The sequence below is a fragment of the Bufo bufo genome, chromosome 1, assembly GCF_905171765.1.
Source record: "Bufo bufo chromosome 1, aBufBuf1.1, whole genome shotgun sequence".
In the NCBI taxonomy this organism is placed as follows: domain Eukaryota; kingdom Metazoa; phylum Chordata; class Amphibia; order Anura; family Bufonidae; genus Bufo; species Bufo bufo.
This window is the reverse complement of record NC_053389.1, coordinates 755,546,985-755,619,073: the sequence shown is the minus strand read 5'-3', so window position 1 is coordinate 755,619,073 and position 72,089 is coordinate 755,546,985. Positions and strand designations below refer to the sequence as shown.

The 72,089-nt window shown below is 44.5% G+C and overlaps 1 protein-coding gene across 6 annotated transcripts; it reads right to left on the bottom strand.

Moving 5' to 3' along the window:
- Positions 1-14,771: 14,771 nt before the first annotated feature.
- LOC120986150 (zinc metalloproteinase-disintegrin-like crotastatin) lies at positions 14,772-65,339 on the bottom strand. 6 transcript variants are annotated; one of them, XM_040414530.1, is made up of 26 exons: positions 65,126-65,339; positions 56,005-56,087; positions 47,928-48,007; positions 46,368-46,446; positions 45,807-45,883; positions 45,233-45,413; positions 44,681-44,743; positions 44,494-44,565; positions 43,973-44,142; positions 42,293-42,377; positions 36,853-36,977; positions 35,478-35,655; positions 34,160-34,249; positions 29,499-29,694; positions 28,829-28,889; positions 28,585-28,729; positions 26,270-26,356; positions 25,921-26,007; positions 23,977-24,057; positions 23,093-23,168; positions 22,460-22,568; positions 20,861-20,951; positions 20,160-20,219; positions 19,522-19,581; positions 16,138-16,200; positions 14,772-14,874 (listed from the first exon to the last, which is right to left on the bottom strand). In XM_040414530.1, the coding sequence occupies exons 1-26, from the start codon at positions 65,175-65,177 to the stop codon at positions 14,848-14,850; spliced, it is 2,478 nt and encodes an 825-aa protein (XP_040270464.1). In that variant the 5' UTR covers positions 65,178-65,339; the 3' UTR covers positions 14,772-14,847. The 6 variants fall into 6 exon arrangements, with proteins under 6 accessions (XP_040270464.1, XP_040270466.1, XP_040270465.1 ...); XM_040414532.1 differs by having other exon boundaries at positions 16,138-16,191; positions 65,126-65,337; XM_040414531.1 differs by having other exon boundaries at positions 47,928-48,004; positions 65,126-65,337.
- Between the last annotated feature and the right edge of the window lie 6,750 nt (positions 65,340-72,089).

Sequence of the window (72,089 nt, the reverse complement as noted above, 5' to 3'; positions counted from 1 at the left end):
CTCTTGTGCAGAGGGTAACTTCTTGAGAGGAACACAGTGGCACATTTTGGAAAACCGATCCACAATCATGAGAATGACCGTATGGCCTCGGGATGCAGGGAGGTCCACAATGAAATCCATCCCCAGGTGTGACCATGGGCGCTCCCCGGTGGCTATGGGTTGCAGAAGGCCCAACGGAAGGTGCCGAGGGGACTTACTCTGGGCACAAACGGAGCATGCCGCTACATATGCGGCGATGTCGGAACGTAGGGAAGGCCACCAGAACAGACGTGAAACAGCCCAGGACAGCTGATTCTTTCCAGGATGCCCCGCGGTCTTGGAGTTATGGTAGGTTCGCAACAACCGAGTGCGCAACTCCTCAGGCACAAAACATCTGCCGTTGGGTCTCCCAGAGGGAGCACCAGATTGAGCCGCCAAAATCTGCTCACCCAGGGGAGAGGTCAGGCTGGTGCGAATGGCGGCCAAGATCTGATTCGGAGGTATGACCGAAGTCGGAATCGACTCCTCCCTGGACAGCTCGGAGTACTGCCGTGATAAGGCATCCGCCCTGATGTTCTTGGAACCGGGTAGGTAGGAGACCACGTAATTAAAACGTGACAAGAACAGAGCCCATCTGGCCTGACGTGGTGTCAATCTCTTGGCCTCAGAAAGGTAGGTCAGATTCTTGTGGTCCGTCCGGATGAGGACCGGAACCACCGAACCCTCGAGCAAGTGCCTCCATTCTTTAAGGGCCTGCACGATGGCCAATAACTCCCTGTCACCAATCTGATAGTTGCACTCCGCGGAAGACAGTTTCCGGGAGTAAAACCCACAAGGAAGCAGAGGACCCTCTGGTGTTCTACGCTGAGACAGAAGGGCGCCTACTCCCGTCTCAGACGCGTCCACCTCGAGGACAAAGGGCAACCCAGGGTTGGGATGCGACAGAATCGGAGCCGACACAAAGGCGGACTTTAGAGCCTCAAAAGCTCGGATGGCCTCGAGCGGCCAGACCTGGGAATTACTGCCCTTCCTGGTCAGATCCGTGAGAGGCTTGGCTAGCATGGAAAAGTCCCTGATGAACTTCCGATAATAATTGGCGAAGCCCAAAAAGCGCTGCAGGGAACGAAGACCACTGGGCTGGGGCCACTGTAAGACAGCCGAAACCTTCTCAGGATCCATGGAGAACCCCTCAGCGGAAATGATGTAACCTAAGAAGGTTACCTGGGATCGGTGAAATTCGCATTTCTCAAGCTTACCGAACAACTTGTTCTCTCGTAACCGTTGCAACACTCGTCTGACATCCAGAATGTGGGCCTCCATGGATTCAGAATATACCAAGATGTCATCCAAATAGACCACCACACACTGCTGCAACAGGTCACGGAAAACATCGTTGATGAATTCCTGAAAGACTGCGGGCGCATTGCACAACCCAAAGGGCATAACCAAGGATTCATAATGACCGGTCCTGGTGTTAAACGCGGTCTTCCACTCATCGCCCGCCTTGATCCTTACCAGGTTATATGCCGCCCTCAGGTCGAGTTTGGTAAAGACCGTGGCCCCTTTAAGGCGATCGAACAGCTCGGAAATCAAGGGTATCGGGTAAGCGTTCTTGATCGTGATGCGATTGAGACCCCTGTAATCGATGCAAGGCCTCAACTCACCGCCCTTCTTTTTCACAAAGAAAAATCCAGCCCCTGCCGGGGACGAGGATTTGCGAATGTGTCCGCGTGAAAGCGCCTCCCTCACGTACTCCTCCATGGCCTCATTCTCCGCTACCGACAGTGGATAGACTTTGCCACGAGGAGGAACGGCACCAGATTGTAACTCTATGGCACAATCGTATGGGCGGTGCGGAGGTAGGGCAACCGCGTGCACCTTATCGAATACATCCCGGTACTCCTCGTATTCAGGAGGCAACAGTGAGTCCGAGGAAGTACACAGCAACTTGACAGACCCATGGATGCAACTAGCCCCACACTGCGGTGACCACGAGAGGATCTCGGCCGATCTCCAATCGAAAGTCGGATTATGCTTCCGGAGCCAGGGGTACCCCAAGACCACCGAGTAGTGTGGAGACGAAATAACCTGGAGGCAGACCGACTCTCTGTGAACGGCACCAATGGCTATCCCCACTGGAAGGGTCTCATGAGTCACGTGTGGCGGCAGAAGGGGTCTGCCGTCTATCGCCTCAAGAGCCAGTGGGGAACCTCGAGCCTGCAGAGGAATGGAATTGGCGGCAGCGAACACATTATCAATGAACAAACCACCAGCACCAGAGTCCACCAACGCCTGGGTCGTCACCGAGCCCCCGACCCAGGAGAGGACAACAGTGATCAGTGGTTTGTCAACACGGGAAACCGGGGACGAGGAGACTCCACCCAAGATCTGCCCCCGACAGGATCTCAGGTGCGAGCGTTTCCCGGACGGTTCGGACATGCCAACCGAAAATGCCCACCGAGACCACAGTACATGCATCGGCCCTCGCGTCTCCGGAGTACCCTCTCCCCCTCGGACAGGCGAGCAAACCCCAGCTGCATGGGTTCACCCCCAGACAAGTCATCCCCAGGAGGCGTGGGAGGAGAGGGAGGCACGGGTGGGACAGCAAACGTAGGCGCCAATCTGTTAGAAAACCTCCGCAGGCTCTCCTTAAAGGAAGGTCTCTCCCTGAGTCTGGTGTCAATCAAAATCAGGAAAGAAATAAGAGACTCGAGCTCCACTGGTAGGTCCTTAGCTGCAACCTCATCCTTCAAGGCATCCGAGAGACCATGAGAGAAAGCAGCGACCAGAGCCTCATTATTCCAGCCCACCTCTGCTGCCAGGGTACGAAACTCAATGGCGTATTCAGCTACGGATCGTGAACCCTGTCTGATGGACATAAGGAGCTTCGCAGCAGAGGCAGCACGAGCCGGCACATCGAATACCTTCCGAAGAGAAGCAACAAAACCGGAAAACTCGGCAACCACCGGATTGTTGTTCTCCCATAAAGGGCTGGCCCAGGCCAAAGCCTTGTCCGAGAGCAGCGAGATCAAGAAGCCCACCTTTGATCTCTCAGTGGGAAAGGCATGTGGCAGCAACTCGAAATAAATGCCCACCTGGTTAAGGAAACCTCGGCACTGAGTTGGCTCTCCCCCAAAGCGCTGTGGAAGAGGGGCAGAACCGGTCATACCCCGAAACACCGCAGGTGCAACAACAGGTGTCGGGGTAGACTCTGGCGCAACAACCGGAGCGGCAGTAGGAGCGGACCCAGGAGCGACAACCGACCCATCGGCAACGGAAGCGAAATGAGCCGTGCGTTCAAGCAGGGTTTGCAACGCCACAGCGAACCGACCCAACAGGTGATCCTGCTGATCAAGTCTGGCAACCAGCGTGGGTAGCGAGGATGGCCCTGTACCGTCAGAATTCATGGCTTGGTCCTAATGTCACGGAACCATGAACCAGACGTACAACAAGGGATAAGTGAAAATAAGAAGGCTTTATTGAAAATAAAGCTGTAAAGCAAAAGTCCAAACGGATGGCGAAACCGAAGCAGAGTCTTTGCGAAGCCAGAGGTCAGGAACCAGAAGGGTAGTCAGACGAAGCCAGGATCAGGAACCAGCAGGGTAGTCAGACGAAGCCAAGATCAGGAACCAGCAGGGTAGTCGGACGAAACCAGGATCAGGAACCAGCAGGGTAGTCAGACGAAGCCAGGATCAGGAACCAGCAGGGTAGTCAGACGAAACCAGGATCAGGAACCAGCAGGGTAGTCGGACGAAACCAGGATCAGGAACCAGAAGCAGCAGCAGTCTAGAAGCATGTGAACACAGGAGGACCAAGCAAGGAACTGAAGCCACAGACCTCCTATATATATGAGCTGGGCATCCAGCTCCTCCCAGTGGGAAGGAGGAGCCGCAGGGTGGGAGGCTACAAGAAACCCAGAAACCAAGATGGCCGCCAGCACATGTCAAACGAAGGAGAACAGCAAGAAGGTAAGACCATGACAGACTGTCAGACCTCTCCCTGCGCCGGCATCTTCACTGCGCCGATTACGGCGCAGGGTGCGGTCCGACAGTTACTGCGCCTGCACCGAATACAGAAGCACACGGCGCAGGCACGAGAATTCGGCCGAGATGGAGAGAAGTAGGCTGTCAATCTAGAGGAGAGGGGCGGGCTGGAGCGCGCTGGGCGGCAGAAATAGTGAGTAGACGGAGCCTCTAGTTGCTGAAAAGACGCCCCCATAGCACCTAGAGGCTCATTTGCATATCAATAAAAGTACGTTTTTAAGCTTAACCGCTCCAGACAAAGGTAATACATGAACATGGTTAGGTACAGCAGACACTAGCAGATCACTAGTGTCAGACAGCTAAATAGGTGAAAATCTGGTGGTAGAAACCCTTTAAAAAAGATTGATGAAGAGTCGCTGTCCCACGTGCCGTGTATTTCCATCTTGGTACGACCGGAGCGCTGACGTCATATCTTCTACATACTACAGGCGATCCTGGCTGGGGGGGTTGTGCTCCAGGTGTCTTGAGCTTTATCCTGGTGGCACACCCCCTGTGAAGTGAGTGCATCAGGGTGTCTCCCTGGCTTGATTTTAATTTAACACGTATTCAGTGTATATTTTAATTCAACACATTATTCAGTGTATATTTGACCTTCTTATGCAAAAATAGTACGCTAGTTTTATTGGTATTCACTTGGGTGTTAATTATTCACCCTGAGGCTTGTTCATGGGCCACTAATAGTACCTATTTTTGCTGAGAGTGGCGCTTTCATTTGTTGGTTTGTCCTTTGTTTGTTTTTTAGATGATAGCAGGGTCGTCTTGAGACGTCCTCATTGATGTTTCAGGCGTTCACGGCCCAGCTTTTATCTTATATCTTTCACCTGTTCATTACATGTGTAGCTCCGCTAACACTGGTTCCAGCTGCCTTCTCTATTATTTTCTATATAGTTATTATCATCTTTATTATCATCTTCTTTTTCTATCACTTCTGGCGCCTCTGGTTTATTCCTACCTTTTGTGTACCCTGTACCTAGGTAGTTTTTGGTAACCGCATCCTCCTTTTTTCTTTCCTTTATATACATATCCACTACCATCTAAATGCCTTCCCCTAGTTTATAAGCAGATGTTGACATCCTGCGACCTTCAAGAACCTAGTTATCTGAAAGATTGGGAACGAGAGTTAAACATTAAACTAGATGGACACAGTAGATCCTTCATTCTAACTCATTCTCACGGGTTCTCTAAGTGTTAAAATTCAAGAAAATTCCTATAAAACACTCTCTAGGTGGTATCGTACCCCTGAGTTCCTCCACCGAATAAATCTGTCGCCCTCAGATCAATGCTGGAGGTGTTCATCAGGTACTTGTAGCATCTCACATATTTGGTGGTCATGCCCCAAATTGAAAACGTTTTGGTCAGAGGTGGAATCCATGATTAATAAATTATGTCCCAATAAGTTAATTCTGTCTGCTCCATTGGTGTTACTTTGGTTGCCAGAAGCAGACTTTAGACCAGATAAGTCAAACCTGGCCACTCACATGATCATGGCGTCAAAACTTCTCATTCCGCTGAAGTGGAAAGATGTTGACCTCCCGACTATCTCAATGTGGTATGATAAGATGTCAAACTTGTGTCGTATGGAAGAACTAGCTGGTTGGGAAAACAAGACTAGAAAGGTTTTCCTGAACATCTGGCAGCCGTGGTTAACACATATTAGGGGAGAAAATGGAATTAGACACAACTAAATGAGCCCAGACAAAACCAGGTGATGTCAGATTATTGGCAGTCTCTATAATGATTTCATGTGATATTTATTATACTTGAGGTTCTTGGTCGACACCTCTCTCCCCCCTCGACTCCTTTCCCTTTCTCACCTTCCCTAAACCCCTTCCCCTATACCTCCCCTCTTTTGATGTTCTCTTGATTAACATGTGTACTTAATTTGACATGCTTCTGGATGTAACCAGTGTATCACTTATTATACGGCGCTACATGTTCCATGTTTCCTGTGTTGTCGGGCAGATAGGCCTCTGAAGATTTTCTACTATGTAAATGATTCTATGTGGAACTTGATTGTAATGGGCTTGTACATTGATTTGTGACTCACTGACACCTATAGCGACCTCTGCATAATGTATACTTACCTGTCATGTTTATAAACTCAATAAAATGAGAATTGATTAAAGAAAAAATATTGATTCAGTTCATCCACAGGAAATGGGGGGGGATGTCACAGCTAGCTGAGGTCCTGAGCCTGATAAAAGAACTGCTTCTACACCGCTTCTGAAGATTATAGGAGTATCCTGTGTGTCTGTTAGTGTGATTTCCCCCTACTTACAGTGCTGCCCATAATTATTCATACCCCTGGCAAATATTTACTTAAAGCTACTTTTATTCAACCAGCAAGTAATTTTTTGACCTTTGCAAAAGCTCATCTGGACAGAGAAGACAAAGAAGAAGACTTCTGGTCTTCTGTGTTATGGTCAGATGAAACAAAAATTTAATTGTTTGGTCACAATGATGTTTCCTTCATTTTGCGTAAAAAAGGAGAAGCCTTCAACCCAAAGAACACCATCCCCACTGTCAAACATGGTGGTGGGAACCTAATGCTTTGGGGGTGTTTTTCAGCCAATGGACCAGGGAACCTAATCACAGTAAACAGCACCATGAAAAAAGAGTAATACATGAGGATTCTCAACGACAACATCAGGCAGTCTGCAGAGAAACTTGGCCTTGGGCACCAGTGGACATTTCAGCATGACAATGACCCAAAACACACAGCAAAAGTGGTGAAGAAATGGTAAGCAGACAACAACATTAACGTTTTGGAGTGGCCCAGACAGAGTCCAGACTTGAATCCAATTGAGAATCTGTGGAGGGAGCTAAAGAGCAGGGTGATGGCAAGAAGACCCTCCAACCTGAAGGATTTGGAGCTTATTGCTAAAGATGAATGGGCAAAAATACCTGTGGAGGGGGGGCGGAGCTTGGCAGCAGAGCGAGACACACATGCCGCCGTGAGCTCTGCTCTGGGTCCTGTGAAAACGAGTTTCTATTGAGCGTTTACAAGCCAGAAAATGGGCAAGACACTGAGAGATAGGTCCAAAGACACTCTGGGACCGAACAAACCGGGTACCGGACACGGGGAAATGGACAAATTTGTCCGCAAACAAAGCGCGGCTGGAGGCAAGCAGGCTTCCAAGATGGCGCAGAGAGCGGAAACCCCAGCAGCATCAGAGGTTTCAGCAGACTCCGACAGAGAAAGCGACCATGAGCCGGAGCTGGAAGGAGAAAACCTGCCTATATCGAGGAGGTTTATGAAGGAACTCTTGGCAGACACTATTTCCCCCCTCCGAAAAGACCTGCAGAACTTCAAGCATGATCTCAGGCAAGTGAAAGAGAAAGTGGAAGGGGTGGAAAGTCAGCAAGAAGCTATTATATTGCATAGCGCGGCAATAGCTGGCAGCCTAGACAGAACACAGGCGCACATTAACCACCTGTATGAAATGGTGGAGGATCAGGACAATCGTGGTCGCCGCAATAATTTAAGGCTGAAGGGCCTGCCTGAAGAAATAGGGCCTAAGGCCTTGCGGGGTGCGGTGACTGAAATGTTCACAGCGCTGGTAGGCCCCGATTCTGTGGGAGATCTCACCATGGACAGAATACATAGGGCTTTTCGCCCCCCTCCGAAACATGGAGAACCTCCAAGGGATGTGATATGCCGGCTATCCAGCTTCTTAGCTAAAGACCAGATAATGAGGGCAGCCAGATCCAAGAAATCTATCCCTTTTGGAGATGCAGAGGTGCTGATCTTTCAGGACTTATCCACGATTACCCTCCAAAAAAGAAGGAAGTTGAAACCGCTCCTAGATGTTTTAAGAAGCAAGAACATTACTTACCGTTGGCTCCATCCCTTCGGATTATTGATAAATGCGCCAGGCCGAAAGTTAACTGTACGATCTCCGGCCGACATTCCATTGGTGTGCGATGTTTTAGAAATAGCCTCTTTGGACATCCCTATTTGGCATTCAGCGAAAGACCTGACAGATTTACCGGACTTACAAGGAGTAGATCCGTGGATCCCGGTGAGCCGTCCGAAAGATCGCCGCAGGGGAAGGAGATCGGGAGACCCCATGATGTCTACACCAGGAATGGATATAGAGTGACGAAACTCGCTGCATTCTTCACCAGATGTGGTACTTTCTTAAGGGCTTGACAGGGCCTTCACCTGTACCTGAGATTTCGTGAGTTGTCCGTCACTATGGACAGTTGGGAGTTAAGTTTTTTCCTTCACATTCTCCTTTGGTTGGTATATACATGTTCCTTGCACCACAATAGTAACAACACTGCCCCCTCAGGGTTTCTTTCAGCTTGCTGCGGGGTTAATTCACCAATGATTCCATTGACATGTTAATTTTCAGTTTTGTCTTTCCATTAACATTTACATACTCGTTCTTCATATTTAGGACCCGTTCTCTGGTCCTCTCTACCCCCTCTTGATGACCAAGGTTGCATTTCAGGTTATCAAATGCGCTGTTAAAATCAGGCAGCGGGTCATTGAAGCTTTATCTTTGATAAGCTTAATGAGGTCTATATGTTTTTTATGTTTTGTACCTTTTTCCCCCTTTCTCCTTTCCTTCCTTCCTACTCCTGATGCAATATCCAGACGTTATATTGGTAGAATGTATTATGGGCTGGTAGCGACCACTATATCTTCAGTATGGCTGAGTTAAAACTGTGTACTTATAATGTGAGAGGATTGAATGCACCACCCAAACGTACTCAAATTTGCCAGCTTCTTAATAGACAAAAAGTGAGTATCGCTCTCTTGCAGGAGACCCATTTCAAGAGAGAACATGTTCCACGTCTATCACACATGGTATACAACCAGTGGTTCCATAGTACCTCTTCTTCTGGGGCCTCGAAAGGGGTTTCTATAGCGATTCATAAAAATGTTCCGTTGGTGGTGCACTCAACCCTCCAGGATGAAGAAGGCCGTTATCTGTTTTTGAAGGGGACCTTGGGCAACCAGACAATTACAATAGGCAATTTGTATACTCCTAATGTGGCCCAGGCAGTGTGGATTGAAAGCACTTTGGCAAAGCTGCAGGATTTTGCTGAGGGTACCGTAGTAGTAGGGGGTGACATTAATGCAGCCTTGAATCCATATCTGGATACATCAACGGGCTCCTCGTCACTATCCCAGGTCACTATTAGGCGGATTAAGAAAAAACTAGCTGATCTAGGATTAGTGGATGTCTGGAGGGCTATGAATCCAACCTCGAAAGACTACACATACTATTCAGTAGCGCATGTTTCCTATCAGAGACTAGATTACCTATTTGTCCCCCCAAGGTCTCTGGGCGATTGCTCCCAAGCTTCGATAGGCAGTATTTTATTGTCAGATCATGCCCCTGTATACTTGACAATTAGGGTTAAATCTCTCCCCAGAACACAGTTTACTTGGAGATTAGATGAGACTTTGCTGAGCAAACATGAACATGTTCTAGATATACGTAAGCATATTGAGGAATACTTCAGTCTCAACGAGGTGGAGGATATGTCGCCGGGTCTGGTTTGGGAAGCTCACAAGGCGGTTGTGAGAGGGCATTTTATTGCGCTAAATTCACATATCAAAAAGAAAAGGGAAGCCTCTATTGTGTCATTGCAGGACCAGATTCAAAAATTGGAATTATTACACAAAAAACTGATTTCGCCAGAAGTGTTGGACAGATTAAATAGATTAAGGGCAGAGCTTAAGAACATACTGAATAACCGGGTGGCCAAACTTTATCTGTCGGCGCAATTTAAATACTACGCACATGGGGATAAGGCATCGAAGTTCATGATGTCCAGTCTGAAAAAGCGTAGACTCAAATCTTATATACATTCTATTCAGGATGCATCTGCTAGATCACTTATGTCCACAGACCTTATTGCAAAGCAATTTTGTACCTATTATAGCTCGCTATATAATCTTAGGGAGAGTGGTAGTACGGCAGAAAATGAAATAAGGTCAGGGGACATTAAAAAGTGGCTTTCAGCTTTGCGCCTCCCGGTTATTTCCCAGGATCAAGCTCAGTCCCTTGCTAAGCCTTTTTCGTTGCAAGAATTAAACAAGGCGTTAAGTACAGTCCCTAGGCATAAGTGGACCTGATGGATTAACCGCGGGACACTATACCACCTTTTCCTCAATACTGTTACCCAGAATGCTTAAAGTATATAATGAGGTATATAAGGGTAATCCGCTCCCGACACAAATGTTGTCTGCCCTAATTACTATCCTGCCGAAGGAGGGTAAAGATCCATCATCCTGTGCCAGCTACAGACCTATTTCGCTTTTGAATGCGGATCTGAAATTGTATACGAAAATGCTTGCTCTTAGGTTACAACCCTTTTTACCCAGGCTGATCAATAAGGAACAGGTGGGATTTGTGGCTGGCAGGGAGGGATGAATGAACACTACTAGGATAGTCAATATTATACATCATGCCAGGGAGAAATCCAACCCTCTGGTCCTCATAGGGACAGACGCAGAAAAAGCGTTTGATCGCATAGATTGGCTTTTTATGCGTCTGGCCTTGGCTAAGTTCGGGATTCTGCCCCAGTTCATTAGTGCTACAATGGCTATGTATACTTCCCCCACGGCCAGAGTAATGGTAAATGGCACTCTATCTCCCAGCTTTATTATTGGCAATGGTACAAGGCAGGGTTGCCCCCTGTCCCCCCTGCTCTTTATCCTTGTGGTAGAGTGCTTGTTTCAAGCGATACGTCAGGAGGATAAAGTCCAGGGCCTGAGGGTGGGAAACACCTATCACCAGTTGGCGGCCTTCGCCGATGATCTTTTGGCTATCATAACCAATCCAGCTGAGGCGTTTCCCGCTATACAGGACCTGTTCCAGAAGTTTGGTACCATGTCCAACTTCCTTATTAACCCCACGAAATCCCAAGCTCTAAATGTCACGGCCGGTAAGGACTTACAGTCGTCCTTAGAGACGCAATATAAATATGTCTGGACAACGCTTTCCATAAAATTTTTAGGGGTAAGCATAAACTCAGTCCCAAGTGATCTATTTTAAGGGAAAATTTCCATAACTTACCTAAGTCTATATCAGCCACTATTGACTCATGGAGCATCCCCTTCACTTCATGGTTTGGAAGACGTGCACTGATTAAGTCAGTATTAGTCCCTAAAATACTGTACTACATGTCGGTATTGCCTGTCCACCTGCCAAAATCCTTTTTTGCCCAACTGAGACAGTGTTTTTCTAGATTTCTCTGGAAAAAATCTAGACCCCGTATCCCACACTCAACAATGATACAGCCAAACAGGCTAGGGGGAATAGGTCTTCCTGATATGGCGGAGTATTACAGGGCTATTCAGGGGACAAGATGTCTGGAGTGGATTAGAAGTTCAGAGAACAGACTTGATATTCTGGCAGAAGCAGGTGATACTAGGCTCCCTCTGAGAGCTTTCCTTCTTTCGCCCCCTAGAGATATGCCTCAGCAGATCAGGCCACTTAGCATCATGACGAAAAATACATTAAAGCTATGGCATTCTGATCTATCTAAGGTGATGCTTTCAAGCCACGAAGTGTCGCCTGTGCTTCAGGTGAGGGATATTCTGTGGAGTTCTGGGGGAATCTTTGGCTCTACTTTGCCAGGAGGTATTAAAGAGATGTCCCTTCAGTTAGTTGACCTATTAGACCCTTCGGGACTTTTAGTAGACGGATGGGATACTCACCCTAAATTGCAAGCGTTATCCTTTATCCACAAGCTGTACATTAAGCAATATTTGGGGAAAAAGAAAATCTCTCCGTCAGCCTCTATGACACAGTTTGAAAAAATTATACTTTCCAAGGTGCCCCCTATGAAAAAAGCGGCACGGCTATACTCTGTGCTTGTTTCCCAGACCAGACCCGACTCATATAGCTTCGGCCATAGGTGGGAAAAGGATTTAGACGTCCAATTCTCAGAAAGGGAGGTCGCGCAAATCTGTTCTAACACACCCAAGGTATCCAGATGTGTAAAGTTGCAGGAAAACCTTTACAAGTTGATAACTAGGTGGTACTACACACCCCAAAAATTACGTCTCATTTACCCGGATTGTGATTCCAAGTGCTGGAGGTGTCTTAATGCAGAAGGTTCCCTGCTGCACATATGGTGGTCATGCCCTGCTATTTCTGAGTACTGGGATCAGGTTTGCTCAATAAGTTCACAGATCAGTAGTGTAAAGGTTATACCCTCAGCTAAAGGGTGCTTATTAGGCTTAATAGGAAAGATTAAAGGAAATAGACATATCTCCTCCTTATTAGGCCAACTCTTCGCGGCCAGTGGATTGCGAAGTGTGATGCACTGTATAGATTGGAGCAGATTGCAGGGTGGGAGTCCAAAAGAACACAGGTGTTCGAAGCCACGTGGTCCCCATGGAAAAAATACAGAGGTTTCTCCTCCTAAAGTAGACAGGGCTTTGAATCAGGAGATATAGGGATAGTAGGAAGTCCCCCCCCCCCCTCCTTATTTCCTTCCCTTCTTTTCCCTTCGTTCCCCCTTCCCCATTACTGTAGGTACTTGAATATGTTTGCATCTCAGACTGTATGATATGGTAATAAGTACCCTATTGTGGGGTATTTTTTGCTCATGACTCAGAATAAAGTATTTTCAAAACTAAAAAAAAAGAATACCTGTGGAGACATGCAAAAAGCTGGTCTGCAATTATAGGAAGTGTTTGATTGCTGTAATAGCCAATAAAGGCTTTTCTATTGATTATTGAGAAGGGTATGAATAATTTTGGACTGGACACTTTTTGCTCAAATGTAAATAAAAGCTGAGAAATGTTTTTTTTCCCACAATAATGCCTCTTGTACATCGTCTTATTATCTTTTGGGAGACACCTATGTCATTTCCCGTCAAAAAATTACTTGCTGGTTGAATAAAAGTAACTTTAAGTCAAAATTTGCCAGGGGTATGAATAATTATGGGCAGCACTCTACGTTTTCTGTGAGATCCAGAGATGAAAACAAACATAGTGGGAAGTAAGGGAAAGGATGTGACAGCAATGCAGTACTGACAGATTCCATAGAAGGGAGAGGCCCCCTGCTTCTGAGAGAAATGCATCTAGCTGTGCTGCTGAAACAGGGAATAATATGGCTGAGGAAGACATTAGGGAAGCCCAAAAAGACTTGTTCCATCACAGTTATGATTGTACAAAGAATTTGTAAACACTTTAAAATTGATGGCCTATCTTCTGGACACCCCACAGCCCTACCGATCAGCTGTTTCTTTGTAGCTCTGGTGTCTTAAGTAGGTGCCAGAACTAAGCAGTTCCACCCATTGTAAAGTGGACGAAACTGGTTAATGCAGCACAACTCCCACTGAAGTGAATTGAATCAGTGCTGCAGTAACCAGCTTGTCCACTACATAATGGACAGAGCTGTGTATTTATACTGCCTTCTTTCGGCACTAGAGCTACAAAGAAACAGCTGATCAGCTAATGCATGGTATGTCCGACCTCCGCCGTTCTGATACTGATGGCCTATCCTGAGTATTTTGTGTGTAGTACAGGTTTTGTGATGTCTGTAAATTCAACTGTCTGTAAATTCAACTGTTTAAAATTTTTTATTTGCATTATCCTCATTTTAATGAAATACAAAAATATTGTCCAATATTATTATGAAAAGTGCAGTCACCAAACACCATAATTACAATGAGGTCTCTCTAAAGGAGAAATCCTCAAACATTTAACAAACTTAGCAAACTAATAATAACTAGTGCTTTTACACAGCCCTCAACAGTTTCTGAAAAAAGGGCATGATGAGGGTGGCGTGGGCGCAGGGCCACTGGAACCGGCACATTTATCATCATATACATCATGACTGAAAATCTGGACCAGAGCATTTTTAGTTGAATTCTGCACCTCTATATAAATTAAATGCCTTCCCCTGACAGCACAAGACCAGTGTAGCACAGGCTAGTCTTAATAAATTAGGGCCTTATTTACTGCTGGAGAAGGCATCTAGGGGGTAATTTACTAATCTGACGTACACCTAAATTCGGCGTATTTCAGGCGCAGATGACGACGCAATGGTTAGTTGTGCCGATATCTGCAACTTTTCCTAGCTCGAGCTAGGTCTAAAATTGTGAGTATGGTGTGGGTGGGGAAGGGGACTGTTTTAGGCGTAGAAAATGTTCTAAATGTAAGACAGCTAGGAACCTGGCTTACATTTAGAGAGGCCTGCGCCTCTTCATAACTTCGGCGGATCTACCGACCGCTATGGGTCGGTCTTAATAAATGTGCCCCTTCATTTATGATGAGGAATGCAACTTTTCATAAATTAAGCGTATCCTCTGGTGGTTCAGGAGATATTGAGACCAGCATTGAATCTGCCGGTTTTGATAAATCTCCCCGCATGTGCTTTCAAGTAAAATCAGATGCACACAAAGTCACAGTTTGGGCCCATTCCATATACAGTATATATGGGCACCTTAGTGCAGATGGCAGTATTATGGGTCTGTGTGCCATAGAATGGTTATAGTCTCATCACACAATGAAACATTTTAGGTGCTATTTTGTACAAAGCTTACACTACACAACAAATTACAATATATACAGTATATCTATGATATTCCCATGTGTGGGTGCCATTACTCTCCACACCCACAGGTCCATACCAAGGAAATGAGCGGACAGCTACACTGAGGAATACTTGTATAGTGTGCAACATATTGTGGGAATATTAATATAATCCCAGAATACAAATAATAATAAATAAAATTGAGAACATAGAAGAAAATGTGTGCTTTTAACACTGCTTTCCAGTAGAGGGCACCGTAGAATATGAAAATGGTTCCCTCCAATACCAATGTCTTCCGGCTAGGGATGCCCATCTTATCTTCTGTAGTTGGGTTTAGCAGCCTGAAACAAGATAAAGTGTCATGTCATTGGATAAAACTGGATCTTGTCCAGAGGATAGAGCATCAATATGGGGAGCCTGGAAATCCCCTTTAACTCCTTCCTGACACAGAATTGTTTCTTTTTTGCATCATACGGGGTCTTGTTTTTTGCAGAACAATTTGTACTTTCTAGTAGCACCATTTAATATTGCAAACTATGTAGTAGGAAGCTGGAATAAAATTCTAAATTGGGTGGAACTAGAAAAAAAAACTGCAATTGTTTTATGGGTTTCGTTTTTATAGGATTACGGTAACTATATGGTAAAAATGACGTTACCTTTATTCTGCAGGTCAGCACATTTACATTGATACTAGAGTTTTATGTTTTAATATTCTGGAATATAAACTTTGGAAAATAAAAATGTATTTTTATCGCCATATTCTGACACCCATATCTTTTTTATATATTAGCTGTGTGATTGTTCACTTTTTGGGGAACAATCTTTAGTTTTTGTTGATAACCATTTGGGGGTATCTGTAAATATATAGATAATATAATCACTTTTTATTAAATTTTTGGGTGAGGTCAAGCAAACCAAAAAACATCCAATCAGCCATTTTGATTTATTCCATTACGACCATTGACTATTTGAGTTAAACGCTTTTATATTTTAATAGGTTGGGAATTTTTGGACACGACAATACCAATGTTGTTTATTTTAATTGTTTATGTATTTTTTTTGTAGAATGGGGAAAAAAGGGGGATTAAATGTAATTCTTTTTGTTTATTTTACTATATTTTAAACTTATTTTTACTTTATTTTTAACCCACCCTATGGGACTTGAACACACAATCATTAGATCAGGTGTCCCATCGAATGCAATGAATGGCTTACCACTTCAGTCTATGGGAAAATCACTGTGTTCCTATTAAGCCCTACCTGAACTTAACTATGGTAGGCTTCAGAAGGCCCCATGCTTCTAAAGTAACCAAATGGCTCCTGCAATCTTGTCGTGGGGGGTCGTTCGGTCACCAGGAGCAGCCTACTCTGAGTAAATGACCTCTCGGAAAATCAGATCAGAGTTGTCGCCGATCACTGACTCTGCCGTACCTGCTGTGTAAAACAGCTCCTGAGCGACATCTGACACACATGCACGGCAGATGTCAGGATGGGGGTTAACAACCATTATTATTTGTAGTAGTAGTAATAATGATAATCACATATCAATTATATTATATCTTTCAGGAAAGTGAGGTCTGTTGATAAGAAATCATACACTGTACCTGTGGTGGCATCGGGGGATACATTGGTCTAGAAGAAGGGGCAGCATCTGGCTTCTGAAATGACTAAAATTGAACAAAAACACAATAAAATTAGAGCAGGATAAGGCTGAGCACATGAAGCACCTGGTGGACACTGGTGTCCATGGATGCCACCCATAAGGTAGTATAATGAAGCAAGTGTGTGACTGGCCACCAAAAATATTATGCCTTTTAAAAAAATACTGGATCAACTTTTTGGAAAGATTTCATAATAAATCGTCCACCATTGATTACAGGGTAGCCATGCAAAAATCTCATGTCATAGTTGTCATGCCTAATAACATTGTAGATGGTAAATTCGGAACATTTAAGCCCTGCCCCTGGGAATGCCCCATGCTCACCCTGAGGTGGGGCTTACATAAGCCCCATCCATTTTTGGGCTGTGACAGCCCAAATTTGCTGGCGCTGTCTCTAAAATTTAGGGACGGTTCCTGCATTTCTGTAACCGTTGGCAACTATGTTCGTTGTCCTATTTGAGTGGCCCAGATATTCTGTTGGGAGTCTCAGAGCTTCAAGTTACGTCTCTGGTTGTACAAATGAAGACCTCAAGTCATTTACTTTTTCTGCTGTTTGACCTGCAGAAAACCCTCTTTAAAAAAAAATGCCTCCTACTATCAATTTGGAAATTACAAGAGGTTTCCATCAGTAGCTCAAAATGAGAGTAAACCACACAGAGTTTCTTTAATATCTACATTTTGCAGCATCTACTATGGATGCCAGTATCAGTCCTTACCAGTGGTTAGTGATGAGTAGGTTTCAGATATGAATCAACAAAATCTACAAAATACTGTCAGCTCCTGAGCGCACTATTTCCTGCCCTGTGCGTGTCTGTATATGTGGGAACTGCGGTTTCTGAGCCTGGGCGGAAGAGTGAGGGGGGTGCGCCACATTTCCATAATACACGCGCGTTCATCGATTGTAAAGCAGAAAGCTATCAGTATGTATAACAGATAGTAAGCCTTACTGGTAGAAATACATTTTCTGTAAGAAGTGCCTTACAACAGCCGCATTATTAGACAAGAGCAGCCAGATACAAAATGCCTCACAACGCCCCAGTATAAAAAGTGAATGCAGCGTCCGGATAAACAATGTCACATAAAATCCAGATAAAGCCTTGTACACTGTGAAGATAGTGATATACACAGTGTCCTTCCTGACACTATATCCGGTGCTGTCCCTCCCTGCACTATTCCCTGCAGTGTCCTACCTACACTATACCCAGTGCCGTCCCTCCCTGCACTATTCGTTGCAGTTTCCTACCTACACTATACCCAGTGCTGTCCCTTCCTGCACTATTCCTCCTTACACTATACCCAGTGCTGTCCCTTCCTGCACTATTCCTCCTTACAATATACCCAGTGCTGTCCCTTCCTGCACTATTCCTCCTTACACTATACCCAGTGCTGTCCCTTCCTGCACTATTCCCTGCAGTGTCCTACCTACAATATACTCAGTGCTGTCCCTCCCTGCACTATTCCTCCTTACACTATACCCAGTGCTGTCCCTTCCTGCACTATTCCTCCTTACAATATACCCAGTGCTGTCCCTTCCTGCACTATTCCTCCTTACACTATACCCAGTGCTGTCCCTTCCTGCACTATTCCTCCTTACACTATACCCAGTGCTGTCCCTTCCTGCACTATTCCTCCTTACAATATACTCAGTGCTGTCCCTCCCTGCACTATTCCCTGCAGTGTCCTACCAACAATATACTCAGTGCTGTCCCTCCCTGCACTATTCCTCCTTACACTATACCCAGTGCTGTCCCTCCCTGCACTATTCCCTGCACTATTCCTCCTTACACTATACCCAGTGCTGTCCCTCCCTGCACTATTCCTCCTTACAATATACTCAGTGCTGTCCCTCCCTGCACTATTCCCTGCAGTGTCCTACCTACAATATACCCAGTGCCGTCCCTCCCTGCACTATTCGTTGCAGTTTCCTACCTACACTATACCCAGTGCTGTCCCTTCCTGCACTATTCCCTGCAGTGCCTACCTACAATATACTCAGTGCTGTCCCTCCCTGCATTATTCCTCCTTACACTATACCCAGTGCTGTCCCTCCCTGCACTATTCCTCCTTACACTATACCCAGTGCTGTCCCTTCCTGCACTATTCCACCTTACAATATACTCAGTGCTGTCCCTCCCTGCACTATTCCCTGCAGTGTCCTACCTACAATATACCCAGTGCCGTCCCTCCCTGCACTATTCGTTGCAGTTTCCTACCTACACTATACCCAGTGCTGTCCCTTCCTGCACTATTCCCTGCAGTGTCCTACCTACAATATACTCAGTGCTGTCCCTCCCTGCATTATTCCTCCTTACACTATACCCAGTGCTGTCCCTCCCTGCACTATTCCTCCTTACACTATACCCAGTGCTGTCCCTTCCTGCACTATTCCTCCTTACAATATACCCAGTGCTGTCCCTCCCTGCACTATTCGTTGCAGAGTCCTACCTACAATATACTCAGTGCTGTCCCTCCCTGCAGTGTCCTTCCTGACACTATACCCAGTGCTGCCTCTCCCGACCCTGCATCCTGCAGTGTCCTTCCTTACAATATGTCCAGTGCTGCCTCTCCCGGCCCTGCATCCTGCAGTGTCCTTCCTTACAATATGTCCAGTGCTGCCTCTCCCGGCCCTGCATCCTGCAGTGTCCTTCCTTGAATCATCCTATCCAAATTTAACTGGATCATAATGGAAGACAACCTGAGAGATTGTCCTCTTCATCTATGGGAGATTATGGCAGTGGATTTTTCTAGTGGTTGAACTCTTACATTTGATAAATAGATCATTTTACAATAGACAGCATATAGTAATCCATATATCAGGCATGGCCAATCTGCAGCTGTTGTAAAACTACCATTCCCACCATGCCCTGCTGTAGGCTGATAGCTGTAGGCAGTCTGGGCATGTTGGGAGTTGTAGTTTTGCAACAGCTGGAGAGCCGCAGGTTGGCCATCCCTGCCATATATCATCACTGAAAGGCCTCATGCACACGACAGTTGTTTTTCTCGGCCTCCGTTCCTTTTTTTTTGAGGATAGGATGGAGACCCATTCATTTCAATGGGTCAGCCAAAAAATGCTGATAGTTCATCCGTTTGTGTTCCGCGTCCGTTGTCCATGTTTCCCTTCAGCAAAAAAAATAGTGCATGTCCTACTCTTTTCACATTTGCAATGACAAGGATAAGCATTTATTACAGGGGATCTGTGAAAAAAAACGGATCCTCCAAAAAAAAGGGATGCCGCATCCGTTTTTTTTTAGCGGACGCACAATTTGCAGACGCAAAAAACAACTGTCGTGTGCATGAGGCCAAAAAGTGAGAAGAGCAGCAATGATACCTGAGGCTTCTGGTACTGGGCTGGCGGCTGTGGAGGATACATAGGTCTTCCAGGGTATTGCTGCAAGTGTAAGAAATAGAAGTCATGTCACATTATATAAGAACTTGTAGAGAATCAGTCTAATGGAAAAGGACCAACCCTTGGAATACAGTGCAGGGGAAGCTGAGAGTGATCTAGGGCATTATAGCCCATGGCCTTATACTACTATAGACATAGTAGACTTGACCCAGGTGAATAACTTTTAGGCCCTGCACAGACTTAGTGGGCTTGGGCTGTTGGGTGGTGCTCAAGTCGTCATTTTTGCCTCTTGTAGAAAGGGTTGATTCATTGAAAAAGTACTACAAATATTTCACCAAATGTATGGTAATGAAAAACAAGACAAGGTGATCCAGTTGACCATCTTATGTCTGGATTCTGATGGGAATTTTGTTGCAGAGGAATCTTATTTTGGATGTTGGACACACCTGACCCATGTCTAGGAGATCCTGTTAACTTGCCTCATACAGCATCCAACATTCCTGATTGACCTTATTTGCCCTATCCTCAGTGCTGTCCCTTTCTGCACTTTACCCTGCAGTGTCCTTCCTACAATAGGCAGAATATGATAATCCATATCACCAGGAGAGCAGCAATGATACCTGAGGCTTCTGGTACTCTGCTGGTGGCTGTGGAGGATACATAGGTCTTCCAGGGTATTGCTGCAAGTGTAAGAAATAGAAGTCATGTCACATTATATAAGAACTTGTAGAGAATCAGTCTAATGGAAACCACCAAACTTTGGAATACAGTGCAGGGGAAGCTGAGAGTGATCTAGGACAGTGGTGGCGAACCTATGGCACGGGTGCCAGAGGCGGCACTCAGAGCCCTCTCTGTGAGCACTCGCACCCTGGAAAAAGTCTATGTTGTACCAATATACGTTAGAATTTTCCTGCCATTTATCAGCGCAGGGCGCGCTATGAACAGCACAGGCAGCGCACTGAATGTAGGCAGGTTATTATAGCTAAATGATAAAGTACATGGAAGATAGACTATACTGGTATTCAGGTTACATTGCCGTGTTGGCACTTGGTGATAAATAAGTGGGTTTTGGGTTGCAGTTTCAGCACTCGGTCTCTAAAAGGATCGCCATCACGGATCTAGGACATTATAGCCCAAGGTCCTATACTACTATAGACATGGTACACTTGGCCTAGGTCAATAAATTGTAGGTCCTGCACAGGGCCCCTGGGTGATGCTTGAATCATCATTTTTGCCTTTTATAGAAAGGGGTTGATTCATTGCAAAAGTACTACATATACGTCAATATATTCATTAGGCATAATCCAGTTGACCGTCTTACTTGTGGATTCTGATAGGAATTTGGTTGCTGAGGAATCTTATTTTGGATGTTGAAGGTAGGGTTGGTCACACCTGAGCCTTCTTCAGGAGATCTACAGAGATGAGAGAAGAATGAGTGGCGTCATATTCATATTATATTCAATCAGTACAAACACAGCACTTTCCAGATCAAGGTCCATGTTATGTTGATCTCCCCAATTTTCAATACTATGGATTCTCTGGGTACCACTGATCCCCTTCCATATAGAACCAATCTCTGACACTAGAAGATGCTTTTGCAAAATGGTCTTCAAAAGTAGTCACCGGGAAGAAGGTGGAATCTAGATCTTTCTATAACTACTCCCAATCAAGGGTCTAATGGCTGAGAGGACCCAGTAAGAAGTGGTGAGCGCCATAAGTATAAAGGAGCACCTTACCCTCAACAATTCAGGGGAGTGCTTAGTGGGTGCATCTTCTAGAGCAGGGGTGCACAACCTGTGGCCCATGATGCCATTCTGTGCGGCCCTCAATCATCAGGTCACACTGATGCTTGACTATAGGTACCTTTACACGAGGCGATTATCGCTACGATTGAGCGACGAACGAGTCATTTCGTGGTGTAGTGAATGTTTCAACAATGTCCCTTTAGATGCGCCAATTATCAATCACAAAATTTTAATTTCGATTGCATATTCTATCCTTTGTAAAGCAGAATGTTGTGTTTACACAAAGCAGAATTTGAGTGGCGTGCTTGAACACACCCACGGTATAATCGTGCATGCAGTGAGCGATTCCTGTTTACACGTATGAAATCGTTAAGGCCAACGATGATTTTTGTGCCCACACAAAACGATTGAACCAACAAGAAATCTACCGATTGTCGGTCGTCGCTCCATCGTTTATTGATTTTTCACTGCTCGATATTCGTGCAGTTTTGCTCGATTTAACAATAATTTACACGATAATCAGCTCGTGTAAAGGTATCTTAAGTCTTGCAGCTTCACACATGTGTTATTATATCAGAGAGGGGTGGCATGCAGAGCAGGAACAGGGTGCTGGTGGAATGGTGCACTATGTAGCCATTTATGGGATCCCCATAATGGAGGTCTCCTAAATCGTCTTCAATATAGTTTATGGTCGTAGTAAAATACTCGGCTGTTTCAGCAACTTACATAAACTACAGTGGAGAGAGACTGCATGCGTGGCCCTGGAAGTGGAACCTGCACCTATCAGACGTTTATGGCATGCACTTTTTATATGCCTTACATTTTTCAGATAGTAATATCCCTTCAATTTTTATTGTGGCCCTTGGGACTGGTGGGCCTCAACCAGAAAACTTTGGGCATCCCTGCTCTAGAGCAACCCTTGTAGAACTTGTATAGTCCTAATAACAGTAGACCTAGAAGCATTAGAGTCTACGAAACATAATATTGTATATGTTCTCAGTGTCCATTGATATGCCCAGGCAATGGTTTGAAAACTAGATGTATGTCAACTGCTATGTATGTTTATGACAAGCCTGTAATTGTCTGTCCCAGGATCCTTCACATTATCCTTGCTACATGCTCTTCTGACCCATATTCTCCAAATTTGTCCCTTCCACTCCCATGACTGGTCATACCTCTTCTTCTTCTTCATCTGACACGTCTTGTAGAACCAAAGACCCACCATAACCAATATAAGGATCACAATAGGAATGAGGACTGCAAGCACAATGGTGCTGGAGCTTCCTATTCAGAAACAGAACAGAGTTAAAGAAAATGTAAAGTATAGGAACATCTTTTTGCCCAGTAAAGATTGGCCCACTGCTACCTTAAAAAGGTCATTCACCCTTGGGGACCTTTTCTGCAGACCACCCAGCATGGTTGGAACTGTGGAGAGTCCCCGCTTACTTGATCCCCGCTGCTGTGTTTAAGCTCCATGGTTCTCCCCCTTGGGAGCAGCAAGTCTCAGGTTTCTCCTCGTCAGCATAAGATTTGACAGGAGTCTCGTGGCCACTGCAGCCAATGACTAGCCACAGGGGTGACGTCTCCCATGCGACAGGTCACTGCTGCGGCCAGTCATTGGCTACAGCAGCCACATGACCCACGTCAATTTGGATGTTGTCGCGGGAAGACATAAGAGCTGGAACACAGCAGCAGGGATCATGTAAGTATGATTCCCACCACGGGTCTGGCCACCCTGGGTAGTCCGCAGAAAAGGTCCCCAGGTGTGAACAACCCCTTTAGATTGCATGTAAGGTGTTTACACTTACTACTGTTAGGTCTGGTGTCACAGTCGGGTGGTGCCCAGCCTTCGTCACATTGGCACTCCAGCACATTGTTACAAACCTGTAGGAGAAATAAGGTTAATATCAAGATCAGGGCTGTGTCAGCACCATGCAAACATGGGCAGATATGCGGGACCATAGCTGGATGGGGGGTGGTGGGGTTTAACAACAATGACCTTGGGAAAGATGATTTACGTTTGCCCATAGAAGGGTGAAGTACACAGGGGCCCACTGGCACTTAGTTACCTAAGGGCCCGGATATAGCACAGTTTGCAGTGTATCAGTATAGGTAAACATTTTCATCATGGATTCAGGACAGGAGATTGGTGCTACCAGTGGACTGCATAGAGTGGACACACTGAAACAACCCCCCAGCCTCCGTGTGTAAAAAATAAAAATTCAATTCACTGACAGCAAGCAGAGAGCTTTTAAACCGGTGGGGAATTAAAACACACAGTATATCAGAAAGCTGCACAACCTCCTGGATGGATGAATGAATGATGCAGGTTTGTGATACAGGATCACCAGACAAGTGGTGGCCATACTGGTAGTCACCCAGATACAAAAATTTAAATGATAAAACTTGGTGTTTTATTCTTATTTTAGGGTGAAATCTTCAGATGTGAATTCATATACCAGGGATCAGCAACCTCCGCCACTCCAGCTGCTGTGAAACTACAACTCCCAGCATGCAAACATGCTCCGCTGTTCTTCTAACTCCCACAGAAGTGACTGAAGCATTCTGGGAGTTGTAGTTTCTGAACAGCTGGAGTGCCGGAGGGTTGCTGGTCCCTTTCATCTACAATTGGATTAGCATAGGAGTAAAGACCAAGCACATTACAATACAAGTGTATAGAGCCAGGACTCACCGAATTTCCGGGGCACTTGGCATCGCATTCTCCTGGTCGGAGGGACATTGGGATTTCAGCGCATTGACCATTTATACACATCTAGAAAATGACAATTTATTTTGTGTTAGAAATAGAAGAAATCATCCAAGCAAAGAAGACAACGTTAGCCCTTCCGTTATATAACCCTGACATGCTGTCTACCTGGAATACCAGGTATTTAACATGAAGACATGTTGCAGGGCTAGACATCATATAGTTGGGTGCCTGCACCTTATTTTGTAAGCATTGTTCATGAAATGACGTCCCATGACCACTTACTAAGCACTGGTAAGTACTCACAACTGTTCTAGTGGTGTCCATGGTAGTCTCCCATATAAAATGGGGAAGGGTTACAGAGCAGGGAATGGGAAAGGCAGCAAAACCCCTTCCTTCCCACACTGTGAGAAAGGCCTCCTGCTGACCTCTCAGGTGTTAGGGGCCACAATACAGTAACCATACAAGTGTATGGGGCTGCATGTCTCAAAATGATACAGAGGATGTTTTTCAGGTACTAAACAGACAAAAAGAACGGAGGCATTTTCCATGAGGTTCTAATTTCTGGAGTTAAGGTCACCTAGGAATACAATGGCGTATTGAGCACCATATGGTGGTACACAGAGTGCCTACAGATCCACAGTATTGATAGGGACTCATTCAGCCTCCTGCACATGGCTCTGCTCCGAGGGTTCTGCAATATGAGTTTTCACCCTGTAAGCTACATCTTCTGGTTACATATTATCTGGTCTATATTCTGCTTACAATTCTAGCTGATTTCCAAGTCATTCTCAGCACTGCATTAAATGAATTTCACCGATTCTAACGTCTAATTGACACTCAATCTTGAGAGGACTCCAAAAGTTTGGTGTTTGCTTCAGCCAGCTACAGACATCTCCGCCTGTTGGTTTGATGCCATACTTTGAATGCCAGTGTCAGGAACATTCAAAGGTCTGTGTGTGTCCACCCTTGGAATGAATGTATGTAACATGGTGCTAACCACATGCTTCATAGCTATGGGTATTGGAATCCAGAAGGCTCTTCCATCTTCACATTTTGTTCCTCCTCTCACCAAAGGTTCTAATGACGGTTTCACTGCTACCTTGAGAACAGTACAACACTCCACATTGCCCATACCTATCTGGTCACCAACCTGTAGGAGAACTAAAGTTATCAAGAAATTTCTCAGCACCATCAAACAGGGACAGCTACCAGAGACCACTGACTGGGGGGATGCAAATGATAACCATGTAGGATGAAGTACATAGTCCTTGTATAAATGAATAGAAATCATGCTCGCCAATTCAGTCGTGCGACGAAAAAAAACGCCAGGTCAGCTCAGCGTAAACTACATTCAAATAAACAGATTTCCAGCACGAAGGAGATCAAATCTTGCATGTTATTTATTGAATATTCCAAAAGTACACACGGTGCAGTGAAGAAGGTCCCTCCATGTCCCTGGTCAGACCAGGGACAAGGAGGGACCTCTTTCACTGCACCTTATGTAGGTTTGGAATATTCAATAAAGAACATGCAAGATTTTATCTCCTTCGTGCTGGAATTCAGTTTATTTGAATGAAGTACACAGTGCCCGCTGGTACTCAGTTATCCAAGGGCGCAGATTCACCCACAGATCAAGATCATAGGAATACAGCGAGTTCCAGTTATAACATATCACTGGTGAGGAAACCCATACAAACCAAACTACCAGACTTAGTCCTGCCAAAAACTGTTTGCTGTGATGTATCAGTGTAATTAACTTTTTTTTTTTCAGGGACTACAAGTGAACAGCATAGAGTGGACAACCTGCAACAACCCCCAGCCTCGGTGTGGGGTGCTTTATTTCAATTTTATGGTGAAATTGAATTCATATACAATTGGATTAAGATAGGGCACCTTACAATACTTGTGTATAGAGCAAGGCCTCACCAAATGTTCAGGGCACTTGGTTGCACAGTTTGAGTCTGCAGGTTGGGAGGGTGTTGGAATTGCAGTGCATCGCCCATTTATACACATCTACAAAACGACAATTTGTTCCGTGTTAGAAATAGAAGAAATCATCCAAGCAAAAACAAGACAACATCTGGGTGTGCCCTGAAGAGAAGGGCGCAATCTCCTTTCACCGCACGGCCCCAGGGAGTAACGATGTGAGGAAAGACAACGTGATTGACTGTAACAGCCTGAGACACTACCACTCCTATCCTCCGCTCTAGCTCCTCCTGGGCTCGCTGCAAAGATGAAGCACATTACAGTACAAGTGTATACAGCCAGGCCTTACCAAATGTTCAGGGCACTTTGTAGCACAGTTTGAGTCTGCAGGTCGGGAGGGCATTAGAACTGCAGAACACTGCCCATTTATACACATCTACAAAAACGACAATTTGTTCTGTGTTAGAAAAAGAAGAAATTATCCAAAAAAACACAAGAAAACATTAGCCCTTCCTTTATATAACCCTGACATGGTGTCTGCCTGGAATACCAGACATTTAAAGGGATTGGCCCCTATCTGGCTACTGTTGACTAGTGTGTATGTGTGGTGTCCTGGAGCAGGGGTACTTTGAAGCCTGGACGTTTGTGAACATGTGCCTCTATGTCCCCTATGTAAAGTGATCCACACCTTACTTTACTATTTTACTTAAATAGTTACGTTGCACTAACTTCTACTGTTTAATACTGCGTAACAGAATTTTATATGGTTTTTTTGTGATATAGATCCTGTACATTTGCACTGTATTTGCACAGCACTGGAGAAAGGGTTAACGATTACTGAGAGAATTTTTGGGACTTTCTAAATAATTTTCCACAGTTAACATAGGGGTTAAAGAAGAGTATGCTTTGGAGGGAAAAAGACAGACTTGTTTACCACCAAAACCAGATAGACTGACCTTTTGAATGCCAAGTGCTGCTATGTGATTATGTCTGAAAACAATAGACGTGTCCGTGATTTCTTTTTGAGGCTGGTCGTTCTTGACTAGATTATTTTGGTGGTAATTATCATCATTTTACAGCTCACAGTAAGTGCTGGTAATGAGTTCTTATCAGTATATTGAGTTATATTGTTTTACTTATAAAATTTATCATCCATTATGGTTTTCCAATTTGTCCGTAAAAAATATTGGCTGTCCATGATTTTGGGATAAATTGTCCAGAAAAAAGAAAAATTCTGATTAGCAACTCAGATACTGAGTCACAGACTATGTGTCACCATCCCTGTGACCAAAGAGCCAAACGGACTGGTGAGCCACAGACTGTGGGCCTCCAGCCTTTGGCCAAAGTACCAGTTTTCTGAGAGAGAGGGAGAGACAGAGAGGGACAGTTACCCTTCTTCTGCCAGGGAGGAGACTGGAGAAGCCAGCTCAGTGCATTGCCCGTATTGTTTTGCACTTGAGTTCCTCCAGTTAAGAAGCACACTGGTTCACTGTAACCCCAGACTCTCTGGACTTATTTCCCATTGGGGTGCACCATGCCTTACCATCCCTTGAGTAGCAACACGTGGTGACACCTCAACAGTGTTGGGGGACCCAGTGTAGCATTGGGGCCACCCCAAACCTGGCCACTGCATATGTAAGATTACTATATGGCACTTACTAATATAGTCGTTGCATTTCTATGCCATTTGCTAGATTTCATAAGGCATGTCCCCTTGGTGAAATCTTATATGCTGTCTGCATACAGGTCCTGTCCATAAGATGGCTGCTGATGGATGGTCATATGACCAGACACATAACGCAGTCTCCTCCATTCTAAGTCTAACACATTCCTGCACTAAACTCCCAACAGTGCAAGTACAGATGGCAAGTGCAGGGTATTTAAATGGAGGAGACTCAGTGATGTGTATTACAATGGAGGAGGCAGAATGTTGCGTCTGGTCACATGTCCTTCTATCAGCAGCCATCTTATGGACAGGACCTCTGTGTGGAAAGCACAAAAGACTTGGCCAATAATGAGGCATACCTTTATGAAATATAAATGGTGCAGAATATCAACAAAGGCTATATTGATAAGTGCCATATAATCATCTTACAAACTCACTGATGAACAGTAACCTGAAAGTGGCCAAATTCTGGAGCTAAGGTCACCTAGAAATACAATGCCGTACTGATCACCATATGGTGGTACACAGAGTCCCTAGAGATCCACAGTATAGGGACTCATTCAGCCTCCAACACATTGCTCTGCTGTGTGTATGTGGTCAGAGGGCACCTGCTCCTCAAGATCAATATGAGTCTTTCAGCCGGTAAGCTACATACATGATGTGTCATTTTCTTTTGTTTTCTGTATATCTGGTCTATATTCTGCTTACAATTTTATATGATTTCCACCTGCATTAGTCACTCTACATTAAATGAACTTCATCGATCCTAACTTCTGATTGAAACTCAATCTTGAGGGAACTTCCTTCAGCCAACTACATACATCTCCATCTGTTGGTTTGGTGACATTCTTTGGGTGCCATTGTCAGGAAAATTCACAACTCTGTGTAGTGAATGTCCACCCTTGGAATGTGTGTATGTATCAGAAAAATGGATCACGGTGCTGACCACCACATCCTCATACTTCATAGCTATGGGTATCAGAATATAGAAGACTTACTTTCTCATCTCCACATTTTGTTCCAGGTTCCACCAGGACTTCTGGGTTAAGAGTTTTACATTGTGAGATACTGCAGTAACCAAAGTTTTTGATGACGGGTTGACTGCTACCTCGAGAACAGTACAACACTCCACATTGCCCGTACCTAAAAATATAGAGGTTAAAAATATCAGACATGATTTGCCATAAGAATGTACATACAGCATAAGTTATCATGTCCTTATAATCCGCAGACCATTCCTACCTAGACTGGGGGCAATATCTTCGGCTAGTTTCATAGCAGGAATTAGGAGCAGCCAAAGCACCTAGTGTATGGACAAGACAAAAGTTAAAGTAAGCATAAAGTTTCTAAAAGTCAAAAGAAAAAATTGTGGAATGTAAAAGGAATTATCACCCTCCCTAATTTATAGTGTTTGCCTAACCACTAGTCACATAGAAAAGGCACAATATTAAACGGGACCTGAGCCACAAATGTGAGATGTACAGTTCCTGAGAATTGGTGCCTAAAGACATAAATGCTCAGTTCAGCCCAGCATATATGTGTTTTCAATGGCAAGAATGGAGAAAGCCATTTACAGACACCACTAGTATCAGCTTATCTCCTACCACAATGAAAGTATCAGGCGTTGAAATTTAGCTTACCCGATCCTTCTCTCCCCCGACATCTTCTGTCACCATGACTTCAAATGGAGCCTTCAAATCCTATTTAAGTTGGTGGTGGACACCTCTAACAATTATTTTTTTTTTTTCATGTAAAGCCTGGATCAGGTTGGGCTGTACTGCATATTATCTTAAAAACCAGAGTTTAGACTACCCATGAACAGCTCTTGCACGCTGTCTTATGCCACTATGTACCACACTTTTCTCTACAGTCCCTAGGTCAGACCTTTGTGAGGCTGACTTTGTATGGTTACCTGCTCCCCAGTAAGTTTCACACTGGCTGCTAAGGGTGGGACATTTCCCATTATAGCAATAAGCCTCCCCATTCTTGCAAGGAGATCCATTCATCCGGAAACCATCAGAGGGACACGAGGCCGATTTCCCATCACACATATCAGACAGATCACAGTCGTCTTTGGCAGGTCTACACACGAAACCGGCGTACTTCAGCTGGAAGTGCAAAACAATCATTAAGCCAAAGATTATCATTTTATTTACACCACATTCATGAACATTTCCTTTTCCAATATCATAGTAAATAATTTGGGAGTTTGAAAAAAACATCCTTCCAGTTCAGCCTGTCATCCTGCAATGTTGATCCAGAGGAAGGCAACAAACCTCATGAGGTAGAAGCCAATCTTCCTCATTTTAGGGGGAAAAAAATTCCTTCCCGACTCCAATCAGAAAATTAGAACACTCCCTGGATCAACGACCCTTCTCCAGAAATCTAGTAACTATAACCTGTAATATTATTACACTCCAGAAATACATCCAGGCCCCTCTTTTAGTGAGTTCACCATCAGCACCTCCTCAGGCAGAGAGTTCCATAGTCTCACTGCTCTTACCGTAAAGAATCCTCTTTTATGTTGATGGAGAAACGTTCTCTAGATATAGAGGATGTCCCCTCGTCACAGTCCAACTGAAATCTTTTACACTGATGTTTTACTTTAGACAACCCAAGTTTAAAGGGGTTATGCCATGATTGATGCAAAAATTAATTTCATGCATCATACAGTACATGACAATACCTTTCTAACAAAGCTAGAACCAGCCCTGCACCTCACATGGATCCAGAGATCTCCACATTCACTGCTCCAATTGCTCTACTAGAATTTTTTTTTCAGCCTGGCAGCTCAGGGGCATTTCCTTTCTGCTGCAGCTCTCTCCCTGTAAGGGTCCATTCACACATCCGTATGTGTTTTGCGGATCCGGCAATGTGCATTCCGCATTTTGCCGACCGCACATCACTGGCACTCTCATAGAAAATGCCTTTCTTTTGTCCGCAATGGCTGACAAGAATAGGACATGTTCTATTTTTTTGCAGAACGGAAGTGCGGATTCGCAATGCGGATGCGGACAGCACATTCTCGCCAAATTGAAAAAGAATGGGCAAAATTGCGGAACGGATGCGGACCCATTTTGTGGACGTGTGAATGGACCCTAACTGCCACAGCTTGTAACAGAACATATGGTTGGTGGCTGTTGAAGCTTTAAATTGAGCACGTTCAACCAGCTCAGTGAGACGGACAAAAAATAAGGAACAGAACAAACAGCAGGTGGCGCTATACAGATACATTTTATTGAATAACTCAGTGGCTAGAATACATTTTTAATTACATGCTATTATAAAAGTATTCAGATGCAGGTGCTGGTTTGAAAAATGTAGAATACGGTTTTGTGACACAACCCCTTTAAGTAAAAAATCTTTTATAAATTATATCATCTGTATATTATTTCAGTAAGGTTATCTCATGACCACAACCCCTGTTCATTACCCTTGCAGAGCATATGGACAGAAAAGACAGGGGTAGGAGTGTCTTGGGACACCCATCTGTAAGCCGGAACAGAGAACTGATATGTCAGCTGATACACAGCTCCAAAACCCCAGCAGTGAAGCAATGCTTGGATGTAGTGTTATAGGTAAAACTGTCAATATTCATTGTCTGTTCATAACCCCATCTGTATTCCTTAAAGGGTTTATCCAACCCCTATAATGACCCCCCCAATGCCCGGACCCCTTGTATAGGTTATACTTGCCCTGCTCCACGGGAAGTCTCTTCTGATGCCCGCTGGCCACTGCTGCATCTCCCCGTCACGTGGGTCAAAACATCTGGTGACGGGAGGGGGGCGTTCGGATGGACAGCCAATAGCAGACCACAACGGGAACTAGCCTCCCTAGCGTCATCCGCAATGCTAGGGAGGCTCATTGGAGATGTGGCGGCGGCCATGTGGGCATCAGAAGCGTTGCGGGTGCCGGGGAGCAAGCTAAGTATAACCTGTGTGAGGGGCCCGGGCATTTTGGGGGGCATTATAGGTGTTGGATAACCCCTTTAAGGAATGCATATCTGTTAGCATCAGAGGATGCCCACTCTCTGACAAACATTTTATTGGCCCTAAACTCACCAAGGTGCCAGAAATACTGATTAAAGGTTTCATCATTAGGGCCTTGGCATCAGATAACCTTCTCACTCCAAGTGGAGGTAATTACCCACAACTCCAACCAGGGATGAAAGTTAGGGCTCATGAACACAGCCGTTGCCCGGCCGTGGCCATATTGCGGCCCGCAAACAACGGGCCCGCTATACACAGGCACTTGAATGGGTCCGCAAACCGGAAGGTCGGTGTGGAACGGAGGCACGGAACCCCACGGAAGCACCACGGAGTGCTTCCATGGGGTTTCTGTCCGTGCCTCTGCACCGCAAAAAAGTAGTGCATGAAAGTGAATGGGTCCGCGTTCACATGCGGCGGCCCTACGGTCGGTGCCGGTACATTGCGGACCCGTCTGGCACACGTTCGTGTGCATGAGGCCTTAGGCCTATTGCACACGACCGTATGGCTTTTTCAGTGTTTTGCGGTCCGTTTTAAACGGATCCGTTGTTCCGTTTTTTGTTTCCGTTGTGTTTCCGTTTCCGTTCCGTTTTTCCGTTCCGTTTTTCCGTATGGCAAATACAGTATACAGTAATTTCATAGCAAAAATTGGGCTGGGCATAACATTTTCAATAGATGGATCCGCAAAAAACGGAACGGATACGGAAGACATACGGATGCACTTCCGTATGCATTCCGTTTTTTTGCGGACCCATAGACTTTAATGGAGCCACGGAACGTGATTTGCGGCCAAATATAGGACATGTTCTATGTTAAAACGGAACGGAAAAACGGAAAAACGGAAACGGAATGCATACGGAACACATTCCGTTTTTTTTGCGGACCCATTGAAATCAATGGTTCCGTATACGGACCGTATACGGACCGCAAAAAACGGCCAGTAAACGGGAAAAAAAAACGGCCGTGTGAAAGAGGCCTAATGCAAAGAAGTGTCTGTAGTGTGTCTGCCATGAGGGACTGGGAAAAGCATGACAATGGCTGAGCACCAAAGAAAATTGCGGGATAGCAGGCTGAACTAGATGGATAGATATCTTTTTTCAGCTTTATAAACCACAAGCAGAAAGACCTGGCTTCACACGGGTATATTTTATCTATTTCATTTAATGTTTGTGTGTGTCGTTAAAAGATATCGACAGTATCCCCCATAACAGTGACATCTACAGTGCCCCGCCCCTTTAACAGTGACCTCCACGGCGGCTGCCCCTTTATTAGTGACCTCCACAGTACCCCGTCTCGTTATCTGTGATTTCCACAATAACCCGTCCCCTTAACACTGACATCCACAGAGCTCTGTTCCCTTAAAATGTGACCTCCACAACACCCCGCCCCCCTAACAGTGACCTTTACAGCACCCGCCCCTTAACACTGATCTCCATAACGGACCGTCCCCTTAACTGTGACCTCCACTGTTCCCTGCCCCTTAACAGTGACCTCCACAGCATCCTGCCCCCTTAACAGTGACCTCCACAGCATCCTGCCCCTTTAACTGTGACCTCCACAGCATCCCGCCCCTTTAACAGTGACCTCCATAGAGGCATATACTATGTAAAATATGACTCATCAACGAAAACTCCATCATAATTGATATTTGGAGTGACCCACAAAGATAGAATAGCCCTCATACATATGTTGAATCCACAGCCACACACCCAAAGGAACTATCCGGAATTGGCTAAACTCATGGCTGGATGCTACTTTCACACTAGCGCTTTTGCTGGATCCCCCAGGGTTCAGCAAAAAAAGCTTCCGTTACTGATAATACAACCGCCTGCATCCGTTATGAACGGATCCGGTTGTAGCCAAGACGGATCCGTCATCAACTCCACTGAAAGTCAATGGGGGACGGATCCGTTTTCTATTGTGTCAGAGAAAACAGATCCGTCCCCTTTGACTTGCATTGTGGGTCATTCTGGATCCGTTTTGCTCCGCATCCCATGACGGAAAGAAAACCGCAGCATGCAATGCATTTTGGAGAATTCCGTTCTGTTCAGTTACGTTTTGTCCCTATTGACAATGAATGGGGACAAAACGGTAGCGTTATGCCCTATGGCGGATCTCAATACCGGAAAATAGAAACGCTAGTGTGAAAGTAGCTTTAGCTTTTAATCCTTTTATTTTCATAAACTGTTGACTGCATTGTTTCTGTATCTTTTTTAACCCTTTCATCTGACAATTACTTTTTGTATCGCACTGCACTATTGTGTATTAAATTTGAGTCTCTTCCTTGTTGTCTTGCAGAACTTTCTCTTCCGAAAAACATTACTTGACTTCCCATTAAGATAAATTGTTCTATTGTGACTAGTCTGGAAGGTAAGGCCTCTATTGCCGAGATAAGTATAGGTGGTGGTGGCAATTATAGTATGAAATATTGTCCGTGTTGAAAAACTATGGAAGTAATTTAGCATAATTCTGTCATCTAAAATAGGTGGTGTGACTTTATGTGGTAAATTAATAAGGTCAATAGTGTAATTCACCCCTGCAACGTGACCTGAGAGTAGGGATGGTCGCAGTGGAATACATAACTCACCTGACAGTCCGCACAGCATTCACCCTCTGAGCACTGGGCACCTTGTTTTAGTTTGCACGTGGCCGCATCACAGCATTTGTCAGTACATTCCTGCAATGTCGAAGAGAAAGTTATCCATGCACCCAAAAATATTTCAGAACATAGGCACTGTGACTACGAGACGACCTCAAATGATCATGATGGCCATCTAAAGATTTTAGGAGAGACTTTACAAGATCCTTCAGTAATTAAGTGTTTTTACACTGTTAAAGGTGTTTTCCACCTCGTACAATCTTTTTTCCTATGTGATAAGCTGATAACTGGATGTCCGTCTGCTGAAGCCACTGTGATCATCACAATCTGTAGAGCAACCTACCAAGGGTACTGTTTGTAGGTTCTCGCTGTACTGGTTACTAGATGAGGTTCTCCCATCAGAAATCCACAAAAGGGTATTTAAAAATGAGAGTTTGCAAACCAGACAATCCCTTTAATATATATTTATACACAGTTAAATTAATTTTGTAATAATATCTTAAGAATATCATACAAGTAAAATTTCTATCATAATTATTGTTATGGACAGTGAGCGTGGACCCACTGTGCCAACTAACTGGTTTGGCTTAGGGCTAGATCTACGGCTGTTCTCCTGGTGGTTCCCCGGCATTCACCCTTTAACCCCTATACAGGGATCTAGACTTTATTGCTAGGAGGCTATCTCCTAAAATAGTCCTAGTCAAGGTAGCAACTAACCCACGAGGGTCAGAGACGCTGATGTAAGGCACCAAGGGATCAGGCAATATACATAGGAGGAGATATAGAGCAGGGCAGGCTGAGTTCATGCGCATCTGTGAAACTGGTCCTAGGTTGGGGCAGGGAGCAACAGTTCAATACAGTAGACAGGCTAAGGTCAGGGAAGACTGAAGAAAACTGTGTATTAGTGTCCAACTCTCTATTTCAATCATTTCTGCCAGTTAACGAGTGACAGTCAACTACATAGCAAGTTGATCAACGCTTATAGGGGACCATATGGTGGCACTGCTGTAAAGGAAAACCCAGAGGAAGGATGGAGGATTATTAGTGACAAGACAACACATGTCAGGACTGGTCCCTTCGTCAGATCAGTCAAACCAACTTTGAGGACCTTCACACAAACAATCAACCACATGAAGGATCTGATTGTTCGTGCAGCTGTTCATTTACATCATTGTCGGCCATGCATTCAGATACATTTTATGCTTGCCGATTTGATCAGCCGACTAATAAACGTTTGCCTCTTTGGCAGCTATCCAGTGGACCTTTTGCAATGGTGAATGATCGCAGACGAAACTGACTTTGTTACCTGCACAGAGCCGCAGTCACATTCTTCCCCTCTTTCTGTGAATTTATTGCCACACACAGGAGTCGACTGGATTTCCTCCATCTTTGGCTTGTCCTTCATACATACAGGCATATGTTCCAGAATAAACTTCTGATAGTCTTGCCGACTACAGGAACTGAAGGTTCGTGGGGTGTTATGGCTGTGTTGAGAGAGGGGAAGTACCAGAAGTGAGATATTTACCTTTGATACCACTGTATTTACTTTGAGAAGCCCTCACCCCTTCCTACTGTGCATATCCAATGTACCGTATAAAGGTGATGGGTAGTAAAATAAGTCTGTGGGTGTGGACTTTTAATTTTTGTTACCTTTGCACACACTGGACATGTCATCAATACAGTCAAGTAAGTTATTTGTAAATCTCAACTCAACTTCATAAGAAATAAACCCCAAGTGGCAAATGATTGCTCCAAATGAGTATAAAGTATGCTGGACCGCTAGGGTCCTATGGAATTAGGGGCCGTTATTGTTTCAGAGCCTGAAGCCACCAGATAATTCTCTGGTACTATAATGGGCCAGTCCACCCCTACCTAGGCCCATCAGAGGATCCACTGGTATAATGGTAAGACTAGTCCAAGTGTACCTTGGCCCGTCAAAGGATTCACTGGTACAATGGTAAGCGGTCTCCTCACACTGATTAAGGTGCTCTCTCCCTAAGGAGAGTTAGTTCCTTCCTGACCTGGACACAGGCCTCTCACCCAGTTAAGCCAGTACTCTCTGCTCTGCACTGATGAGGGGCAATCACCCTGCAACAGCTTTCTGCAGATGAGGTGCTGGCTTATTTAATATCCAAGTCATGTCTCAAGACTTATTTTAAGAGCTGAACATTGACTTATAAGATAGCTGCCTTACATCTGGTGGCATTAGAGGCAGACCTTGTTAAGAGCTCATTTACATCCCTTCCCTCCCAGAATTCCAGAGGAGCATGTATGGCCTATAAGTCTTCTCATACTGATTAAGGTGCTCTCTCTTATGACTTTCTCACACTCTTACATCTAAGGCTTCCTTCACTCTTTCTTGGAGTTCTCATCGATATGCCATCCACCACCCTTCAACTCTCCAAAACCTCAAAAGCAATCTCACAAGGAAATCCTCAGTCTCCTAAAGCAGCGAGTTTATGGTGGACTTGTATTTGACCTAAGCCACCAGTAATTGTATGATGCATTAAATTCATGCACCCAATTGTAAATGTTATATAAAGCATTGTTATCTATGAAATGAGTGTGTATGGATGTGTGCACATCTGAACAGCAGACACTATATAATGCACAAGAGACAAGCTATAAAAAAAAATATATAATATGGGCATTTGTTTTCTCATTTGTTTATATTCACCCACCTTAAAGATGGAGCCATGATACAAGATGAGGTTCCACAGCAGTTATCATCGTGAGACATTCCTAAGTTGTGTCCTAGTTCATGAGCAAGAGTCGCAGCAACTGGAGCATATTCCTCACTATGATCCTGAGGATATAATATTAATAATGAGGGTCTGAAGTTCACAACTACTGAGACAAAATTAAGGATAATCAATGCAAGTAAAATGGTGACATTATAAACCTAATAGAAACCTCCTCCCACTGGACACCAGGGAACATAACCTCTTCTCCAACTGGACACCGGGGGACATACCCTCTCGTTCTATTGGACACCAGGTGCGTCTTTTTTGGACGGTTAATTCACTTACACCATACAAAGAAAGTAAAAGAGTCCCCAGAGGATTGAGGATCTACAAGGAACTCATGCAATATGAGGATGACGACACCTTTGTCGCTAAATAGAAGGACATGCACGTGAATTTTTCCATGCCAATATTACAGTTGGTGCTCCAACAGGATGAAGCTGAATATGCGATTGTAAATGAGGAATTAGCAAAAATTAAAGAAGAACTTAAAGGGAGATTAACCGAAACTCAATATCTCAATTTTCAGAAGAAATTGAATAAAAAGCTAATTCTTACACAAGTGGAAATTAAGGAGAGAAAAAAGGATAAGTTCCTAAGAGACAAGTGGGACTATGAGAATGGAAGGGTGTCTGAATGGAATAAACGGAGACAGCGTAAGAGACGCCCCGCACGTAGCAGTAGAAGCGAATTCTGGACCACAGGTTCAGAAGGAGGTCAAGTCAACAATGCTACTGGAGAGGACCCTTTGGGAAGAAAACCCGTAGAGGGGGAAGAAGGAGGAATACGAGAACAAAGAAAATCAACCAGAAGGAGGAGACAAGTCTCTTGGAAGCGTTAGTCCTGCCTCCTGCTAACAAGGACATACGATCGAAACAGAATATTGTTGTGAACCTCATGGATTACGAGTTGTCTCCGGACTGTATCTCAGCCCTTAACTTGGGGCTGGGATACAGTCTGGTTGAACAATTCGATCCGGTGGGATTTGAAGTGGATCTGCATAGGGCTGTGCATAAGCTCTATTTAAAGAAGGTAGCTGCGTATTTCTTGCCCCCTAATATGTTTGAGAAGTTAATACCAGAACATCCTAACAAGCCGGCCTGGTATTTTGTCCCTAAAATACACAAATCTCTCACAGCTCCTCCAGGCCGCCCCATTGTATCGGGGATAGGGTCTTTAAAAGAACCTCTCTCCCAATATGTTGACTGGTTGCTCAGACCCCTTTTATCTAGGGCTTCCACCTATTTGAGTGACACTGGTGACTTCCTTCGGGCCATCAATTGCTTTCAGTGGCGCGAGGGACTCGCATTGGTGTCGCTGGATGTGGAAAGCCTTTATACTAGAATACCACATAATATAGGAGTCCAGGCAATCAGTCAAGTGCTTAGAAAAACTGATAACAAACACATGTATTGCCAATTCATTGCTGAGGCACTGAACTTCATTCTTTCTTGCAATGCCTTCACATTTGATAACCAATGGTATAGGCAGAGGGTAGGAACTGCTATGGGTACACCTGTATCTTGCACGTATGCAAACTTGTTTTTGGCCGTTTTTGAAGACAGGTTTGTCTTCACTACAGCTAATCCATACTTTACCCTCAACTTCGGGGGCCAGTCTCTTGAATTTCTGGATGTACATATAGAGGCTGGAGAGGATTGCATTTACACCAGTGGCCACCAAAAGCCCACAGCCACAAACTCCCTTTTGCATCACAGGAGCTTCCACCCAGATAGTGTCAAGAAATCTATACCTTACGGCCAATTCATGCGGCTTAAGCGGATAAATAATACTGAAGAGGGATACAACAGACAGTCAGAGGAATACAAGGAGAGGGATGTAGACACAGCCAGAAAAAAAGCAGGTTCCGTCACTCAACAAGAGCTATTGTATAGGAAAAGGAAAAATACCCATAATGAAATGGAAAGATTCGTCTTCACGTTCAAATATAGTCCCGCAGCAAACCTCATTAAACGAGCTATCTGTAATAACTGGGATATTTTGAAAAATGAGGAAGGTTTGGAAGTGGTTGCAAATAACAGGCCACTCATAACCTTCAAAAAGTGTCATACCATAAAGGATAAGATAGTAAAAAGCAGGTTCAGGAACAAGGTGCCCAGCAGTGCGGGGCCTTCTATATAGGAAAAACAATCCGCCCCTTATTTGAGAGGTTTAGAGAGCATCTAAATTCCCTAAAAACAGGAAAAGGCTGCACCAGGTTCATTGAACATGTCCGCAATGAACATGGTGGTAATCCACAGGGTATTTCCTTTGCAGGGATAGAGCAGGAGCCATTTAGGTCCCGAGGTGGGGACAGGCACCGTGCACTCCTGCAGAGGGAATCCATGTGGATTATGAAAGCTAGTGCTGTAGGTCCATTGGGACTCAATGACAGAAATGATCTGGGTGTATTTATCTGACCTTCCTCTGTGACGCCACATAAAAGTTGTTGTATCCAGTGCGGTTGCAATGAGGTCTAGCGCCTTGGTTGCTTAGACAACCCGACGCAGTGACGTGCATAAAATGCGCACGTGAGCGCAGCTATGACACTGGCCTGACGAAGCGCAAGTTAGCGCGAAATGGCTGTCGCCTTCATCTGGGTTCTACCGCACCATACGCTCCAGTCCGAAGAGTTACTTTTTATCTTTTATATGAATAAAGAATCGCTTCATCTACGCTGGTAAGTGCCGCCTATTCTATTACCCTTCACTTCACCATATGTTATGCTGTCAAGGCTGTGCACCGCCGAAGGCGTATAAAGGGGCAGGTAGTTGAGGACCGGATACATAAATATATATATTGTGACTTCTAGCAGTGCCGCCTATCTTTCTCTTCTCCCTACCATTCATACCCTCTCCTTCTATTGGACACCAGGGAACATGACCTCTCCTCCCACTGGACAGCAGGGAACATAGCCTCCACTCACACTGGACACCAAGGAATATAACCTCTCCTCCCACTGGACACCAGGGAACACAACCTCCACTCTCATTGGACACCAAGGAATATAACCTTACCTCCCACTGTACACCAGGGAACACAACATCTCCTTCCATTGGAAAGCAGGGAACATAATCTCTCCTACCAATGGACACAGAGGACCATAACCTCTACTCCCTTTAGACACCAAGGAACATAACCTCTCCTCCCACTGGATACCAGGGAACATAACCTCTCCTCCCACTGGATACCAGGGAACATAATCTCTCCTCCCACTGGATACCAGGGAACATAATCTCTCCTCCCACTGAACACAGGAAACATTAAATTCCCCCACGGGTAAGCCATGTGATTTTTTATTTATTTTTTATTTTATTATAAATAGAGGAAACATATCTTATACAGATTTGTTGGGGCCACATTTGGACTAAATATTGCTAATAGAATCCAAATATGGAATACATTTACTGTGAGTCCTCCAGTATCACAATTGGTGAGTGACTAAAGAAGACTCGATGTCACATACTCGACCTTGCGGAATTGCATTGCCTTCTCCACTGAACCACCAGGACCTGAAATTTCCATCTTAGTCCAGGTTTACATGGTTCCCAACAAGAAGTAGATATCACCAATTCATACACAATAGACAACTACTGCAGCTGACCCAGTGAGAAATGTATCTTTCCCCACAGTGGACCCCAGAATACAGTTGCAAGAAAAAGTATGAGAACCCTTTGGAATGATATGGATTTCTGCACAAATTGGTCATAAAATGTGATCTGATCTTCATCTAAGTCACAACAATAGACAATCGCAGTCTGCCTAAACTAATAACACACAAAGAATTAAATGTTACCATGTTTTTATTGAACACACCATGTAAACATTCACAGTGCAGGTGGAAAAAGTATGTGAACCCCTAGACTAATGACATCTCCAAGAGCTAATTGGAGTGAGGTGTCAGCCAACTGGAGTCCAATCAATGAGATGAGATTGGAGGTGTTGGTTACAGCTGCCCTATAAAAAAACACACACCAGTTCTGAGTTTGCTTTTCACAAGAAGCATTGCCTGATATGAATGATGCCTCGCGCAAAAGAGCTCTCAGAAGACCTACAATTAAGAATTGTTGACTTGGATAAAGCTGGAAAGGGTTATAAAAGTATCTCCAAAAGCCTTGCTGTTCATCAGTCCACGGTAAGACAACTGTCTATAAATGTAGAAAGTTCAGCACTGCTGCTACTCTCCCTAGGAGTGTCCGTCCTGTAAAGATGACTGCAAGAGCACAGCACAGACTGCTCAATGAGGTGAAGAAGAATCCTAGAGTGTCAGCTAAAGACTTACAAAAGTCTCTGGCATATGCTAACATCCCTGTTAGCAAATCTACAATACGTAAAACACTAAACAAGAATGGATTTCATGGGAGGATACCACAGAGGAAGCCACTGCTGTCCAAAAAACCCCATTGCTGCACGTTTATAGCTTGCACAAGAGCACCTGGATGTTCCACAGTAGTACTGGCAAAATATTCTGTGGACAGATGAAACCAAAGTTAAGTTATTTGGAAGAAACACACAACACTATGTGTGGAGAAAAAGAAGCACAGCACACACACCAACATCAAAACCTCATCCCAACTGTGAAGTATGGTAGTGGGGGCATCATGGTTTGGGGCTGCTTTGCTGCGTCAGGGCCTGGACGGATTGCTATCATCGAAAGAAAAATGAATTCCCAAGTTTTTCAAGACATTTTGCAGGAGAACTAAAGGCCATCTGTCCACCAGCTGAAGCTCAACAGAAGATGGGTGTTGCAACAGGACAACGACCCAAAGCATAGAAGTAAATCAACAACAGAATGGCTTAAACAGAAGAAAATACGCCTTCTGGAGTGGTCCAGTCAGAGTCCTGACCTCAACCCGATTGAGATGCTGTGGCATGACCTCAAGAAAGCAATTCACACCAGACATCCCAAGAATATTGCTGAACTGAAACAGTTCTGTAAAGAGGAATGGTCAAGACTCACTCCTGACCGTTGTGCACGTCTGATCTGCAACTACAGGAAACATTTGGTTGAAGTTATTGGTGCCAAAAGAGGTTCAACCAGTTATTAAATCCAAGGGTTCACATACTTTTTCCACCTGCACTGTGAATGTTTACATGGTGTGTTCAATAAAAACATGGTAACATTTAATTCTTTGTGAGTTATTAGTTTAAGCAGACTGTGATTGTCTATTGTTGTGACTTAGATGAAGATCAGATCACATTTTATGACCAATTTGTGCAGAAATCCATATCATTCCAAAGGGTTCACATACTTTTTATTGCAACTGTATATACATTAAATATGTATCGTTTTTATACAGTAAACTATTTCAGTTTGTTGGGTGTGGGCAATAAAAACATCATTTTGTGATGTCTTTTCTAATAATATATGTCTTACCTGTACAACACCTGCAGAATTCGTATTACTACACAGTGTGCCGATCCATGCAAGACCCACAGTACTGCCATCGAAATCAATGTTCCTGGGAAACACAAGGTGGATTCAATCCATTGGAGGTGCAAGCATTTTTATGTTTTCACTTTTCCTTCCTGCCTTGCAAAGCTATAATGTTTTTTGTTATTAATTATTTTCCTGATATACTCGTATGAGGGCTTGTTTTTGCATGACAAATTGTAATTTTTAATAGCGCCGTTTACTTTACATATAAAAAAATCTGGAAAAAAATCTTTAAAGGGTGAAAAATAAAAACACAATTCGATAATTTTTTATTTTTTTTTGGGGGGGGGGGGGGAGATTCATTTTTACAGCATTCACTGTGCACTGAGTGGCTTTGCATATCTTGCAGTCATTTACTTATTTTGAACTACATGTTTATTGCGATAGATAGATAGATAGATAGATAATAGATAGATAGATAGATAGATAGGACACAAATAGATAGATAGATAGATATATAGATAGATAGATAGATAGATAATAGATAGATAGATAATAGATAGATAATAGATAGATAGATAGATAAGATAGATAGATATGAGATAGATAGATAGATAGATAGATAATAGATAGATAGATAGATAGATAGATAGATAGATAGATAGATATGAGATAGATAGATAATAAATAGATAATAGATAGATAGATAGATAGATAGATAGATAGATAGATAGATAGATAGATAAGATAGATAGATATGAGATAGATAGATAATAAATAGATAATAGATAGATAGATAGATAGATAGATAAGATAGATAGATATGAGATAGATAGATAATAGATAGATAGATAGATAGATAAGATAGATAGATAGATAGATAGATAATAGATAGATAATAAATAGATAGATAGATAGATAGATAGATATGAGATAGATAGATAATAAATAGATAATAGATAGATAGATAGATAGATAGATAGATAAGATAGATAGATATGAGATAGATAGATAATAGATAGATAATAAATAGATAGATAGATAGATAGATAGATAGATAAGATAGATAGATATGAGATAGATAGATAATAGATAGATAGATAGATAGATAGATAGATAGATAGATAGATAAGATAGATAGATATGAGATAGATAGATAATAGATAGATAATAAATAGATAGATAGATAGATAGATAATAGATAATAGATAGATAATAAATAGATAGATAGATAGATAGATAGATAGATAGATAATAGATAGATAGATAGATAGATAGATAGATAGATAATAGATAGATAATAAATAGATAGATAGATAGATAGATAGATAGATAGATAAGATAGATAGATAGATAGATAGATAATAGATAGATAGATATGAGATAGATAGCCATGTTATACATAGAGAAATAGATAGATAGATAGATAGATAGATAGATAGATAGATAGATAATAGATAGATAGATATGAGATAGATAGATAATAGATAGATAATAAATAGATAGATAGATAGATAGATAGATAATAGATAGATAGATAGATAGATAGATATAATACAGATAGATAGATAGATAGGACACAAATAGATAGATAATAGATAGATAGAATACAGATAGATAGATAGGACACAAATAGATAGATATGAGATACAGATTTAGATATACATAGGAGAATCTTACGTTAGGAACTGAGCATTGTCATGAGGTTTGATAGGTAGCAACTTTTTCTCCCTCCACTCAGAGAAGCGCCTTAGATTGGTGTCAGCGGAGGTGACCACGTCAAACAGGTTTTTATCGCCCCAAATTTCCAGTCCAGTTAGAGCCACAAAAAGATTTAAGGGCTTATACACCTAAGGATGAGGATAGATATACAGTAATAACATGGAGGATGAGTGACTTGGTCATTGTTACCACAAGGAAAATGTCGTATTCTATGCCGTGCATTAAAGTAAACAGCCGACCACGTAATGCATGGACAAGCCAAGTCTTTTACTTAGTAGCTCTCCAGTTTGGACCACTTGGCCCTCAATGATTCCCATATACAAAAGGGTTCTATTTCCCTTCACCTTTACTTTAACCATCTGCCATCTGTGCTGTACTCTGGAGCCCAGTGTCAGGGAAGTATTGTATTCAGAGGGAAAATTAATCTCCAAGAAGTTTCTAAACATACATATCTATTGTACATGACTGCACGAACTTACCTGATTGACGAAATTAACAATGCTAAATATCCTTTGCCTGATTTCACCATTTCTGCGGTTAAATCTATTGTACTAGAAGAAAGGAGATGATGAAGAATTAAGCAAGTCATCAAGTGTGCTCACACAACCTATACAGAACATATACTGCATGTTACATATGCAGAATAATTCCAGCACAAATTCTTACCATAGAATTATCCGCTACCATATAAAGCTGGATATATTTTCTTGACTTTAGAAATGCTTGTTTCTATGAAGATAAAGTAGAGTGATTTCCATATCATATTATAGATGGAGGGATACTTTACACATAGAGACATGTCACTGTCCTATATCTAAATACTTTGGAGGAGACAGAGTGGCTTGGTAGACAGATAGATAGATAGATAGATAGGAGATAGATAGGAGATAGATAGATAGATAGATAGATAGACATAGATAGATAGATAGATAGATAGATAGATAGGAGATAGATAGATAGATAGATAGATAGATAGATAGAAATAATCAAAGAATGAACCAGCACCTCCAAATGGATAGCAGGTGCAAGCTACCATGACAATAATATATTTTATTTGTAGAACTATAAGTAGCAGCACACCACTCTATAGATAGATAGATAGATAGATATGAGATAGATAGATAGATAGATAGATAAATAGATAATAGATAGATAGATAGATAGGAGATAGATAGATAGATAGATAGATAGACAGATATATAGATTTCTCTCTCTCACCTCATCACTGGTAGTTGAGAAGTCTATCTTGGTCATTATTGTCTCGTTGACACTTGTGTCATCCACCCCACATGTTTTTGGTTGCTCCTGGGCTTCATACTGGTAGACAGCATGTGCTCCAGTCTCTGACATCTTCAGAGGTTGAATCAAGAATTTTTTTTCTTGTGTTGTAATTATGCCACTAAAAGAAAATTTTACAATAAGTTTGTGTCAGTTCGGCTTCTCCAGAAATCAGATCTATAGCCCCTCATATTAAAGATGATCTCCACCTTCGACAACCCCATATCAGTAATAAGGGTTCCTGCTGGGACTCTCAGAGAGCACCTGCAATCTGTGGGGAAAGCTAGGCACCATTCCCCTACAGCGCCACCACAGGGGAAATGAAGTATTACACAGTGACCATCCAAATCAGTCTGATGTCTGTGTAATGCAGGACCTCCACTGCCACAGGTGCTCTGTCTAGCTGCTCTCCACTCTGGGGATCCGAAAGACTGGATAATCCCTTTTAATTAGGAGTAGACTGGGAACAACACCAGACCAACAGATTAGGTAAAAGTCATTATTATGGTCTCACCTTAATCCATTGCATGTGCTGAGGCTGACCTGTGAGTCGTTGTCATTCTTCACATACCCTTGATAAAAGCAATGATCCTACAAGAAATACATGGTTAGATCATTTTCCGACGGATCCCACAGATATCTGCAGGACCTGATCTAATCCAATCTATTGTGTCTGAGGGCAGATTCCAATGCTGCCTGGTGTCTAGAGCTGAGGAGAACATCCTGAATATTACCATTCTTGATCTGCTGGGGAAGATTGGATAACATTGGGTGGTGGAGCTGTTTGGCCATTGCCCCTTTTGCCCTCTTGTAATCAGTCACATTGGGTGGTTGTACTTCAGTGGTTTTTATATAAGATTTTTTAGACTGAACCAAACATATGAAAATAAAAATTATCCAATATCTTCCAAAAGAAGATATATGGAAGCCTATTGAACTGGTACATGTATCTGCTCATGTTGGTCTCTTCTCACACTCAAAAAAACCCATGTTCTTTAGGTTCTTCAAAGAAATTTGACCATAGCAGGTATGTATGTTTGATATAAAGAGGGAAGTTATATGAGGACCCACTTACCTTTATCTCAGGACTGGTGGTAACTGGGGAACCATCTTTTAGGTAATAAGTCTCTGTGTAATTCTCAGATATTAAGTCTCTGCGAGAAGAACAGGAGTTTATTAGAATATATCACACCGTGAGGCTTTATGTACATGACTCTATTTTTCATCCATGTGGTATCTGCATTTTTTTGCGGATTGCACACCGACCTATTCACTTCTATGGGGCCGTGCACGCATTCTTATCTTTTGGGCATCCACATGTCCCTTTACGCAAATTATAGAACATGTCCTATTCTGGTCTGTATTGCAGATGAGAATAGTCATTTATATTAATGGGATTGAGAAAAATGTGGAATGCACACAGAATATATGGTTTGCGGACCAAAATACGGATATGGCCATGTGCCTAAATCCTATTTCACATGAGCAATACAGAACTTGTCCAAGTTCTGTCAGTGAAAAACTGACGTTTTGCCTTCATTTCGCTCCAGCGTTTTCTGCACATCTGTTAAGTTTTTGTGTTTTGTCTCCGTGCAGATGCAATCAGTTCAAAATCTTCAGTGTGGTTCAGAATTTTTTTTTTCACTGACCTACTGCCTGTCCTGCGTGGAAAATGGATGAAGACAAAACATGCTGCGATTTTTCCTAAATGGACAGATGGTCAGTGAAAAGCACTGCTCATGTTCATACACCCATTGACAGGGGCGTAGCTAAAGGCTCATGGGCTCTGGTGCAAGAGTTCTGCTTGGGCCCTCATTGTGGCACATAGCCTTTGTGCTGGCTGAGGCAAAAATGGAAATGGCACCCCCACTCCCCCATGCCAAATTCTTGGCATAACCCCGTCCCTCAAGCCAGAGGTGCAAGTTGACCAGCATGCACTTTCTATAATACCGGTGTCTTCTTATGCGGCACAAGGGTCTTTGGACCCCCTCAGGCTCCTGGGCCCGGTAGCGACTGCTACCCCTGCATCCCCTACAGCTCCACCCCTGCCCTGACCATTGGGCGCACACAGACACCAGGACCAGGTCCCTGCTGTTCTGAACTAACTGTCCCAGCTTGACGCACAGCAAACACAAGCTATCACTGACATTAGCGCCAATCCACCTCTGGTAGTGATTGGCTAAGCAGGTCTTTCTTGGCATTTCCAGTGTGTCAAGTCGGTACAGGAAGTGCAGAGCAGTGTAGACCTGACCAGTGCTGGAACGGCATAGTGGCAAGGGATCGGCGGAGGTGAGTAACCCCTTCCTTGTTATTTTTAACATTGCCTGGCCCATTTTCATAGAAAAGAACTGGTGATAGTTGAAGTCCAACAAAATCTTAAAATAAATGGGATCATTTATAAAACTGCTGTAAAGTAGAACTGGCTTAGTTGCCCATAGAAACCAATCAGATTCCACCTTTCATTTTCCAAAGGAGCTGTCAAAAATGAAAGGTGGAATCTGATTGGTTGCTATGGGCAACTAAGCCAGTTCTACTTTACACCAGTTTTATAAATGACCCCAAAAATATCTAAACATTTTTTCAAGATTATGACCAAACAGGAACAAGCCAACATCAACACACAGAGGTGACTCACTCAGTTTTCTCCAGATGAAGGACCATAGGTTGACCATTCACTTCAAGTCCATATTGCACCAGGTCAGGATATTCACTCTGCTGAGAGAAGACCACACATTACTTACTACAAAATAGTCAGGAAGTGGAAAGATATGCGTTTTATAGGATTTAAAGCGGACCATTCACCTCTCCTGACATGCCTGTGTTAATAGCTTCATGCATTTCCCATGTAATAACAATGGAGCATCTATTCTTATGGCTCTATGTTGTGCCGTTCCTGTATTATTTCTACTAGAAGTTATGAATGAATTGCTAGCAGTCTGCAGTAAGGGTACAGAGGGGAGGTAACCAGTTGGGGGTGTGTCCCTGCACAGACTCACTCTATCCAATCAGTGCTGCCATATTCAGACTGTGCAGGTATACCCCCCCAACTAGTTACCTCCCCCTGTACCCTTACTGCAGACTGATAGCAATTCATACATAACTTCTAGTAGAAATAATAAAGGAATGACACAACATAGAGCCATAAGAACAGATGCTCCAGAATTGTTATTGCATGGGAAATGCATGAAGCTATTGTAACACCCCATAGCTTTTTGTGCAATGATGATGTTTAATGCTAAACCTTTTCTTTTCTTTCCCTCATTAGTTGCAGTGCACAGTTATGCCCACTAGGGGTGTACTTAGAAAAGATTGCTGTGTCACACTAGGAACCAAGTTTGGAGAGGACAGTTCCTGAGGGGGAGGGTTTTGTTGGATGTGCAAGGAAGGTTGGTAAAGGATGCTGTGGATGCAGTTCAAGAGAGAGTTACTGGATTGTCTGGCCAGACAGAAGATCAAGCTGTATACTGCACTGGGACCAGAGAGAGAGTGGATTGTTTCTTGGAAGGAGAAAGACTAAAATGGTAGTGAGTTGCTGGCATTTTCTGCTCTCAGAGGGTCACATTGTTGAAAATAAACGGGCCCATTGTTCATATAAACTGTGTCTGAGTATTGGGGAAGAAAAAGGGAGTTCACCAGAGCAAAGAGAGATCTGAACCTACTATTCCACTTCTAAGGTACACCCACGGGTGCGCTACATTTGGGGGCTCGTCCGGGATTCCATTTCAGACCATAACTCTGTTTCCCTTTTTTTTTAAGCACAGTAAAGACAACAAAATGGATTCAAAGTTAGTCACTGAGTGGTGTCAGACCTGTAGAGTGGACTTAGACAAAGCACTTGCATTAATAGTCCCCAGTACTGAAATGTCCCGCCGTCAGCTTTATGATTTGATGGAAAAGATTATCCCAGGAGAACATTGTTTAATTAGAGATATCAAAGTAAATAGGGACACAGAAGAGGAGAGGACCAATGTTCTGTTTGAGTGGGAGACACCAGTGTCAGCGTTAGATTTCCCTGAGGACTTTGAATTTGGGAAAGAGGGACTCAAAGCTAGATTGGTTCGACCAGAGTTTTTGCCTGGAAACAAGTCAGTAGATGCAAATGACATGGTCACCACCTCTGGGTTAGTACAAGCACTGACCGAAGTAATGAGTAAATGTGCGACTCTGGGCCAGAAATCTTTGGCATCTGAATACCGCAAGTTAAAGTTCTTCTCAGGGACTCAGCCCACACCAAATGGGGAGGAGGAGTTTGAACCCTGGCTGGATCAAGTGCTTCAAGTAATAGAAGAATGGAATGTGTCGGAAGCTGTTAAGAAACAGCGAGTTGCCGAAAGTCTCAAAGGGGCGGCCGCAGAAGTGATCAGAAATCTAAGACTGAGCAAAAGGGCCTGCTCTGCTAGAGACTACTTGAACGCTTTACAAGATGTTTTTGGGCGAACTGAGACAGTGGAGGAGCTTCAATATAAGTTCACGCATACCTATCAGACGGAGGGGGAGAAATTGTCCCAGTATATTAGGCGGTTGGATCGAATTCTTCATCAACTAATGCTCAAGAAGGGGATAAACTCAGACCAAGTAGATCAGAAAAGAGTTCAGCAGATATTTCAGGGTGCATTGCCTCTAGATCCCATCATGATAAAAATGCGGGCACAAACAAACCAGACACCTTTAATGTATCATCAGTTGGTGAAAGCTGTCAGAGAGGAAGAAGCTGTATTGGAAGAGAGGAGCTCCTCTCAGGTACAAACAGGAGCAATGGTTCACAGCGCCTCTAGTTCCGAAGCATCACAGATACAGTCACAAGTGGCCACATTAGCAGATGCAATAACACAGATTGTCAAGACAGTAGAGGGGCTACAGAAGACAGTCAAGACACTAGCAGAAGAGAAGCAAACAGAGGCAGCATCCACAGGTATGGCAGTCAGAAGAGAATTGAATGCAGTCAGATCAAGAGCATTTGTTGGATTCTGTTACCGATGTGGAGAGACAGGACACATGAGACGGAGATGTCCGAATCCTGAGAATCTAAGGAGAGTAAATGAAATGTTTTTGGCGAACTCGAAGCAGGGAAACTTCAGAGGGCCTCAGTGAAGGAGCCAACTGTGTGCCCAAGTTTAAAGCGCTCCATAAATAACACCATGAAGGAAAGAACCCCTGCCTCGAATTCTTCGCCCATTTACATTTCAGATGACAGAAGACTAACACGGCCTGATTCTTTGAAGGAGAGAGCAAAAGTTTTAGGACTACCATCTACCGCTCATCAGCATGCCGACTGTAAGGCAGTGGAAAGAACAAGGAATGAGAAGCTGCCAGCTGGTCTAATTGGGCCGTCCCCTCTAGTGCCAATTAAAATAGAAGGAATCTATAGCAAAGCTTTGTTGGACACTGGGGCTCAGGTTACTATTTTATTCAGAGACTTTTATCAGAAGCAACTGAAACACTTGCCGCTTCAAAGACTGGAAGATCTGGAGATTTGGGGTCTGAGCGACACAAAGTTCCCATATGATGGCTACGTCTCACTCAAGTTAGAGTTCCCTACCTCAGTGGTGGGGATCAGCGAAGAAGTTAACACTCTAGCTGTTGTGTGCCCAAGACCTAAAGAGAAGGGAGAAGCTGCCATGTTGGTTGGGACAAATACAGATTTTATTCGGAGATTGTTGAGACCACAGTTGGCTGAGAATTGTCTTTCACTTCACCCATTCTTAAAACCAGTGTACTATGCTTTGAAAAAGGAGAAGATCAACCCAAAAGAAGAGATTGGGCATGTTTGGTCCCCTTCCGGAAGAGAACATGTCATTCAACCAGGAAGAATAACTTGTCTAAGGGCAAAGGTGAGGATGTGTGGAAAGGCAACTACCTCCCACTTCATGACGGAGATGGGCTCAGAAATAGAATTGCCACCTGGTCTGGAGTTAATACCAGAGGTCTGGCCAGCTGACAAATTGAAGCACCCGCATGATACCTTGTCAGTGGGGTTGAAGAACAAGGGGAGCACTCCCATTATCCTTCGCTCTCAAGTCCGTCTGGGAAATGTATATGCTGCCACTCCTTTGCCTCCAAGTGATAACGTCAATATAGATGAACTGAACCTGGAAGATGTTGACTTAGGAGGTGGTATCTTGCCACCAGAATGGATGGTTCGAATTAAAGAGATGCTAAAGCAAAAGAAGAACTGTTTTTCTGCAGGTGAATATGACATAGGTCGTTCTAAGAGTGCAATGCATAGCATCAGGCTGAAGGAAGATCGGCCCTTCAGGGAACGCTCACGAAGAGTTGCTCCGGGAGATTTGGAGGACCTACGACAGCACTTGATGGAACTGAAAGCCGCTGGGGTGATTCAGGAGTCCAGAAGCCCTTATGCCTCCCCCATTGTGGTTGTCAGAAAAAAAAATGGATCAATACGCATGTGCGTTGACTACCGCACTTTGAATCAGCGAACCATCCCTGATCAATACACCACCCCACGGATAGAGGATGCACTTAATTGTTTGGTGGGCAGCAAATGGTTCAGTGTGTTAGATCTGAGGAGTGGATACTACCAAATTCCAATGGATCCTACAGATAGAGAAAAGACTGCATTCATCACTCCTCTGGGGTTCTTTGAGTTCAATGACATGCCCCAAGGCCTATCAAACGCACCAGCAACTTTTCAGCGGCTCATGGAAAGAACAGTTGGAGATATGCATCTTCTTGAAGTACTTGTCTACCTGGATGACATCATTGTCTTCGGGAAAACTTTAGAAGAGCATGAGGCAAGGCTAAGGAAAGTGTTGGATAGGATTGAAAAAGAAGGATTGAAACTATCCTTAGACAAATGCAAATTTTTCCAGCCATCAGTGACATATGTCGGACACGTGGTGTCTGCAGAGGGGATAGCAACAGATCCCAGCAAAGTTGAAGCAGTGACATCTTGGCCTAAGCCCCGAACCATCACAGAGTTGCGCTCTTTTCTTGGGTTCTGTAGCTATTATAGAAGATTTGTACAAGGGTTTGCCAAGACAGCCCGACCCCTAAACCAACTGCTTCAAAGTAATGTGGATCTCACTGACTCAGATGAAGGTTTCAAGTTGAAGAAAGTGAGGGGATCAAGAGGGCCTAAAGAGTGTATTGAGGGCCGCTGGACCTCTGAGTGTGATGAAGCATTTGAAGAGCTCAAACATTGTCTTACTCATGCTCCAGTGCTAGCCTATGCTGACTCGACTAAGCCCTATACACTCCATGTAGATGCTAGCAGAGAAGGTCTGGGAGGAGTTCTCTATCAAGAGCAAGACAAGGGGCTGAGGCCTGTGGCTTTCATTAGCAGAAGTCTATCCCCCACAGAAAAGAACTATCCAGCCCACAAATTGGAATTTCTTGCCTTGAAATGGGCTGTAGTGGATAAACTGCATGACTACCTTCATGGGGCTGAGTTCGAAGTTCAGACAGACAATAATCCTTTGACTTACATACAGACTACTGCAAAGTTGGATGCCACTGGACATAGATGGATGGCTGCTCTGTCCAACTACAATTTCAGTCTGAAGTATCGTCCGGGCACACAGAATGGAGATGCTGATGGTCTATCCCGTAGACCTCATGAAGATTTACACCCTGATAATGAATGGGTAGAAATACCTGCACCAGGAGTGAGAGCTATGTGCAAATTTTCAACAGTCCAGTCGAGAAGTGAGTGTTGTGCCCAGAGCCTAGTTCTACCAGCCGAAAGTCTACCTTCATCCTTTTGCAATCCAGTCACTCTGCAGGCTTCTTCATTACCAGTTTTGAGCCACAGTGATCTCAGAAGAGATCAGAAAGAAGATCCTTTAGGAAAACTAGCAGTGGCAGCCTTAGAGAAGAACCAAGTTGACATTCTTCGTACAGATGCCCACCCAATGGCGAGGCTGTTGGTCAAAGAGTGGGACCGGTTGCAAATACGAAGTGGACTTGTATACAGGAGGGCCCCAAGTACCGTCAATAGTGAAAAATGGCAGTTATTACTCCCCCAGAAGTACAAGGAGACAGTACTTTGTGCGTTACATGATGAACATGGCCATCTGGGTTATGACAGAACTTTGGGGCTCGTGAGAGACAGATTTTACTGGCCATGTATGAAGCAAGACATAGAAGACTATTGCCGTTCCTGTTTGTGTTGTATTCAAAGAAAGACGTTGCCCACAAGAGCTGCTCCCTTGGGACAGTTAGAGAGTGGAGGACCATTAGAACTTGTATGCATAGACTTTCTCAGTATTGAACCTGACGAAGGGGGAATTAGCAACGTGTTGGTTGTGACAGACCATTATACCAGATACGCTCAGGCATTCCCTGCTCGTGATCAGAAAGCTCTCACAGTGGCTAAACTGCTTGTTGAAAAGTTCTTTGTCCATTATGGTCTACCAAAGAGAATTCATTCTGACCAGGGGCGTGATTTTGAGAGCAAACTTGTAAAAGAACTACTGACACTTTTGGGGGTGCAGAAGAGTCGCACCACCCCATATCATCCGCAAGGGGATGCCCAGCCTGAACGCTTCAACAGGACTTTACTTGACATGCTGGGGACTTTGTCTATTGAAAAAAAGAGTCATTGGAGTAGACATGTGGCAACAGTGGTGCATGCCTATAACAGTACAAAAAATGATGCCACAGGGTTCTCGCCTTACTTTTTAATGTTTGGGCGAGAGGCTCGTCTCCCTGTCGATCTGACATTTGGAGTCTCTGCTGATGACACTCCGGTGAACTCTCACACTAGCTATGTGGAGAGACTCAAGAAAGGTCTTAAGCAAGCGTATGAGTTGGCTGAAATCTCTTCAGGACTGCGACATCAACAGAATAAGGCTCGCTATGACAAGAAAGTGAAAGCACATGATCTTCAGCCAGGGGACCGAGTTCTTTTGAGGAATGTGGGCCTGCAAGGCAAGCACAAATTAGCAAATCGATGGGGTTCTGATCGCTACATAATCTGCTCCCAACTACCAAACATTCCAGTCTACCAGGTTCGCCCTGAAGGAAAGGAAGGACCAATTAAGACTTGGCATCGCAACAACCTGATGCCCCTAGCAGAAACTGTGAGGATAATAAATTCTGAACCCAAACGTGTACAAGGAAAATCAAATTCAAGGCGGTCCAGCAGACTGCAGAGAAAAGGAGAGACTACTCCGTCAGCTGAAGAACCAGTGACCCCCCTTGATGGGGAAGAAGACAGTGATAGTGAGTGGGGTATAGATGGACTTTTCTATGATAGTATGTACAACCCCATTGAAAGCGATCTGAATGCTAATGCTCTAGAGTTCGTCCCTTGTCAAGTTGACCAATCCAAAACAGGCATTCGTCTGGAGGGTTCTTTGGCCCTGAATGAGCAACAAAATGAGAGTTTTCCCCTGCCTACTATGGACAATGACCTTTTGTTTGCTGTCAATTCAAGTGTGGGTGACTCCCAGGTTACTCCAGAAATAGAGGACGTGACTACTGCAGAAACAAAGTGTGAGTGTGTCAATGATGCACCACCTGTTGAAGCATGCTCCCCAGTCAACACCTCTGAACTAAGGCCACCCAGACAGATAAGGCCTCCACAGAGACTCACATATGACACTATGGGAAATAGTACTCAAGAACCTGTGAGCACTGCACATCGAGGAGTCTACGCTCATGTTCCCTTTGCTCTTTGCTCCAAAGGTGACCCTCTCCCCACAATAATGTGTACTAATGACACTCCATGGTGGAATGTCCCATTTGACTACAGTGGCAATGTTCAGTTAGTTGTACACTAAACGAAAAAACAAAAACAAAAAAAGAAAACGTTAGATTTGAGCCATTCTTTGGGAGGACCCAAGACATTTTAAGTGGGGGGAGAGTGTAACACCCCATAGCTTTTTGTGCAATGATGATGTTTAATGCTAAACCTTTTCTTTTCTTTCCCTCATTAGTTGCAGTGCACAGTTATGCCCACTAGGGGTGTACTTAGAAAAGATTGCTGTGTCACACTAGGAACCAAGTTTGGAGAGGACAGTTCCTGAGGGGGAGGGTTTTGTTGGATGTGCAAGGAAGGTTGGTAAAGGATGCTGTGGATGCAGTTCAAGAGAGAGTTACTGGATTGTCTGGCCAGACAGAAGATCAAGCTGTATACTGCACTGGGACCAGAGAGAGAGTGGATTGTTTCTTGGAAGGAGAAAGACTAAAATGGTAGTGAGTTGCTGGCATTTTCTGCTCTCAGAGGGTCACATTGTTGAAAATAAACGGGCCCATTGTTCATATAAACTGTGTCTGAGTATTGGGGAAGAAAAAGGGAGTTCACCAGAGCAAAGAGAGATCTGAACCTACTATTCCACTTCTAAGGTACACCCACGGGTGCGCTACACTATTAAAACAGTTGTGTCAGGAGAGGTGACAGGTCCTCTTTAACAATTAATGTTATTTTACAACATATTTATCTGAATACAAAGAGATTCTCTCACTCTGCATTACCCAGGATACTGTGTATCCCATAGACAGCCCAGGGTTTCAGTATAACCTGTGCAATGCTTCACTTTGCCTGTGGGGGTGCTGCAGGAAACTGGACATTTGCTGGGTTCTCTTAGGACACCCTGCAATCAGGTTATAGTTCAGGGACCCTTTTAACAAAAAAGGATCATCCAAAATGAACACCCCAGTTATTCTGTGGCCTATTATTTTTTAAGATATATTATTTAAAGTACATGTTCATTTTTTTTTTCTTCCATGTCCTGAGGGGGGTACTGTACCTGAGTATCTCTCTTATGATGTGCATGAAGTTTTCGAGGGAAGACCACCTCATATTTCTGTCCCTCCGGCATTCCATTTAAACCTGCAGGAAATGACCAAAGGATTACGGATCTCATAAGACTAGGATAGATCGGGGTCTCCTGTGTCTCCTCATCATTTTCAAGATCTCTGTCTGTTGTTAGTACCCCAAAAAAATCCTCATTACAAAAAAGGACAAAAAATCTCCAGCAGATTTCAGCAAAGACATGAGAAATAGGTAAATAGCGCTTAATCATCGTATCATGACAAATTACCAATAAACAATCGGGTGTTGCCATTCCCCTTTTCAAAGGGGGCGCGTTCCTACAGCCTGATAGTGTGAGCTTTGATTAGTGAATGTGAAAGTGTATACAGACACGCCACCACCTGGTAACACCCACTTGTCAATTTATTCCTAAATTTCTGGGAGCAATAATAGAGGAATGGCACAACACAAAGTTATAAGAAATAAAGCTTCAGAACTGTTCTTTCATGAGGAATACAGCTATTTACTAAAAGAAACATGTCAGGAAAGGTAACAGGTCCTTTCCCTTCTGTTTAACTTCCAGCGCATGTCAGAAGAGGAGAAGGGAAAAAGGATTTATGGCGCATGCGCAAGATTCCAGACATGCCAGGAGCAGACCTGGGCAGGCTTGTGTAATGCGCCTCGATGACTCCATGACCGGCATTTACCTATAGAAAGCTACAATCTGAAAGTGCAATCACATCAAAACGCTGACCAAATCTGCATCATGTTCAAGGGCCTTAGGCCTCTTTCACACGGGCGTCATGTTTTTGGCCTAAGATGCGGGTGCGTCGTGGGAAAATGCGTTTTGCACGCACGTGAGAAAAATCGGCATGTTTGGTACCCAGACCCGAACCCGGGCTTCTTCACAGAAGTTCGGGTTTGGGTTAGGTGTTGTGTAGATTGTATTATTTTCCCTTATAACATGGTTATAAGGGAAACTAATAGAATCCTTAATACAGAATGCTTAGTCCAATAGGGCTGGAGGGGTTTAAAAAATATAAAATATAATTTAACTCACCTTAATACACTTGTTCGCGCAGCCTGGCTTCTCTTCTGTCTTCATCTGTGAGGAAAAGGACCTGTGGTGACGTCACTGCGCTCATCACATGGTCCATCACATGATCCATCACCATGTGACGGACTATGTGATGAGCGCAGTGACGTCACCATAGGTCCTTTTCCTCCTGCACAGCAAAGATGAAGACAGAAGAGAAGCCGGGCTGCGCGAACAAGTGGATTAAGGTGAGTTAAATTATTTTTTATTTTTTTTAACCCCTCCAGCCCTATTGTACTATGCATTCTGTATTAAGAATGCTATTATTTCCCCTTATAACCATGTTATAAGGGAAAATAATAATGATCGGGTCCCAATCCCGATCGTCACCTAGCAACCGTGCGTAAAAAATCGCACTGCATCCGCACTTGCGGGCCTGCGTTGCATGAAAAACGCACAAAATAGAGCATGCTGCGATTTTCACGCAACGCACAAGTGATGCGTGAAAATCACCGCTCATGTGCACAGCCCCATAGAAATGAATGGGTCCGGATTCAGTGCGGGTGCTGTGCGTTCATCTATCAAAACTGGTGCAAAGGAAAACTGGCTTAGAAATGAAAGATTCCACCTTTCATTTCACCCTGAATTGCAGCAGAAAGGGCACGCCCAGAGCCTCCAGCATGATATAAATTTAGCAGAGCAATTGGAATAATGAATTGGGAATTCTCTGGATCTGTGAGGTACAGGGCTGGCAGGCCCGTCTCATTTATCATTTTCTACGCCTGTTTTAGGTGTAGAAAACAATCTAAATCTACGCCAGCAAGGAAGCCAGCGTAGGAAGACAAGTGTAAAGTCCGCCTAAGTCATGTAGAGGCCGACGCCTCTACACAACTGAGGCAGATGAACCGCCAGCGCAAGCCAGCGTCTTAATCGCCGGTCTTCATAAATTTTCCCCAATATGTTTATTTTGTGGGATAATCCCTTTAACCCTTTTTACCCCCCCATCTGTATTGTAATGTATTGCCTGTTAGTGTATTACACTAAATAATACACTAACAGGTTGACTAGGAGACCCAGCCTGAGGCTGGATCTCCTGGGCACCCGTAGAAGACAGGTCACGATGCCATGCAAGTGCCGTGCAAGGCATTGGGCAGCCTCTGCACGGCATCGGACTGCCTTCTCACCCATCGGGTCCCCGCCACAGCCATCGGGCTCCCTCACCTGTAGCAAACCACTTCTATGTCGTGGTCAGCGCTGACCGCGGCATAGAAGGGGTTAATGTGCCGGCATCAGTGTTTTCAGTGATGCCGGCGCATACAACAATGGTCCGGGTAACAGGAACAGCCGGTCCCCTGCAGCTGATCGGGCAGGCGCAGCTCCTGCACTTGCCCGATCAGCGGGCCGTAATACTATGGCGCTGGGCGGCAAGTCACGTCCCGCTGCGCCGTACTATTACGGCGCTGGTCGGGAAGGTGTGAATTACAGAGCCCTTTCAGGCTCCTTTGTTTTATACCACAATACAGGCAATACAGCCCTAAAATAAGAAATCTGCCAACTGGCGAAATAAAACTGATGCATTTTTCCGCAAAGTTCTGATGCATATTTAGAGCAAGTTCTATCTTTTTGCGGTGCGGAAGCATGGAACCGAACCCCAGAAAGCACTCCATAGTGCTTCCGTACTGTTCCGTTCTTCCGTTCCGCATCTCCGGATTTGCGTACCCATTGAAATGAATAGGTCTGCATCTGTGATGCGGAATGGCCACAGAACGGTGCCCGTGTATTGCAGATCCGCAAATGCAGTCCGCAATACGGCAACGGGCATCACATGTTTCACACTACCGTTTTGGCTTTCCGTTTGGGAGATCCGTTCAGGGCTCTCACAAGTGGTCCAAAACGGATGAGTTTTGCCCTAATGCATTCTGAATGGAACAGGATCCGCTCAGAATACATCAGTTTGCCTCCGTTCAGTCACCATTCCGCTCTGCAGCGTTTTGCTGTCCGTCTGACTAAGAGGAGTCAAACCGATCCGTCCTGTCACACAATGTAAGTCAATGGGGACGGATCCGTTTTCTCTGACGCAATCTGGCACAATAGAAAACGGATCCGTCCCCCATTGACTTTTAATGGTGCTCAAGACGGATCTGTCATGGCTATAGAAGACATAATACAACCGGATCCGTTCATGACGGAGGCATGCGGTTGTATTATTGTAACGGAAGTGTTTTTGCAGATCCATGACGGATCCGCAAAAAACTCTAGTGTGAAAGTAGCCTTAGTTGCCCATAACAACCAATAAGATTCCACCTTTCATTTTTCAAAGGAGCTCTTAAAAATGAAAGGTGGAATCTGATTGGTTGTTATGCGCAACTAAGCCAGTTCTACTTTACACCAGTTTGATAAATCTGTGCTTTTGGAACATCTGACCTGGTCACTAAAAGCTCTATAGTAGTCATCTTTCAACCCCATGTCAAGGGCTGGTTTCAGGGGGTGGGAAACTTGACACTTTCCTAGGAAGGCCTGTGAGGGTGGGCCTCTCAGGTTAAAACAATTTACAAGGTTATGTTTACCATTGGATATCACTTTACCTATATAAACAGTGCACTGCACAATGCCTGCTCATTCTATGGTCTGGAGTCCAGGAGGCGGTCTTATCAGTGATTGACAGCCTTCCTTCTAGGACTGTGCGTAAAGCGATAGCTGTCAGTCACTGATAGGACTGTCTCCTAGACTGCAAAGCCAAGAATGAACATAGGAATGATAATAAATGATCGTGATTACAAGTTACACTGAATCTTTTCCTATAAAACTATATATCAATCTGCTCAACTCCTTCTGCTCCATAACATGCTGCCTTCAGCTTAGACACCATGTGAAGTGGCCAGGTTTGGGGTGGCCCCATTGCTACGCTGGGTCCCCTGGACACAGTCTTAGTGTCACCATGTGCAGTGGCCAGGTTTGGGGTGGCCTCAATACTATGCTGGGTCCCCTGGACACCGTCGAGGTGTCACCATGTGTTGCTTCTCTCTGGAGGGGATGGCAGGGTGCACCCCAATAGGAAATAAGTCCAGAGAGTCAAGGTCTGCAGTAAACCAGTCTGCTTCTTTACTGGAGGAATTCAGATGCAAAACAATTCAGGGGAGGCATAGGGCTGGCTTCTTCAGTCTCCTCCTGGGTAGAAGAATGGGTAAATGCTGAGGAAAGGCCTGAGCTAGCTGTCCCCCTCTTTCTCTTAGAAGGCTGGTTCCCTGGACAAACCTGGAGGCCCATAGTCTGTAGCTCCGGCTGGTTCCTTGGTCACAGGGCTGGTGACTCAGGGTCTGTGGCTCAGTGTCCCCATCTCAGAGGCTTCTTCTGGTCACTTCTGCAGTCTTCCTTTCCAAGCACTGGTCCCTAACTGCAGAAAGCTAGGGGCTCTGACTGCTCTCCTTATATACAGTTTCTAGCTGAACTAGAACCTTCTAGTTGGAGGGGAGGGGTGGAGTGGAGAAACTCAGCGCAAACAAATACAATGTTACACTTTCCATCTCTCATGGACTTGCATTAGAACTTTAACGATAATCTATGGGAATGAGGAAACAGGTTTTTCCAGACATAAACACATCAGACATAAGTTAAACCAAAAGGACAATCTGTCTTGTTTGGGTGGTAAACAAGTCTGGCTTTTTTCCTCCAAAACATATTCTTTTTTAACCCTTAGGATAACTGTGGAAAATTATTAGATTCTCATTATTAGCTAGAAAGTCCCAAAAGTCTCGCAATATTCATTAACACTTTCCACAGTGCTGTGCAAACACAGTGCAAATGAGCAGGATATATATCACAACATACATATAAAATACAGTTACACAATCTTAAACAGTATAAGCCAATGTAAGCTAACCCTTTAAAGTGAAATAAAGTAAGGAGTTGATGACTTTGAATAAGGGAAACACGGGCAAATGTTCACAAATGTCCAGAGTTCAAAGTATCCCTGCTCGAGGGTACTACACATGCTCATCCTGACAGGTTTCCTTTCACTCCAAAGTTGCTTTCATTTATTACTTAAAGGGGTTGACTCACTTCAGTAAATGTTATTTATCATGTAGAGAAAGTTAATACAAGGCACTTACTAATTTATTGTGATTATCCATATTGTCTCCTTTGTTGTCTTGATTTATTTTTCCATCACATTATACACTAGTTGTTTCCATGATAATGTGAAGGAAAAATGAATCAAGCCAAAGAAGGCAATATGGACAATCACAATACATTAGTATGTGCCTTGTATTAACTTTCTCTACATGATAAATGCCATTTGCTAAAGTGAGACAACCCCTTTAAGCCATGACACTTTGCTAAATCCTATGGGGGGAGATGTATCAAAACTAGTGTAAAGAAAAACTAGCTTAGTTACCCATAGCAACCAGTCAGATTCCACCTTTTATTTTCTAAAGGAGCTCTGAAAAATGAAAGGTGGAATCTGATTGGTTTCTTTGGGCAACTGAAGCCAGTTTCATTTACACCAGTTTTGATAAATCCTCAAAGCCTTCCCTTGACCCAGGGGCGTAACTACCATAGCGGCAGACCATGCGACTGCTATGGGGCCCAGGGAAAAAGGGGGCCCAGTCTTAGTTGGGATGACCTTCTCTACTGGATGTGAAAACTTGGTCAGGATTCTATCCTCTAAAGGAACAACTTTTAGCAAATGAGGCAGGGTCATTGAAAAGAGTTTAGGCAGAAACCCTTCTGTCCTGTGTGGGGGGCCTGGTTTGATTCTTGCTATGCTTTGTCTAGTTATCGTCCCATATCACTTCTCCTATATACCTCAAAGCTACTTGAACAACATGTCCACCATGAACTGTCCTCTCACCTCTCTTCCTGCTCACTCTTTGACCGGCTACAATCCAACCCTACCACTCAACTGAAACTGTCCTTACCAACATCACTAACGACCTAACTGCCAAAACCAAACAGCATTACTCTGTCCTCCTCCTTAACCTGTCCTCTGCCTTTGACAGAGTCGACCCCTCCCTCCTGTTACAAACTCTATCATCTCTTGGCATTATGGACCTGGCCCTCTCCTGGATCACATCATACCTCACAGACCGGACATTTAGTGTTTCCCACTCTCACACCACCTCCTCATCTCATCCCCTCTCTGTTGGTGTCCCTCAAAGCTCTGTCCTAGGACTCCTGCTCTTCTCAATCTACACCTTCGTTCTGGGACAGCTCATAGAGTCCCTTGGCTTTCAGTATCACTTTTATGCTGACGACACACAAATTTACCTCACTGGTCCAGACATCACTACCGTACTATCCAGAATCCCACAATGCCTATCTTCTATATCCTCCTTCTTCTCCTCTCGCTTTCTAAAAATTAACATGGATAAAACAGAATTTACCATCTTTCCCCCATCAATAGCTGCACACTCTCCCGGATCAACCAAGTCTGCTGCCTTGGAGTAACCTTGGATTCTGCCCTGCCCTTCAAAGCGCATATCCAGGCCCTTTCCACCACCTGCCGCCTCCAACTCAAAAATATCTCCTCCTCCTGCAGGAGTCTGCAAAAATGCTTGTACATGTATGCATCATCCCCCGCCTAGACTACTGTAACATCCTCTTATCTAGCACCCTCGCACCCCTCCAAACTATCTACAACTCTGCTGCCCTGCTAATCCACCTCTCCCCCATTACTTCTCTGCCTCTCCCCTCTGCCAATCCTTTCACTGGCTCCCCACTGCTCAGCGAATTCAGTTTCAAATACATACAAGGTCGTCCACAACCTGTCCCCTCCCTACATCTCTGAGCTACTTTCCAGAAACATCCCCAAACGCAATCTCCGATCCTCACAAGACCTTCTTCTCTCCTCTCCTCTTCCCACAACCTTCTCCAAGATTTCTCCCATGCACCTTCATACTCTGGAACTGTCTACCCCAAAACTTCAGACTCTAACCTACAGTGGAATTCTTCAAAAGAAACCTGAAACCCACCTCTTAAGACAAGCCTACAGCCTACAGTGATCTTGCTGCTGCTATACCCCTATGAGCAGCTTTACCCTCACCTACAGTGTCCTTCTCCCATACCCTGTAGATTGTAAACCCTCGCGGGCAGGGCCCTCTCTCATTCTGTACCAGTTTGTAACTCGTCTTGTTCATGCTTATTGCAATTGTCTGTATTATGTATGTGCACCCCTTATGATATGTACAGCGCCATGGAATGAATGACGCTTTAATAATAAATAATAATAATAATGATAATAATAATATATCTTGCTATGTTTTTGAAATATCCAAAATGTACAGCTGTACAAAACAAGCTGGGCTTAATGGAAGGGCTAACTGGTAGTGTGACCATAGCTCACCACAGTTACAAAATTCTGGAAAATGACATCAACACTTCACTCAGAGCTGCCAGCTAGCTGACATGGATCATGTGATACACCATGCAATCCCATACTACCTCTTTCAAACCCACCTTCGGTACTTCGGGCATTATTTATTGGATTCAGTCACTTTCACTAGTAAAAATGTATTAGGATATTGTAGGTTCTCTTAAAATAAAAGTCCACCACTGAACAATACACATGACTGCAGCCACCACCATGGGCGGCTTAGTAGCTAAGACTTTGTCCACACCACAAATATCCTGTGAATTGGGCCCGACATATCTCAAAAAATTCTTCCTTATACTATAATAGGCCTGACATATACCAAAAGAGCATACTGTATATTTACTTGGTATGTGTTTGTGTGGCATACATAGATAGGAATACCTTTTTGCTGTACTGAAAAGCATAGCCCATAATAATTTACAATAAAAAAATTATACTGTGCTAATTTTTTTTTCTCACAGTGGGAATCAATAGGCAATATATGCAACTGTATAGTGTGGATACATGTTTGATGTATGTACCGTATGCCAAAGACCAAAAACATTGTGTGAGAAAGTCTTACTGCATTTGACTTACTGCATTGTGATAGAGCTACAATACCAAATGCATCCCATCGACAAAAGTGGCACTGTTTCAGGAAAACAATCCAAAAAATTAAGGTTCTGTCACAAGAAGCGGCACTCCACCAGGAAAAGGGCTGTCCAATGATACTATCTAGCCCACACCAACTCAGTGTAGTTTCTTTCAATCCTTTAGAGCAGTGTTCTTCAACTCCAGTCGTCAGGGCCCACCTGCCAATCATGATTTGAGAATATCCCACCTGGGCTAAGTCCTGATGCATTGACACTAATTATATCACCTGCTCAATAGTAAGGAAAACTTGAAAACATGACCGACAGGTGGGCCCTGAGGACCAGAGTTGAGGAGCACTGCTTTAGAGCCACACATTCAATGCCAACCTCAAACAAGACATATAAAGTTAATAAGATACCTATATACAACCCTACCAGGGATGCTTCTGCCATGACGCATGATGAGCATCTTGCCTCAGGCGGCAGCTGATCTGCTTCCGAGGGTGGCGGCAGTTTACAGAGGGTCATCTGAGCCTATGGTTTCTGTCCCTAACGTTCAGCCTCTTAGGCCTCAGTGACTACATCACTGGTTGTAAGAGGTATGTACGCCATTTCAATTTGAGCCTCAAGCAGCATAAAAGCTAGAATCAGCCTTGACCCCTTCCCACCAACTTCAAGCATCTGGACTCTAATGCAAAGTCCATAATAAAGCCCCAACTATCAGATGTATTTTACAGTACTGGTCTCCTCATATGAGGCAGAGGGATCATTTGGACTCCCTCAAGTTCCAGCACCTGAGTACAATTGTAATGTCTGCACTCCCTATAGTTTGATCCGTCCTGAAAAATTAGGCACCACTTCAGATCCTGGACATATATATTTAAAAAAATTGCTAAGACTTGTTGAAAGAAGGAATGGATGAATCTAAGTTGTCACTTCTTCTGATATGTTGAAACTGTAGCACCATGATGGTATCAAAAAGAGGAACATGTCTAAGCAACCACTTATCGCATATGTCCTTAAGAAATCAGAATGGAAACCTTTTTCATCCAAAAAAGGTACAAAAAGGACTACTGAGTGCCAAGAGAACAAATCTTATCAAATCACAAGGGACACTTACATTTTGGTAAGGACTTACCTCTAATCTGGTCACTCAGCAGCATGAGGAGGAGCAGCGCAGCCCTCAACATTATTGCTGTGCTGGTCGGTCTTGTCTTTCCGATGAACTGGTTTCAGAGGAAGTGTATGCAAGTGTTTAAAATCTGCATCTGCAAGAGGATTTCTCAATAATGCTGTGCATATTGAGAGCATTACTTCCCAAATGCCATATTAGGAGCCAAAATTGATTGCTAGCTCCTCTTCCCCTACATGTGTAACGCCCTGCAAGGGGGCATTACCACTCTTTTTACCCCTCCACTATCCTTAAAGAGGACCTTTCATTGGTTTGTAGTAAGTGAGATAAATATCTGTACCTGCGGGGTACCCCCCGCTGTGCTGCCTGTTTTTTTTTAAATAGCACTCCCGCGCCCCTTTATGGCCCCCCGCAAATTTTGCGCTCAGTATTATATCAGAGATATGGGGAGGAGATGCAGTCTTTCTCTGTGGCCGCCTCCTTCTCCCCTGGCTGTAGCACTGTCCAATCGCAGCGCAGAGCGTCACCGTTTTTTTTCTCCCTGGCTGTGACGCTCTGCGCTGCGATTGGACAGCGCTACAGCCAGGAGAGAAGAAGACGCCCACAGAGAAAGACTGCGTCTTCTCCCCATTGCTCCGATAGCATACTGAGCGCGTAACATGCGGGGGCCATAACGGGGCACAGGAGCGCTATTTTAAAAAAACAGGCAGGGTGGCAGCACAGCGGGGGGTACCGCGCAGGTACAGATATTTATCTCACTTACTACAAATCAATAAAAGGTCCTCTTTAATGGCGTACCCTGTATCGTCTTGTGTATTGATCCCTAGGTCCTGCACAGTGTGTAAATGTATTTATGATTTGGTAATGGTTTGACTTATAATGTGCCTGGTTCACCAGCAGATGGCGGCACTTCTGGCAGAGCTGTGTTAGATAGAATGGAACCCTCCTTCCATTCTAGCCCCCTCTGTAGAGAGGGAGGAGGTGAGTTAGTTTCTAGTCAGTCCAGCCTTCCCCAGGTTGTGTAGAGCCTAGCTTACCCCCTGTAAGGGGATGGCTGTGTTCCAGCCAGCAGAGTAATGTCTGCTCTGCTGGGCATAGAGGCCCAAGCTACAAGCCTCAGAAGCCAGGAGGAAAGGTTCCCTGAACAAAGATACAGATAAATAGTCATGGACGAACATGGTCCGGGATGTTTCCCGAACGCATTCACGATCAAATGTTCGCGAACCGCGCATTTGCGGCAGGCCCCATTCACTTTAATATGACCTGAAAAGCCTTCAGGTCATATTTGCAGCCACCAAATACTTACTAGAAGTGCATAAATAGTCCCACAACATGGACAGTCACATACCAGAGGGGGATCAATGGCAAAAATTCCCACAAAAAATATGCATTTTAATCAGGGGCCATTTGTATGCATCTTAAAGGGAAAATGTGCCCTGCTGGAGCCTAGAAATTTTTTATTTTAGGCCACGGGAGTACAGGCCCCAAAAATTATGCATTCACCTGACAGAAAAGAACAAGTGATTATGTGGCTGGAGGTAATATTAGGCGGTCAGTGGATAACAATTTTACTGCAGGTCAGTGGAGTACAAGCCACAAACAAAGTGTATTAAAAATACAAAAACCATTAATAAAGTATATTACAAAAACTGTTATTAGGGCATTAGGGACATGTTATCAAAAATGTGTTTAAAAGTTTAGTTACTCTTTAAGCACACACAGTGTTATGGGATAAAAAACAAACAAACAGTGGTTTGTTGGGGGACCAAGAGTCCAAAAAGTATGCCTTGAGAAGGTCAGAATGCCTGCCCATATGACATGCACAAGTGTCAATTGTCAATAAAAAAGTGGCTTGCTGTGAACAAAAGTGGCTTACTGGGAGTGGTAGCACTGCAGCGTGGATGTGGAACAGGTAAGATAATAAGAGGCATGTGGCTTCAATAGTAGTGGCAGCAGAAGCAGCATAGCATGGAACAAACAAGGCAGTAGGTCGACTGTCTATGGGTAGTAGTAGTAGTAGTAGTAGTAACAGTAGTAGTGGTAGCAGTGGCAGATGCTTTGTGTTAATACTGGTGGCAGTAGAGGTTTAGGACCGAGGAGCAGAATCAGCTGAGACGGCGGCAGCAGCCCTATGTACCATGTTGGCAGGCAGGCAGAAGCATGATGGAGGCAGCAGCAGCCTTACAGAAGATGATGGTAGGCAGCAGCAGTGGCATGAAGGCGGCAGTGGCATGATGGAGGCAGCAGCAGCCGTACAGTACATGATGATCATCAGGCAGTGACAGTGGCATGAAGGCAACAGTGGTATAATGCAGGCAGCAGCTGTACAGAACATGATGGTTGGCATTGGCAAGCTGCAGCAGTGGCATGATGGTGGCGGTGGCATAATGGAGGCAGGGTGGCAGGCAAGCAGACATCAACAATGGCAAGATGGGGCACTGTCAGTAAGGCCAAATCTATCACAAAAGTGCTGTTTTGGACACTGGTGGAGGTCAACTTTGTCCACTTGGGTGTCACCCTCTGCAGCGCTGAAAACCCTCTCCTAAATGACACTGGAGGCTGGGCAAGTAAGAGGGAAAGAGGCCACTGTCCTAGTCTGCCTGCCCAGAAATCCATGGGGTCAGAGAACAGGGTATGCACCAGAGTGTAGGTAGGCATGAACCTGTGAGTTGAGGCGGGAGCTCTCGGCTTGCTGACTGGCCTCAGCCTGGTGCGGTATGTGGAAAAACTGCTCCATCATGTTGAGGAGACTGAACTGGCTGCTGCTACTGCTTGTGACGGCGGGAGGGGGGTGACTCTGTGGCGGGAGAGAAGGTTCTACCTTTCAGACACGCTTGTTGCAGGCATCTGCTTTCCAAAAGCTGCGGCAAGATGCGTACACAGTGTTTCCTGGTAATAATGTAATTTGTCCCCTTTCATTCCCCCATTTTACTTTGATAACAAGGGTCTAAAAGCATGGCTAGTCAGTAATCATCACCCTGCTTGATGTCAACGATACGCCTGTCACTGCGTAAGCAAGAAAGCATACAGCTCGCCTTTCTGGCCAGTGTTCCTAAGGAGCCAGTTCTCTCCGGCTCCAACCCATACTAAGGCTATTGGGTGTCTTGGCCAGTGCCAACCTCATCATCGTCCTCTTGCTCCTCCACCTCCGACTCCTCCTCCTGCAGTGGCAACTCCTCATCCTTGTTCTCCATGCCAGATTCTCCTTGTTGTCCCCAATAGCTACAGGGCAGACAACAAGATGCATTAGCTGTACTTCTTCAGCCGTCATCCCCTGCTGCATGACCGTCAGCGTCTGTTCTAAGATAGTTGCCCCTGCTGACAAACTTTGGGGCCTCTTAGAAGGGCTTCAGCACCCTACAGGCGTCTCAGATGAGCTGCCACTCCCTAATCTCAAAGCAACACATGCTCCCTGCTGCTGAGGCAGTCTGGTGCATGACAAAATTGTTCACAGATGATCGAGCATGTGCAAAGTTGAATTCCAGTGAGTTGGAACATTGCGATTAAAGTGGTGTAGCGGCAGACGTCTCTGTTGCTGCAAGTCCAGGAAAGCGTTGGCTGAAATGTGAGGACAGTCTCCTGGACATTGCCAGCACCAGGGGCATAGCTATAGGGGGTGCAGAGGTAGCAGTCACTACCGGGCCCAGGAGCCTGAGGGGCCCAAAGACCCTTGTGCCACATAGTGCATGCTGGTCAATTTACACCTCTGGCTGGAAGGAAGGGGTTAGGTCAAGAATTTGGCATGAGGGGGTGCCCTTTTAATGTTTGCCTCAGACAGCAGGAAGGCTACGTGCTCCCCTGCCCCTTTCCAACAAGCACTGAGGGAAGGGGGGCCCAAGCTGAACTCTTGCGCTAGGGCCCATGAGCTTTTAGCTACGCCCCTGGCCAGCACCTTCTGCAAGCCAGTGTCCTTATTTAAAAAGCCTTGCACGACTAGATTAATGATGTGCACCATGAAGGGAGCATGTGTTATTTCCCCCAGGATTAAAGCAGTCACGACGTAGCGCCCATTATCGCTGACCACCTTGCCTAGTTGGAGTTGACAGGGTGTCAGCCAGCGGGATGTTTGCTTCTTGATGTATACTGCTCAAAAAAATAAAGGGAACACTTAAACAACACAATGTAACTCCAAGTCAATCACACTTCTGTGAAATCAAACTGTCCACTTAGGAAGCAACACTGAGTGACAATCAATTTCACATGCTGTTGTGCAAATGGGATAGACAACAGGTGGAAATTATAGGCAATTAGCAAGACACCCCCAATAAAGGAGTGATTCTGCGGGTGGTGACCACATACCACTTCTCAGTTCCTTTGCTTCCTGGCTGATGTTTTGGTCACTTTTGAATGCTGGCAGTGCTTTCACTCTAGTGGTAGCATGAAACGGAGTCTACAACCCACACAAGTGGCTCAGGTAGTGCAGCTTATCCAGGATGGCACATCAATGCGAGCTGTGGCAAGAAGGTTTGCTGTGTCTGTCAGCATAGTGTCCAGAGCATGGAGACACTACCAGGAGACAGGCCAGTACATCAGGAGACGTGGAGGAGGCAGTAGGAGGGCAACAACCCAGCAGCAGAACTGCTACCTCCGCCTTTGTGCAAGGAGGAACAGGAGGAGCACTGCCAGATCCCTGCAAAATGACCTCCAGCAGGCCACAAATGTACATGTGTCTGCTCAAACGGTCAGAAACAGACTCCATCAGGATGATATGAGGGCCCGACATCCACAGGTGGGGGTTGTGCTTACAGCCCAACACCGTGAAGGACGTTTGGCATTTGCCAGAGAACACCAAGATTGGCAAATTCGCCACTGGCGCCCTGTGCTCTTCACAGATGAAAGCAGGTTCAGACTGAGCACATGTGACAGACGTGACAGAGTCTGGAGACGCCATGGAGAACGTTCTGCTGCCCGCAACATCCTCCAGCATGACCGGTTTGGCATTGGGTCAGTAATGGTGTGAGGTGGCATTTCTATGGAGGGCCGCACAGCCCTCCATGTGCTCGCCAGAGGTAGCCTGACTGCCATTAGGTACCGAGATGAGATCCTCAGACCCCTTGTGAGACCATATGCGGGTGCGGTTGGCCCTGGGTTCCTCCTAATGCAAGACAATGATAGACCTCATGTGGCTGGAGTGTGTCAGCAGTTCCTGCAAGACAAAGGCATTGATGCTATGGACTGGCCCGCCTGTTCCCCAGACCTGAATCCAATTGAGCACATCTGGGACATCATGTCTCGCTTTATCCACCAACGTCACGTTGCACCACAGACTGTCAAGGAGTTGGCAGATGCTTTAGTCCAGGTCTGGGAGGAGATCCCTCAGGAGTCGTCCGCCACCTCATCAGGAGCATGCACAGGCGTTGTAGGGAGGTCATACAGGCACGTGGAGGCCACACACACTACTGAGCCTCATTTTGACTTGTTTTAAGGACATTACATCGAAGTTGGATCAACTTGTAGTGTGCTTTTCCGCTTTCATTTTGGTGTGACTCCAAATCCAGACCTCCATGGGTTGAAAAATTTGATTTCCGTTTTTAAATTTTTGTGTGATTTTGTTGTCAGCACATTCAACTATGTAAAGAACTAAGTATTTCAAAAGAATATTTAATTAACTCAGATCTAGGATGTGTTATTTTTGTGTTCCCTTTATTTTTTTGAGCAGTGTATTTTAGCAACCTTGTGGTTACTCTCACCCAGACTGATCAGCTCCAACACTGTGGTTGCTGGACTTCACACATATGATGGAAGGAGGGGGAGTGGGAGCGACACTGTGCCCTGCTACTGTTGGGGAGGGGAGAGTGTCCATGGAAGAGGAGGTGGATAAGTCCATGGAGGAGGAGGCGGATAAATGCCTGGTGTGGGAGCCAGGCCAACACAATCATGTGTGGGAGAAAAGAACCTGGCCTCGTTGCCGGGGTGCTGCCTTGCTGTTACCGCAAAAAACATTGATCCAATGGGCCATGAAAGACAGGCAGTGGCACACGTTTTCCGCCATGTGTACAAGCCAGGGATGCTTTTTGCGAGAAATAATGGTGGCTAGGTATCTTCTAGTGATTCTGAGCACACACCATTGGCTCCCTCAAGGCAGCAGACTTGACTAAATGGTACGGCAGCAACTGCACTGCCAGAAACTTGGCCAGCGGATTGCAGGGCATGTTCAGTTGTTTCCTGGCCATGCATTCTAGTATTGATGGCTGACAATGGAGAGGAGGAGGAATATGAGTGGGAGAGGCAGAAAGAGATGATGACGATGTAAAAGACAGCGCACTGCCCGTGGATGCAGCCTGGTTGCCACGATGGGGACCGAGAGAAGTGGGGAATTCCTATTGTGGTAGCTGGCTGCCGCCTTTGCTTGTAGTAGGATGGGGTGATGCCGCTTTATGTGGTTCAATAGAGCTGTGGTGCCTACATTTCTGTTTACATGTCCACATCTTTGTTCTTGCACAACTTGCACAGGGCAATGCTTCTGTCTTCCAAAAGCATAGAGAAAAACTGCCAGACAGGAGATACTTGTGCAGAGCTAGAGGCTTAGCTCTGGTACATTTTGGGCCTAACCGACCCACAGCATCAGCGGCATCACCTGATCCTTAAGTAGACATGGCTCTGGATTGCCTCCTCCTCAGTAGCCCAATCCAGCTTCCAGGTCCTGTCCATCACACTATAGTTATCGGAGTCCTCATCCTCCCTACCACTTTTATCAGACAGTGAGATATTATGGTGGGTTCTTTGGTCACTATACTATGGCTACGGGTGCCACTACTATCACCACCAACACAGCTATGCATGAGGTCTGCAGCCTCCTCCTGAATCTCCTTCTCAGGGCAGTACAAATGCTGACTGCTCTCACTCTTTTCTCCAGTGTAAAACACAAGTTGACAAACAACTACGCAATTATTTCTCCCTACCAGACCAACACTTATAGTGCCTGGAGATGAAACAACACAGATTTCAGCCTAGTATGTCATGTTATCTT

Bases quoted from the DNA above. Each gene is read 5' to 3' on its own strand.
- LOC120986150 (XM_040414530.1), bottom strand. From the start codon at position 65,177: ATGTTGAGGGCTGCGCTGCTCCTCCTCATGCTGCTGAGTGACCAGATT. The intron at 45,884-46,367 runs GTAAGTGGGTCC...TATTTCTTGTAG, and splicing joins CCACCAGTCCTGAGATAAAG to GATCATTGCTTTTATCAAGG. The intron at 16,201-19,521 runs GTATCATTGCTG...GTTCAATTTTAG, and splicing joins CCCAGTACCAGAAGCCTCAG to TCATTTCAGAAGCCAGATGC.